We start from the raw sequence: 70,375 nt of genomic DNA, 5'->3' as shown, positions 1-70,375 counted from the left end.
TATCCTAAAATAGAAGACCGTAAAATGCATGAGCACATTTTGTACAACAGATTCCAACACAATACATCAGCATTGAGGGTGAATAGCAGAATAAATCGTTGCACTTACAGGGTCAACGAAAGTAATTCCGAAGACTTCATAACCAAAATAGAGCAACTCCTTTTCCAGCAAAGACTGACGAACGTGCCTGTGGACAGTCTGAAGGTGGAGCACTCATATGTTATACATTTTGTAAATGACTCACACACACACACACATTGGCTGAGGCCGCTGCTCCCGAGCAGGGGAACGGTAAGCCAGAGCCTAACCCGGCAACACAGGGCGCAAGGCTGGAGGGGGAGGGGACACACCCAGGACAGGACACCAGTCCATCAGAAGGCACTCCAGGTGGGACTCGAAGCCCAGGCCCACCAGAGAGCAGGACCCAGCCAAACCCCCCACGCCCCCCAACTATCATACAGCAAAACACATATTCATATATGATATAAGCTGCTGTGTCGTGATGCATTGCTACCTTTTTTAAAACCACTGTTTGACAACCCTCACTAATGATGAGGGGAGCTTAGTGGTTAACGCTCTTAAGGCTGCTGCTTTAGGACCCAAAGGTCACAGGTTTGAATCTCCCCTCTGGCTCTAGTAAGTACCTTGCTTAAGAGTACTTACCTTAAGAACTACTCCAGTAGAATTATCCAGGACATAATGATTGTACTATGTAGATTAACATCATAAATTCTTTGGAGCAAAGCATTTATATTCACTTTAGCACTGTTTTCTAAGGCCATGGACAATTTCAGATTAAGCTTCTCACAACTGTTTACTCATTTAAATAGTGAGGGAATTTTTTTCTGGGGGGAATTTTAAGGTAAGCACCTTGCTCAAGGGTACTGCTGCTGGAGATGGGAATGAAACGTGCAACCGTCGGGTCCAAAAGCAGTAGGACTAAGCACTATGCCACCGGCCGTCCAATGAACAAGTGGACAGAATGATTGTACTAGGAAGATTAACAAGTTGATAGTGTAAAGTATAAATGTAAATGTGGTTCGACCCAAGAGGCAACGTGACCTTGGGTCGGTCAATCAGATTTAGTGGAGAGCAAAGTATAAGCTGTCTTTACATGAGCATTACCTCACGCTTCATCAGTATGCAAAATAAACATTTACCAACAAGAGCCTTCGGCCAGAGGTTGGAGTTCACCTCTTACCTGGAAATTCTAACATGCCAAAGCGGAAACAAGTTTACTCCCTCATTTCCGCATTTCCCAGAGATTTGCCAGTACTACGGTAATTATGGCCTACTATAGTCTTTTGAAACAAGCCAAAAGCCAAAAGTGGAATGAGGGTTCATGGGAAAATAAAGCACACATATGGGCTCATACCACAGAGCCATTTGTACACAAGCATTTTTATATTTCGGTAAAACCAATCCTATCAAATCCCATCGAGCCTTTTAGCAAATGTGCAAAAGACATCCTTCATCCTTCTGTGTGGGTACCTCTCTGGCAGAGATGGCAGCTGCCTTATCTTCCCCCAGCATAGATGAGTAGTAGGCCAAGTTCTGGTTCATCACCTCGTCCTCTGGATGAAACAGCAAGTAGGTTTTGGCGCACTCGATGGCCTTTTGATAATCCTCACCTGCGGGAAAGTAGGAGCATTTATGCTTTAAAACAGTGGAGCTGGTTTAAGCATCAAAATCCCATACACTTTGACCGAAATCCTGCAGGACTCAGAATATCTTTAATTGGTGCTTAATTTACATCTACGACGCCTGTTATTGTGACTCAGAATCCAAATCGTTATGCCAAAAAGGCCAGTGAGAGCTGACACTGAGCCCAATCCAGTGTACTAGGCAGCCAATTAGGACTGACGTTTAACCATGATTTACATCATAGACAAAACAGTTAATTTGTCACTATACTAAAATAACAGAAAAACTAAGCATTCTATTCAATAAACACACATTGACTGAAAGCGCTTGTCCCAGGCGGGGTCGCGGCAAACCGGAGCCTAACCCAACAACACAAGGCACAAGGCTGGAGGGGGGAGGGGACACACCCAGGATGGGACACCAGTCCATCACAAGGCACCCCAAGCAAGACTCAAACCCCAGACCCGCCAGAGAGCAGGACCTGGTCATGCCCCCCTGCACCCCAGCACCCCCGTCATTTCTGTTCAATATGTAGTTGAAAATGAAAATTCAATCAAGAGCACGGATGGCGAGTAGGTGACGCACTGTTGTAGTAGGAAAACTGGAGATAGTTAAAGTGTGAAGGCAGGAAGTCCTCCAGAGGGTTGTCACTCCCAGGCAAGGTGGCCAACTCCACGGCACAGTTCTGTTTGCAGTTCAACACCTGCATGTAGTGGTCTGTGCAGGGGTACAAGACAGTATGGTAAGTGCACTACCCTATGACATAAAAAAATGATCCCTTTTTTACACCCCAGCAGTGAGTTCATACATGGAAATACTATATTAACCCTGGTAATGGGATTTCTGAAGGACCATGTCTTAGCAGTTCTCCCTGGTACTTCCTCAATCCTGCATTTCACTGTAATATTTATAAGACATGTGTGTGCATGTATAGCCTGTTAATTTAAAAATTACGGCTCCCTTTAGGCAACGATAAAAAAATGCTGGCTCAGCAGGTAACACCGGTGCCTCACAGCATCTTTTCTGCTATAGGTTTAAATCCAACCCAGTTTGTGTGGAGATCGTATGCTCTACCTGTATCTGTGTGGCCTTACTCTGGGCAATCTAGTTTCCTTCCACAATCCAAAGACGTGTGTTTTACTTTAAATGGGTGTGTGAGTGAATGTGTGAAGGAGTGCGTTACGTTGCTCTGCTGTAGAAAAGGGTGAACGACTGTAGGGATTTCAAGTGCAGCGTATCTAGCATTTTAAGTCAGGTCATACAAATGCGTCAGCTAAACACTGCGTAGTATTCGTGGTATGTTACCGTCTAGACAAGTGTCTGAGAAACGAATAAGTGTAAAGAAAGATTGTGAGATGGATAGCCCTGTTGGATATAGCTGCAGTGCAGTGAGCAATGTGGTTACTAACACACACGCTGACTGGGGCCGGGGCGAGCTAGAGCCTGACCCAGCAACACAGGGCATGGGGCTGGAGGGGACACACCCAGGACGGGATGCCAGTCCATTGCAAGGCACCCCAAGCGGGACTCGAACCCCAGCCCTGCCAAAGAGTGGGACCTGGCCAAACCCACCGTGCCCCCTTGGTTACTAACAATTAATTAGTATTTCTCCTAAACTGCTGACAAATGTCATGTCCATACTTGCCTGTAATGGCCTGGAACAAGTCGGCGCTATAATCCATGTAGTTGTATCCATCATAATCATAACCCCCCTCACAGAGCGCCCGACACTCCTGGTCAGCGGTGAAGTACTCCTCCACTGCCGTTTCAAAGTGCTCAACGGAAGAACTGAACTGGTCAGCACTGTACAGCTTCTTTCCCTGCAGGAACGCCACCTGGAAATACAAAAAATGTAGACAGATGGACGGACGGACGGACGGACAAAAAGATAGATAGAAACTGTCCAACTTTCAATGTGGATCTACACTCGACGGATCAGCAAAAATCCACAAATTCAAGTCTGTGGTGAGAAGAAGGAACCTTCACTTGCGTCGTACACAGAATATTTAAACACTGCTGCAAGTACATGGTGCACAACCCTGGTTATGACATGGCGATACGGTAAATAACCCATGCAAACATCCTTGGGCCCTTTATAATGCACTGTACTCATTGCATTATAAAGAGAATCACTAGAAATGCATAGCATAAATGGCCTTTCAAAGCTGACTGGAGGAAAGGTTAAAATCAAGTTATTGGCTCAAGGAGGGACTTGTCTCACCATGTGAGGCTTGGCTTCCAGATCTTTAAAATCTGTCTCCTGGACTCCAGCCATCATCCTATAGTACTCCAGATTCTGCTTCATCTCCATGTGGTCCGGATTGGCGAGGTAGAATGTGTGGGCAGCCGCCGCCGCTTTGTCCAACTTGTTGATCTAACGAAAGCCCAACAAGTACACACACACACACACATTTTCAGAACCGCTTGTCCCTTACGGGGTCACGGGGAACCGGAGCCTACCCGGCAACACAGGGCGTAAGGCCAGAGGGGGAAGGGGACACACCCAGGACAGGACGCCAGTCCGCCGCAAGGCACCCCAAGTGGGACTCGAACCCCAGACCCACCGGAGAGCAGGACTGCGGTCCAACCCACTGCGCCACCGCACCCCCTCTGCCCAACAAGTAATTCACATTAAATTAATGTTCAGCTCTCACTCCAATTGGTCCAGATGATAGCATTTCTGAATTTTGAACTTTCACACTGCTATACACACAGGTATTGTATTGTTCAGGGCTGCCATAGGATACCTGTAAGGGTAGTGTAGTGGGTAGATCTGCTGCCTGTGGCTCAAAAGTCACAAGTTCAATCCTCACCCTTAGCAGCAGTACCCTTGAGCAAGGTACCTCCTCTAAAACTGCTCCATTAAAATTACCCAGCTATAGAAATAAGTATAACCTTAAGTGACTTTGAAGAAAAGCATCAGGGAAATGTTGTCATCCACACAAATATAATGGTTCATACCACCTCGATCAAAGTACTTACTTGAATTAATACAATACGAAAACCCTGCTTAATGGGTGAATTGTGGTAAAATTAAATATGCCACATTTTAAGACTCCGTGTACTACAGTATGTGATAAATTAAGACTAATTGAAATAATGCAGTTATTAGTCAGCGCATACTGATCTGTAATTAAAATCAATCAACTTGTGTCAAAACAAAGCACTATAAGCAGATCAATTACACATTTGAGGTGAAAGATCATTAACGAAACAAGTTAGTCGACACTATTGCTGAAAATGACACAGTGCCCACAGTGTTTTTGTTAATCCTTCATAAATAATACCTTATAATGTGACACCAAATTAGACTGATCATAAAGCTGTCCAATAATGTGCAACTACTTGTCCAGGCCATGGTGACATCCTGTCTGGACTATTGTAACTCTCTCGTCTGGCCTTTCTGCTACTGCCATCAAACCTCTACAGATGATACAGAATGCTGCTGCCCGAGTTGTGTTTGACTTGCCAAAGTGTTCCTATGTATCTCCTCTACTCGTTTCTCTGCACTGGCTTCCTATAGCTGCCCGGATCAAATTGAAGACCCTGGTTATTGTCTACAAATGCATCAATAGACCTGCTCCTAGTTATTTACATGACCTGATCATCTACTGCACCCCCAACCAGACCGCTAGGCTCTTCCGCTTGTTGGTCTCACGCACGAAAGGTAAAGCACGGAGGTTCTCGGTTCTGGCTCCGTTGTGGTGGAACAACCTCAGCCTCTCACTCAGAACTGCTGAATCCCTGTCCACATTTAAAAAAGGTCTTAAAACTCACCTCTTCCAGATTCACTTAGCCTATGATGATGTCTTAAGTTCATGTAAGATGTAAATGTTCATGCACCATAACTTTAAGATCATGCCCAGATCAATCCTTCACGCAGCTACTCCTTCAATGTAACAAATGTTTATGTATCTCAAAAAAAAAAAAAAAAAAAAAATTACTTGAAAGGTGATCAGGAATCGCTGATATTCTGATAAAGTTTTATGCGGCTATTTGTGTGATGAAAATTGGTTCATATGGTGGAAAGAAACTAACCGCACTTAAGTGTAACACGTCTGCATCTATGTCTCGTTCTCCTAATGTCAAACACAAATTGTATTTTCTATGAGATGTGCCTCACTTTGGAGAAAAGAGTCTGCTAAATGAATACATGTAAATTTAAAGAATATTTTCTATCAATTTCTACCCAACAATTTTTTTTTTATCCATTTGCCCCATTAATAACAGATTCGTTCATTCATTCACACAACATGTATTCCCTAAATTCTACAGAATGTGATCCAGTTTGGCCTTCTCACTTTACTAACCTTATATTAAATATATTGAAAATTGTAACACTCGAATGGTTTTGTTTTTAAATTTATGTGTCAGTATTATTAATAAGACAACTGAATGAAAAGAGTTCAAGGAGAAGCACATATGAAGTGCTGGGTCTGTTCATTATAAGGAGCTGAGATTGAGAGCGGACTGCTGGTACTCAGTATACTCATACTGTGTGTGTGTGTGTGTGTGTGTTTCTTAATAATTTCATGAGCAATAGCGCAGTTTCTTTTTTTTCATGCATAAAATGAGTTTTGACGCAGTACCACAAAGAAAGATCATCATCATCTTTTCCCGGCGACTGCGCGACTCGAGCGCCCGCGGTTCGGAGCGGCCGCAAACTCCACCTAACGACGTGGCACTGGGACCGTCCCGAGCTGGGGGTGGGGAGCAATACGTGGATCTACCCTGCCGAAGAAGTACCTCATTTCACCACACGTACGACATATATAATCTCAGATGTGCGGATGAAGATTGTGGGAACCCGCGATGAATAAACAACACGTGCGATCCGTAAATCAATGGATCTGCAAAACAGAAAACTCCCCAAAGACAATGATTTAGAGATGTTTCGCATGTAGAGGCGTGTTATTATGTTACTGTTCTACATATTGAATAAGTTCTTCTACTGGGTTTTTTTTGTATGTCAATCACGATACCAAAACTTGTATCACTCAGTGCCCCGAAAGTTGACACAAAAGTAACAAACCGGCTCATCAAACGCGTCCGCGCGCACACACACATTGTGCGTGTCTCAAAAAAGCGATCATCTCACACGAAACGTCCACCACGGACTTTTTTTTTTTTTTCTTTTTTTTTTTTGCGCGATTCATTCTCGCTCCTCTCGGACCCGGGCCGTACCTTGAAGTAGGCCACCTGTAGGTAGTTGTAGGGGCTCCGCTTCTTGAACTCGAGCTCCACTTCCTCGCTCACACTATGCAGAGACTGGGGTCCCAGCTTCTCCGTCTCGCACGAGCTCGCGCAGGCGGCCCGTTTCAAGACTCTGCGGAAAAAGGCGAGGTCCTCCACGGAGCCGCTGCCCGGGATCGGGACGCCCAGGCCGGGCACGGGGTCCCCGAAGTCGGTCTGATTGGCGCAGGAGAGCCGACAGTGCGCCTTCACGCGGCGGACCGTGTCCTCGTTCCGCAGCGCGCGCTCCATGTTCAGGATGACCGCCATCCAGTCCCCCCTGTAGTACGCCTCCACGGCGCTGTCGAAGAGCAGATCATAAGGCTCTATAGTCGCGTGCGCGAGGCTCAAGAAGGTGAGAAGCGCGATGCTTGCGAAGGAAGGCATCCTCGCAGCCTGGGCCTCCGGCTCGGAGTAAGGATAAGTGGAGAGTAACGGGAAGAGGAGGAGGAGATGAGCCCCCCCCTTGGTTCGAGGCAGGGGCCCTGGCCTGACTCACTGCGGAGGGTGGAGTTAGCGGAGCTCCTGCATGATCCTAGCGCCACTTTCCAAACTCGCCATCGCACCCTGCTGCTGGGTTCCAAACCCAACCTTTCTTAATTTGTTTAAAAAAAAAAAAAAAAAAAACAAAAAAACACGTTTTCGGTCCCCCTATCTCGCTCCCCAAAGTGACATACACGGTACTGTGCAAAAGTCTTAGGCACTTAGATGTTTCATAGAAATATTTGTTTTCTACGGTTATTTAATGTCTGCTGCATTAGTGTCACTGGGAAAGAGCATATTTTAGATTTCCAAGCATTCCCACACACACACACACACACACACACACACTGTCTGAAACCACTTGTCTCGAGCGAGGTCATGGCGAACCAGAGCCTAACCCGGCAACACAGGGCCCAGGGCTTGAGGGGGAGGGGACACACCCAAGACGGGACGCCAGTCCATTGCAAGGCACCCCAAGTAGGACTCGAATCCTACCAGCCAGAGAGCGGGACCTGGCCAAGCCCACCACGACCCACTCGGAACAAGCAGCTGTTGACAATGGATGGGTACTAAACTTGGTAGGAAGTTCATTAATTAAGAGCGTTATTTTTGGAATTATTCTCAATTTACATCTTTTTTGCCTAAGTGCCTAAAACTTTTGCACAGTCCTGTACATCCATCTTCACAAGAACTCGCACGTGGCACAAATCATTTTTAGGTGTTTCATTCAAATGACTGAAACATAAAAAAAGGTATTCGTGATTTAACTATAAAAAGATAATGCATTATGCTCCTTTTGAATATTTTAGCCCATAGACATTCATCTACATTAATTCCACACCATTTTATCACACAGTAATTTAATGTCTTGACCACCTTTCCATTTCTGCTTAGTTCCTGTCTACACCAAAGTAATGATTGTTTGACATAATTAATTTTAACGCTATGATATTATGCGGTATACTTTAATAATGTGACATGTTAAATATGGAATGATATTTTAATGATAAGAAAATTGTTTGCCAAGGTTTGATAAGAAAAAGGAACCTTAAGAAAGGTGATTAGCAAATATAACAATTTTAAATGAAGAAAATAACTTTAATAATCGATGTGCAGTGTGTTTTTTTTTTTTTTTTTTTTTTTTTTGTAGTGCTGAGGAATAATACCCTGACAGAGAAAGTTTGAATTGAACACTTGTAGTCAGTAGTTCCTGGGCACCTTTGTACTCACAAGATGCATTCCTGCATATGTTGGAGTGTAGATGCGGTTTACAGTGTTCTGTGTATTTGATGGTAGAATAAACATTTCTTCACTGTTGATTGACCCAAAACACTAGATTGTTCCAAATGTGCTCAGTATATTACATTTATTTATTCAGCAGCCACTTTGGTCCGAAGTGACTTCCAGTGAACTCTATGTAGTATTATCAGCCCACACACCTTATTCACCAAGGTGACTTACACTGCTAGATACACTACTTACACTGGGTCACTCATCCATACATCAGTGGAACACACTCTCTGTCACTCACACACTATGGGTGAACCTGAACAGCATGTCTTTGGACTGTGGGAGGAAACCAGAGTACCCAGAGGAAACCCACACAGACACAGGAAGAACATGCAAACGCCACACAGACTGAGCGGGGAGTTGAACCCACATCCTTTCGCACCATCCAGGCATTGAGAGACAGCAGCACTACTCACCGTGCCACAGTAGTGCCTAAACTATCAATGGTGTACAAGTCAGACCACATTCTTGATATTTCTTTCTGGTGGAAAAAAATGTGTAGTTTGATAAGGAACTAATCAGTACAGGAACATGACTGATTGTACAATCAATAACTTAACACACACTGAAGGTAATGTAGAGTTTCCAGCACAGAGGAAAAACAACACAGACAGAAATACAGATTACGCACCAGACAGAGCTGGGACTCCAGTGTGATTCCTGCATGAGCTGTGTCCTTGTTGACCTTCTGTGTAGAGTAAAATACCCTTAGTGTACCTGTGGGAGGACAGGCACATGTGTGCCCTGCAGAGGACTGGTATTCACCAAAGTATAAAGCACATTTTGTCCTTTAGTTCTCCAGGATTTGGTCCAGATAACCACGAAGACAGTGACTGAAAAATGATGGGTGGATCAAAGCAAAAAAAAAAAAAAATTAAAGTGGATTACCCAAAACCAGTTGTTGTTTTGAATAAAGCATTATTGTGAGACATGCAAAATATGTTTCTGGGACAGACTCTGGGCCACAATGACCATGAACTAGACGAGCAGATGTTGACAATGAATTAATAAATTATTATGTCACTTGTTAGGGGCAGGGTGTGGTGGGTTGGACCAGGTCCTACTCTCCAGTGGGTCTGGGGTTCGGGTCCCGCATGGGGTGCCTTGCGACGGACTGGCATCCTGTCCTGGGTGTGTCCCTTCCCCCTCCAGCCTTATGCCCTGTGTTGCCGGGTTAGGCTCTGACTCCCTGCGACCCTGTATGGGACAAGCGGTTTAGACAGTGTATGTGTCACTTATTAGGAATTTTGCTAATTCATATTGAAGTATATATTCATAAAGGCACTTTTTCACACATCAGTATAATTCAATCAAAGAAAACCTAAACTGACAACTATAAGAAAGATATTATAATTATTATTTGTGTCTCTGCAGCTAATAACTTATTTAATTTTTGGCTCCTACAATAGTAACACATGTGGCACATGTCAAAAATTTTGGAGTGATTAACATTGTTGGCGAGAAAGAAGAGACTCATGAGTTTGGTATAATGCAGAATTCATTAAGACACAAGGCATCAAGAGGATAAAGAATGAATGTCACATTCCTCCCATAGGGCAAATACCCCACGGAAGCCTGTCCAACATTGCGCAGGTGCTCATCCCACTGCTGACACCAATGACAACAGACAACTCAGAGAGAACTAAAAGTTTGTGTCTGGTCCATACCTTGTGAAACAGAAAGAAAAGTGTAAAAAGCTGTAGACCATGGGTCCCTGAGTCATGTGTCACAAAATGCATGGCATAACACAACTGCAAGGGGTGCGGTGGCACAATGGGTTTGGCCAGGGGCTACTCAGTGGTTGGTCAGGGGTTTGAGTCCTGCTTGGGGTGCCTTGCGGTGGACTAGCGCCTTGTCCAGAGTGTGCTCCCTGCACCCTGTGTTGCTGGGTTAGGCTCTGTCAACCATGACCCTACTCAGGCCAAGTAGTGGTTGATGATGGTTGGATCTAAGTGGTAAAGACAGAGGCTCCACAAAACCCTTAACAACAAATGAATTAAGTGAAGAAAAGGCTGTCTTCTACACCAAAAAAATGCAGTGCATGACCGTGACTTCTTACTTAACAAAAGGACAGCCAGTGGCATATTAGTTAGAACTGCTGCCTTTAGACCCAAAGGTTATGGGTTTGAATCTCCTCTCTACCTGTAGTACCCTTGAACTAGGTACTCAAAATTGCTATAGTAAAATGGCAAAACTGTGTAACTAGAAAAATAACTGCAGGAAGATTAACTATATATAAGTTGATTTGGAGATAATTGTTAGTTAAATGGAAAAAAAAGGTTTCCATGTATTTCATTACTAGTCGTGGTGGATTGAGAAGGTTGTTCATTTCATTGTTTTGCTGTGTGAACTGCATAAAAAATAAATTTAAAATAAATGATAAAGAAAGAAAAATTGCCATGGTCACGACACGTAAAGCAGGGATATAGCTGTTAATGTGAGAAACAACTATAAGCAGCTATACGCCTAAAAATGGTAAAGCAAAAGAACCACATGCAGTGTTTTTATCCACTGCAAAATCAGGAAACTGATTAAACTAAAGGCGCATAAGCGAGCAGGACCTTCCCTCGAAGACCGAATGTTATTTAGGTGGCCAAATTTTAAAAGATGCATCAAATGTCGCATTTCTCCACATCTTTTGATATTAAACAGGTTTTTATTTTTTAAAAAAAGAGGACGCCTATTTATAGTCCATATTGACACACAATATGCTACTGTAGACAAGGGGTAGCAGCCTGTTCGCGACCTCGGTTGTCATTTACAGTCAGGCATAGCTTTGGCCACCTCTATGACTCCGAGGTCCTTAGGACCCAGAATACTCCCCTTTCAACCACTGTTACATGACGACATATTTCATTCACGTTTTATTACATATTGAACAGCAAGGGCTTCTGTGGATCCAGCGACTGTCACTGAAGACAGTATGGACAGCACGGTTAGTCTACCGGATCAACCTACCAGAAGCACTACTGGTGAGCTTTTACACTTCGCAGATAATATATTTTGTGTTCGTAGCTAGATAAATACTGTAACTGAATTATAAATGCCATGGGGTGGTGGTCATGTCACCTTCATGTTCAACAATGTAAAAATTTGAGGTATTTAACCAACATCTTTACTCAGGGCGACTTGCCATGGCATGTTAAAATAATCAGCTTTGCAAGTGCAATGACATACGTTTAGCAACAGTTTCCTCCAAGCTATTTTTATTTTATTGACAAAATGTTGCACCCACTGACAGTACAGCTGGTAATTTTACTCACTGGAGCAATTAGATAAATGTATCTTGCTCAAGGGTACTACTACTGGAGGTAGGATTGGAACCTCCAGCCTCTGGGTCCAAAAAGGCAGCAGCTCTAACCACTACCAGGTATTTACACTGTAACTTAATGTTGATTGATTGATTGATTGATGGATGGATGACCGACCCCGACTTACGATGGGCCCCGATGGGTTACGTTCCGCAAAACCCATCGTAACTCGAAAATGCATTTGATACACCTTACCTACCGAATATCATCGCTTCTCATCCTTTAAGATGGTCAATGGTCGGTTGAGATGTGGTCAATTTTGAAACTCCAAGTTCACGTGCGACGGTCATTACGGGCTCGTCGCCTTCACGCTGGGCAATTATCTTGAGTTCCTCCTCACGATGAGTAATTGCCTTCCTCTTCTTCTTCCTACCAGTAACAGGAGACGCAGATAGGCGTTTCTGTGACATTATGGATGCAGAAAACACAACGCAGATACGGGGGGGGGCTGTCTAGTGACCGCATGACAGACTGGGAGATGCGGATCGCTGCCGCTGCCCAGCATATCGCTTGCCTGAGAAAAAAAAAAAAAAAAGAATATTCGAAGTACGGTTCCTACTGAATGTCTGTCGCCAGCTCACCATCGTAAAGTCGAAAAATCGAAAGTCGAGGAGAATCTGTGTTATTACGCTACCCAGTTATATTCTCAGTGCATCCATTCAGCATAGGTTGTTTGATCGCGGCTACTGTATCGGGAGTGAGATTCAAACCAGCAACCTTCAGATTGCAAGGAAACAGGCCTAACCAGGACACTGCCTTCTGCCCTGATTATGTGCGGCGTGCTGAATGACGCTGTTGACCTGCTGTGTCCTGACAGTGACCTTAGTGGAGTCCAGCAGCAATCCCAGCGGCGTGCAGCTGGTGAGCACCTATCAGACCCACCGAGCTGGGGACCCCATGGACCTCGTCATGTTGGCGCAGCAAGTGCAGAAGGTACCGTGAAGCCTTTCAAGAGTGCATGTCTTAAATATAAATCAGTACCACTTTCTCAGCAAGTTTTTTTTTTTTCCTGATGACAGAATTATTTTTATCGAATCAGGTTTTGTGGTCTTAAACACGGTTCTTGAATATTAAATGTTTCCTATAATATCTTTTAATATCTAGTTGAGTCTTTAAGTTGGGAACCGAGTCCTGGAAGTAATTGCAAAACACAGGCTGCTAAAAAAAAAAAAATTCTGTAAGTATGTAAATGGATTTGGTTTCGCAGGGAGACGAATTTGTCAGAGCCAATGCTTGTAACAAGTTGACTGTTATAGCAGACCAGATCAGATATCTGCAGGAGCAAGCAAGAAAGGTAAGAAAGTGGTGTTGCAGCCAAATTGAATGTTTTTCATTTATAACATTTGAGGCATAATCATAATACGTGATCATGATGACACTTTTTTTACTCTAGGTTTTGGAAGATGCAAAAAACGATGCTGATCTGCACCACGCAGCTTGCAATGTGGTCAAAAAACCTGGGAACATATATTATTTATACCTCCGTGAATCTGGACAACGCTACTTCTCCATACTGTCTCCCAAGGTATGTCAATAACCATTTCTCCAGTGCAGGGTCACGGTTATCTGGAACCTATCCCTAAAGCACAGGGTCCTAAGCTAAGCAGGGAACAGCCTGGGTGGGATTCTAGTGAATCGTAGAATAGCTCCACACACCAGAAATGATGAATAACATCACACACACATTTTCTGAACCGCTTGTCCCAGACGGGGTCGCGGGGAACCGGAGCCTATCCGGCAACTCAGGGCGTAAGGCCGGAGGGGGAGGGGACACACCCAGGACGGGACGCCGATCCGTCGCAAGGCACCCCATTTATTATGTATTATATGAAGACATAATGTGTGTTTAAAAAAATACTTTGCATCACAGATATGGCACGGAATTAAGAAAAATGTTGCGGACTTAGGTTATGAGAAAATGCATGTGTAGTAATTGTGACAACAAGCATTATTCGTCCTGATTTCTCCAACTCTAAAGTCTCCAGCTGAAGGGCACAATATGCTCCAGTTCTCAAAGTAACATGCTTGAGAGCGGAAGGGGTATATACTCAATATTTTAATTATATGCTACAAATCTATTTGTGATGCGGTTTTTGCTTAATATACACACACACACATTGTCTGAAACCGCTTGTCCTAAGTGGGGTCACAGCAAACCGGAGCCTAACCCGGCAACACAGGGCGCAAGGGACACACCCTGGATGGGACGCCAGTCTGTCGCAAAGCACCCCAAGTGGGACTCGAACCCCAGACCCACCAGAGAGCAGGACCCGGTCAAGCCTGCTGTGCCACCATGCTCTCTTATTGCTTAATAGTGTAATATTTTTTCTATGTTGAGGAATGGGGTTCCAGCTGCCCACACAAGTTCCTTGGTGGATATAAGCTGCAGTACGACATGTCATGGACACCTTTGGATGAGGTGGAGAAAAGAGACTCTGAAATTCACATTATGGAAAAGCTGTTGAACCAGCAAACTGCCCTCCCTCCTCCAACTGAACCCAACTTTGAGGGCCTCCTCAAATAAACTCAGGACTGGGAAACTTGTAAGCTTGTGCCATTCACCCATAAATGTCTTACATAACCATTGTGGCCTTGGGGATGCAAAGTTTTTTAATGATATTTAGCAAGATGTTTTTTACACATGTCAAGATTTATTTTCCTCCTGTGACTGTGAATGGTAATTTAACTATTACAGATGTTTTGAACCAAAGTCTTGTGTGATAAAGAGACGGTTCAGAAGTACACTAAAATGTATTTTAATTGCAGTTTAATATGTGTCGAATATAAAATGTGGGAAATTGGTTTCATAGACCAGTGTGTGTTCAAACTAGGCAGGTCAAGATTTAATACATACAGAATATCTGGTTTTGGAGAGCCCCATGTTTTATAATTTGTGTTTATTGAATAAATTTATTTAATAATGTTCATTGAAAGCATTAAGCTCCTTATTTTGACACCAATGAGTCTTTTTTTTTTTAAGTTGTGTTATTGCTAATTGAAAATAAATGTACAAGAATTTTTTGCATTGAATTTATTTGTTTCCCTTGAGGTTTGTAAAAACTTTTAAAAAAAAAAAAAGTAAAGTTGAAAGTATAAATCTTGTTTAGAATTAAATGATTTTACGTGTGCAGACAAATAGCATTTACATAAGTACAATGTACTTAGCAATTCAAATTTTAATATCAGAATACATTACAAAATGTTACAAGAGTTCTACGTGATTCATGTACAAAACTATACTGTTAGTTACACCTATTCAAACCGATGTAGCAAAACGGTAATAATCCAGGAGCAAACACACTGCGTGCACAGACTCAGACTAGGCGATTTCAAATCAAGGGTTTGAACTAACGAGGAAATCAACTCAAAAGCTGTTTATGCATTAAAATGTAATAAAAATTCATTATCCTGCATGGTCAGTAATGTTCCTTGACAACTACTTGTATCTAATACCATTTTTAATTGATCACATTGACTAGGCCTCAGCTTCTTGGTGTCTGAGGTGCAACACTTTTAAGGTAAGTATTGATGAAAGGCAAAAAATCCCAGTTGTCAGTGGCGATTCTCACTTGAACAGCATCTTCTGCATTTGCAATGGTGAGCAAGACATGAAACTGGGGTGGGAGGAAGAACATGACCTTGTAAGACTGTTTCTCAGGCTCCTGGGAGATAAGATAGGCACTAAAGTTTGACTCAATAAGAGCAGGGAGTTCCTGATTTCCAATTTCAAAACAAAACAAACTAGTGGCTGACTGGCCAGGCTCTTCTTCACACATGGAGCTCCAAAGATGGTCAAAGAGCTTTTCTCTTTTCTCCTGAGACCAGCCCACTGGAACAGGCAAGGGCAGGAATACATCTGAGAAGCACACTGGTATATCTTCCAGCTGAGTATGCCAGGAAAGTCCGTCGTCCGTGGTAAACATGGCACTGGCACAAAGAGTGGAGGGGTACGGCTGCCGTGGTTGCAGAGTGACACGTACTACGGGGGGCTTTCTGTTCCTGAACAAACATGGAACGCTGATGTCACTCACTTGTTCATAATTGGAGTCTGTCAGGTCAAAGTGCAAGCAGATGCTGAAGAGCTTGTCGAACGTAACATCTACATCACCTGCATACGTTAGGTGGTATTCCAAGATCACCTTAGAGGAAAATCCTGGACTTGAAAACTGCTTGCGATAAAATGTCAGCACATCCTCACCTTCGTGGCCCTCTGAGTCAGTCTGCTGTGAAACTCTGTGCACGTTGGTATTGTGGACCTTCGTGAGTTTTAGCACCGTACCTGTGGTTTCTTGTACAGTCAAGCAGTTGGATAGCCCTTCACTCTCTGCCATGAGAGAGGACAGGGACCGTACCTTGGTCTGTTCCACATTTGGTCCCTTTGTAAGGACCCCAGAGAGCTTTTCTCGAGATAGGTTGGTCAGCAACGTGTAATAGAATCTTGCGTGGTCTTGAATGTCCACATCGTTGTAGTGCTGCATTATGTACTGCAGAAGGTCAGCCAGCTCAGTGAACACCCGATGCAAGCTGGGATGCTGAAGAAGGTTTCGACAAACGACGAGAACCACACTTCCCATCTTCCAGTCCCCAGTTGTGCACAGGCTGGTATTAATAAGAACACTGAGCAGAAAACACAAAGTTTTCCCCTGTGAAACCTGGCTTTCCTGAGACACCCGGCCCAGGATTTTAAGATGCCACCCCAGATTCTGAATATTCATTTGGACTAGGGGCAATTCCACAATTAATTTCTGTAAAGCTTGCAGTAACCGGATTGACCATTTTGGATCTTCCAAATGCTCCTGAATCCGATCAATGAGATTGATCACGTTTGGTGCAAGGTAACAGTGCTTTGAATAAAGCTCACTGATGCTTTTTGTCAAGTCATCTGTGAATTTTTCATTGTGGTAAAAATAAGTGAGAAATGTGAAAACTGATTTAAAATATGTAACTGTCATCTCTCTTGTGCCATGATTTTCTACAATTCTATGCAGAGCCATTAGATGACTGAACAAATAGCCGACTCCTTTGTCATCGTTCTCATCTGCTTCCAAGTACACCAAGCTGAGGAGACTCAGTCGGCAAAGCATGGTCCTGCTGTCATTAAAGACCGTGGGAAGCAGGGAGGCGGCCAGATGAGGCGTTACAAGCACTGGCAGGCTTTCCTCTCCATTACTGGAGATGGGTCGATTCTCTGGGAAATGGAGAATGCAGTCCATGTAGAAGAGCTTCTGCTGGACACTCAGAAGTGGATGCTGAGCCATACTCACAAGACGTTTAATGAAGAAATTCTCATCCTCAGTAGTGAACAGGCTGTCCGTGAAGGTGCTTTTCATTAGCAGCGTGGCATGCAGCAGTGTGATCTCCACAGTTCCAATGAGACGCACAAGCTGAGACTTGAAAATGGCTGGGGAGAGGGCTTGGACCATGGCCACCACTTCAATAAGTTCTCGCAGCAGGGTAGCCTGGGAAAGAGGCGTCAGAAGGTAGGACTCCTCCAGCAGCAAAGAGACTATTGACTTTAGCTCTTTATTGTCGGTGCTTGTCTGCACCACTGAGATCTGTCCGGTAGAGCTCACTGGGTATGGAGGCAAGGGGGTTTCTACAGCTTTCCATGCAAACCCCTCATTCCCAGCCAAAACCCTCTTCAAGTCATCATCAGCTCCTCCTTTTTGCAAAGACAGGAGGCGAATAGCGTTCTTAAGTGCCAATGTATAGAGTAGAGAGTACGCTTGGTGGAGCGGCGTAGTCTCCTGTTGCTTTAAAAGGTAAAGAGCCTCAAGCTTTTGAGAGAGCAACCCTGGGTAACAAGTCTCGATTTCCCGCAGGCAGTCGCAGGCAGTCAGCCTGAGATAGTAGAACTGCTGCCCATTTTTGTGATCGTTGGTGTCTTGGATGGTCTGATACAAGAGGTCTAAAAAACCTACAGCCACCTCCACCTCGCTACTCACACAGGATGTGCACACCAGGACGCTGGTAATCGCCACCAACAGCTGGCACCTGAGCTGGAGGGACTTGTGAGGGACCTGGCAGAAGATGGCCAGGAGCTCCACGGCCGTTTCCTCGCCCACGGCGGGGAACGGGCACAGGATGGTTGGGTGCTCCAAAAAAGGGGTCAAAAGGAGGACCTGCAACAAGATAAGCTCGTGATGTCAACAGCAACAAGAACATGCCATGAAAATCGGAAGAAATGACCATCAGTGATCATTGGAGTCTCGAATTCATCGAGTTATGAACTGACAACTCGATAAATCACGCGAATCGTGAAACCAGTCAAGTAAATGAGCTAGTGAGGGACTCAGAGAGAGCCATGATCATCCCAGATGGATGGCTCTCCCAGTACCTTGGTGCTCTCGCTGATCCTGTCATCCCGCAGCTCGTGCAGCACTTGGTCCAGGAAGCTGTCGGCTGTGGTGCCGGACAGGAACTGACTCGGGCTGCTCGTGAAGCTCGAGATTCTGCGGGGCCACGAGCTCGCGTTCGTGCTCGCCATTGCAAGGAAACGTGAACGCGCACCAGTCTCGGCCGATGGTTATACTCACATATATTATTAATTGTAGTAAGTAAACACTGACTGACTGTCACTGTGCTGGGAAGTCACGTGGACTGAGCGACGATGGAAAAACTGTCAAGGTGTCCGTTACGCGGCCAGGTTCTGAAAACGGTTCTTTAAATTCATCCGATGAATCATCGCAGGACTTCACTTATATATTATGTGTCGAGGCAGTCGGTATTTTACGAACACGGGCGGCCCTTTTTCGTGTTTCTTCCGCTTCCATTCTCCATTGGCAGGGTCCGAGACGAACGGTGCGTCATGTGATCATTTTCGCGTCACGTGACAAAGTACTTTCTGTAGACACTTCCGGTAAACGTGCTTACGCTGTGTATCACAATAAAAGTCGCCGGGATATTAGGTTAAAGTCTACTGCAGCTCGATTATCGAGTGAGTAAAGCTGGACACCCACCACCTCCTGGCAGATCAAGAGAAAGCAGCTTGCTATCGCGTAAAAAAAGAAATATGTAGGTCAAAATGTAAATTAGTTCAAGTCATCATAATCTCTGCCCTTACTTTGCCTGTTTCCACAACTAATGGAACTCGACAAAACGGAATACGCCGTTGTTTATCTTACTGATGACAAGCCTTTTATATGTAGTGTCTGATGAGAACCTTTATGATTCCAGTCGCTTTGTATCCATATTCACTATCTATTCTATTATGTTTTGTCTCTAAAGCTATAGCCACTGAAAATAATTTTATCTTTCGAGCTGGTTCCGAAAATTAACATCAAGTCAAAATCGGTTTCATTATGTTGTTATTTTGTTTCTTTGTTGTTAAACAAAGCAAGCGAAAGAGATAGTGGGGGGAAAAAATGACATTAACCGTTGTAACGCTCTGTTTTAAAGTCTTGCTCTCTGGTTAATTCACGCCCATATAAGACGTTCATGACGTTACGTCCTGCGTGCCCCTGTAACTTGGTGTCGGAAACCCCGAGCTGGAAGCTGCCAACGCCCGGCGCAGAGACGCAAACAGAAAGGATAAGGTAAGGACAAAAAAAATAATTCGATTTTACAGTATTAACTGTTTCTGCAGAGTACAGGAATTTTTCTTTTACTGTAATGGAATTATCAGCATTAGGCGAAGGGAGAGAGATACGCTTGTTTGTTGCGAAATGAGGCGGTTTGCGAGTGACACAGTTACGCTGATCAAAGGAAAACGTCTGCCGAGGTATTGCTTAGCCGAAGCGAAGGGTATGTTTAGCTCAATAATGTAGGCATTTTTTTCCAGTCGCGGGAGACTTATTAATAAAATGATTTTTAAAACGCGTCGTTAAATCCTATGTGGCTGGGAGGTTCGCCTGAAGCCGGGTGGTGGTCTTTGTGAGCTTTATATTTCAGCTCGTTGAGCCGCGTAGCTCGGCGGTGGTCTTCAGAGTGCCGCGGCGGCTTTCCGCACTAGCGCGTGCGTGCGCGCGCGCGCTCTGTCTACTCGGTGGCTGGCTCGTTCTTTTGGTTCGGGCCCTTTTCCCCCCCACCCCCCACTTTGCACTAACACCGTGCGATCTGGGGCTCTTCAGCTCGGACCCTGACCCGTTTCCTGTCATAACAGCGCGGTGTCGCTGTAGGGCAGCGCAGTTCAGCCAGTTACCGAGTCGACGGTTAGGAGATGGAGTCTTTTTCTCGCCACTCTGTTCAACAGACTGTTTGGCCTCAGAGCGGAAGGGACTCGGCGGGGGATCACCGCTCATTCCCCTCGAGGCCCTCCCGAGTTCCTGGACGGTTTTTTAAATTATTTTTTTTGCCCAGCCTGTCTCTCGCCGGTGTTTCCTTTTTATAATATTCCCGTGATTGGGGGGGGGTTAACAATCCATTACACTTTCTGTGCCCGCGCTTGTGTGTCCATAGGATGGTGCTTAGTACATGATTCGGTACTGTGACCGTATAATCCTGTGAGGAAGGTTCGAGACAATTGTACTGTACTGAGAGTGTGACTTGATCGCAAGGGTCTTGTGGAGCCGCCATCTTAGCTGAACTGATGCTGTCATTCCAGACCTGCTCTTCGTGGCTTCTCTGAAACTTGTGTTTTGCACTCAGGGGGACGTGGATAACAGGCAGTGTAGGAGTAGGTAAGGGTGGGTAGAACAGTTGATTTGGTGCTCACTGTCTTTAAATCCCTACTCTTTTAGTAGCCTTGATGGAGACCTACTGGTGGTGTGTGTAACTGGTAAAACATTGCAGAGCTGATTAGCTAACATTTTCTGAGCCCTTTCTCCATACTGACAATCATTTTAAAAAGCATGATTATTGGGTAGCACTGATGCTGTAACCTGGATGACATTGTGGTCAGAGCTGTTGCCTTTGGACCCTGAAGGTTGTAGGTTTGAGTCCCACGTCCAGCTGTTGTACCCTTGAGCAGGGAACTACCCAGCTGTGTAAAGAGCTACAAAATTGTTAGTAGCTTAACATAGTTGCTGTTGCTGTTCTTTGATGCTGCAAAGCATCAATGAAATTAATAAATGTAAATGTCAGTCTGTACCTCATTTAAATCATGAGTTTTGTGTGTGCATGTGTGCAGATGTATCTTGGCTTAATATCATAACTTCCTGTTCTTTGACTGATTTGTGGTTATCCCTCTCCAGTGTTACAAAAACAGTTTTTTGCTAATTTTTATCAATGCTGTTTTCAACTTGACTGACATTTGTGTCACTGGAATATCACATCAGTGTTCAAAGATCTGTCCTCCAATTATTGTTCATTTTTGCACTGTGAGCACTACGCTGAATGCCGATGATAGTTTAAGTATACGATACTTCTCTGGACATAATTGGATAAGAGTATCTTTCACTCCCCCTCCAAGCAAGCAAGCAAACTGAGGTCATGGCCTTTAGCTGTACATTTGAGTTCTGCCTAAAAACTGATTATTTTGACATTCTGCTCTGAATGTTAGATTGATGTAATTTTTGCCATATTTTGTGGTCTTTTGCAGTGCTTTGAAATATGAAGTTATTTGTACTGTATTACTGATTTGTATATGGGCACTTCAGTAACTGCATGTGGTATGAAGCTGAACAACTAGCTTCAGGGTCTTCATTGCAGAAGAATCCCTTTTACTTCTGAAATACATTGCTTTGTGGATGGTAACTTTTTTTTAAAAAAAAAATTCAATTAAATTCACTCTCCCACCTCCCCTTATGTGGGGTGTGATTTCAGCAGCATTTGCCATAAACTTTTTTTCTTAAAATATTGTGTTTTTTGAAAGATCCTTTTAGGTGTTGGCTTCTTATCGCAGAGTTGTACATATGTAAACTGGGTTTTGGCTTTCAAGGGACTGAAACTTCTGGTTGCATCCATGTGACTTGTTGGCAGTTTACAACTGTTATGTGAATTATGAATGTTCAGATCATGGTTCTGTTGTGTTGACTTCATATGGACACACCTCCAGCTCTTTTAGTTGTTGTAATAGGATGCAGCCCTATCCTGGGTGTTCCATTTCCAGCTAGAAGCAAATTTTTCATCTTCAGAAGGTAAACTACAACCAAAGCCTCCTGTTTGCTGATTTGAGGAATGATGCTGTTATAAGGCATTAATTCTGAGGTACATGTAGATTAATATTGTGCTTTTTGAGCTGAATCCACAATTTCTTTGGAATAACTATGTCTTGTCACTGTTCTAGATTATCCAGTGTGTTCCAGCAAATGGTTTAAAACCTGTTTTTCTCCAGTTAACTATAAAGTATTTCTTCCTTTCAATGGGAACATCCAAATACTTGAATTTGCAATACTTTTGTAGTTACATTTTTTAAATCAAGGGCTTCTGTTTTGATATTAATGAATGTATATGCTGTCTTTCTTTTTGCTAGATCAAGTTAATTTCACTGTCTTTAAGATGTAAAAATGAGTTCAAATTATTTTGAAAACAGGAGATCTGATAAAATACACCTTTTACTAGTGCAGAAACATGGGGTTGATGTGTACAAACAGAATGCATTTAAGCTTTTTATTTCTCCCTTGTGTTAGTATTTAAGATATATTAGTGCATTTCTTTAGTCAGCAGTTTGACTATGTTGGGTGTGTGATTTCAGGCTTCGTGCACTGTGGAAATACTGTGTTTAGCGGTCAGTGTCTTTGAAGGTAATTTATCACCAAGAAGTGTGGTTTTTTTTTAGTTGCTGTCACTGTTTAATTTCATTGGTTAACATTAATACAAGATTTATACCAGAATCTTTTTCTTGTGCTAGCAGGTAAGTTTTAAACATGTTGTTTCCTATGAGTGCTAATTGGCACATGATTGACTCATATGTTGAGTTGGATACTTTTATTGGTATTTCCCAGTTACCGATGAAAAGCTTAAACTGTGCTGTTGACTGGAGAGGCCATAATTACGGTCCCAAAGAATGTAGATAGTAGGAAATGAGATGCATTTCACTGCATCCCAGCTCAGCTGTGTAGTTGATTTGATGCTCTCTGTGTATTTCTCCACTGTTTTGTGTAGTGTTGTCTAGACTGCATGGCAGAAATTTAATTTGTCTTTTTCTTTAAGCAGAATATTTGTGGTAAGGTTATCAAATCCATCTTCAACCAAGCAGCCATTGTCTGACTAGCATGCTAGTAAGAAGATAAACTACCCAAACTTTAGGAACTGCAGCTATAGTTGTTCTGAGGAGGGACTGGAGGAGGCACGCTAATGTGCATAAAATTCAGCGAAGCAATGAGGTCAGCCGGGCTTCCGCAGGCCACTGGTCTGTGGAAAGAAGCAGGCGGATGCTGCGCTATTTGCACTCTTCTCCCCTCCACCCATCCCCCCCACGACTGCTGCAGAGCTCTGCAGAGGCATAGTCAGCAGAGCTGTTGGTGGAGGCCTCCATGCACAAAACCTTTGCAAACAGATTGACTCTACATCTTGATACCACAGAAGGGTGGCATTACTGTGTATGTAGAAGCTGGCAGCCATAAAACCCTTTCGGCTGTAGTGAATTTGGGTGTGTGTGGCATGGGGGCAGCTAAATAAGTGACCTTATTGTTTCACTTAAGGTGGCAGTGAAGTGCAGTTTCTGGGCAAGAGTTTTAGGTACTGTTTTTTTTTAATTATTTTTGGTGCTGTCATCTTTAAGCAGTGGTACATCTTTATGATAATGGTGCCTGGGATTTCATGTATTTAGTTCTTCAATCCATACTATGGTGGAAGCCCGAGTATCTTGCTGACTAGGCTAATCTGTGTGACAAAACATTACATTTAAGGTGCTAAGATTCAGTTTTTGCTTAATGTAATTTTGCTTATCTTGCATTATATGTCTAACTTTGCATGAGAAGCTTGAATAAAATGTTTGAGGTTTTAAGTCAGGTTATGGCAATACTGCTGAGGGTTTCTCCAGTTCTTCTGAAGAGTCTGGTTTGACTTTTTTGGCATCTTGGTCTCTACTTGATTTGTTGTTTGAAGATGGATCAGATTGTAGGAATGAGATTTTCCTCTAGGGAGTCTTCCATTAATTTTTTTTTTCTTCAGTATAAGTAATGTTAGCATTTCAGGTAAATTTGTAGCTTTGCAGGAAGCTGTTGTGTAGGAGATACATGGGCTCTGTGAACTGTAATGTTCCAAATCACTATTAAGTTCCATATTTGTCACTTCAGGTGATGCTGAAAGTGATGGTGCTTTGTATTGTCAAACTTGACTACTGCATTACATGTCTTGCCATTGCTGCGATACTGATGCATATTGACAGGTAGCATAAAAGTTACCAAGTATTGGTGCAAGTACACAGTGGCTGTTACTTGCCGCTTCCTATATGGTAACAGGATATTGCTACTGCTGTTTTTATAGCCATGGTTCTCTACAGGTGTCTGAATACATTTCAGGATATAAATGTCCTTCTTTCAGATTATATTTGGCAACATGATGATTTTGCCCTGATGCTTAACTTTGAGAAATCCGGGCCTGTAATGCTTTGTAATCAGCCAGCTATGCCAGACATTTTAACCTTGCGGTTCAGAAGAATACTTCTGTAGGAGTACAATGAAAAGCAAACGAGCTGTGAAAGAATGTTGTTCTACATTCATATGCCAAGCTCCACGTTGGCATTGCTGTTTCTTAAAACCTGCAAGCTTCATTCTTTTAAAAACAAATGAAAGAATTATGCCAAGGACATCCTGCCTTAATTGAATATGTGGGTGTGTTGGCAACATTTGTGAGGGGGGATTGCTTTGTGAGTTAGAAAAACCTGACCATTTCAATTTCCTTTCGAAATGCCAGGTTATTGTGATTACCTTGAGTTTGTAGGGAGGCTTGTACTCCTCCGCTGTTGTCCCACTGTCAGTTTACTTTTTTGTGTATCTTTGTGAGGTAGTTTTGCTTATTTAGCATATACATGTATATTTTTCAGATGTTGTAGAGATGCCTTGTTTCCCTTGATAAAAGCTATAATCCACTAATTTCCTATAAAATTACATGAATCTGGGCGAGCCCTATAGTTTTGCCTGAATCCAGTGATAAGGGAACATTTCCTTCTATCATTTTGTGTGGCCATCTAGCAAGTTCTCTGTTCTAGGAAGGTGATGCTATAGAGGTGTAGGCCAGCTGGAGCTCAGCAAAGTTGGTTCTCTCCCAAAAGTGCCCACGTTTCAGTGTCGCCCCTTTAATGACTAATAGAGGGGAAAGTACATAGTTGCTTTTCTGCCCTGTGTGGTTTATCTGCCAAGTTCTGACCTTATTGTGGAAATGATATAAAATGATTAAAGTAGGCAGATGCAAAAACTTGATTGTTGCTCTGTAACCTTGCAGTAAACACTTCTGCAGAGGTAGCAGTTTGGCTTGATGGTGCAGAGTCCTTCGGTGAGACTGCCATCTAGAATATTGAAGTTTAATATGTGCTCCCCCCCCCCCCCCCAGTCTGCCAGTTTGAAGATAATTGCCTTTGTGCAGCTGTGTCTTTCTAAAACATCTTGTCTTATGTGTGCCATAAGACATGGTGTTGTGAATTGTGGTGAAGTTAAATCTTGTGGTCTCAATTTCCAAAATGGAAAGCAATTTTTGCCAAAAATGTTGCTGAATAGCTGCTTTTTTGAATTAGGGAGACATTATTTTACAAGTAGCATGTAATTCTTTAGTTGCCCCATGTTTGCTCATTCCAGAATGCAAATGTGCTGAGCTATTGCCACAAAAAAATGCTTTTCTGATATGTTTTTTTTGTACCTATAATTTGTTCTTTCAGACCTTGAATGAGAGTAGAGGACCCTGACAGAGTACAGCTATGCAGACAATTAAATGTGTTGTTGTGGGCGATGGTGCTGTGGGAAAAACCTGTCTGTTAATTTCATACACAACCAACAAATTCCCCTCGGAGTATGTACCCACGGTAAGTGAAGATATCCTGCGTGAGCTTTCTTTTAATAATAATAAAACTTTAGCAGTATACTACACATCTTCTAATTACTAATGTGCATTTCAGCCCTTTTAGGACGTTTCTTAAATTTTCAGCACATATCTTTTGTATAAAGTCATACGATGTTTTTTGCATGTGTACCATTTGGTGATCTGAGGGTTTCCACACTGTAGTTAAAAATTACCTTTATTGCTTTCTGTCAGAATCTTCCAAAAATTTTAGTGTTGATGCATTGATCACCTTTGGTCTCTGGAGCCCTTGTAGGGCATTACTGAACACCTCTCCGTGACAAAAAAAATTTTAGCAGTTCAAAATATCAGGGCATTGAGTTTAAGCTTTTGATCCCTTAAATGGGGGGGGTGAAAAAAAAATCCAGTACTCTGAAAATATGAGGTACAACTAATGCAGCTGAGTATTAACTGAATGTTTTTTTTTTTCCTCATTAGGTCTTCGATAATTATGCAGTAACGGTTATGATTGGAGGTGAACCCTACACTCTAGGACTATTTGATACTGCAGGTACTGTAGGCATAGGTGCTCATATTGCCTTGCTTGTGCTGTACATGGCTAGTGTTACTGTTTGAACCATTAGTATTTTTTAAAGCATGAATGCATGCATATGTGTTGAAGTATACACATATTTGAAAGAATCGAAACATTCTTGCAGAAGTCTCTTTAGCCTAATGTGATAGAAATTATTTTTTTTTTAAATGTTCATTATCCTCATTCCTGACATTTATGTGTGGTTTTACTTCCCCTTGTGGTCAGGGATGGAAAAGGGGGTCTGTTATCCTGGGTTTTTGCCACTGGGTGTTTGTCTAGAGTGCTGGGCAGGCCCCTGCCTTCTCTGTCACAGCAGGTCCACTGTTGTGGTGCTCTGTAGTTTCCTGTTCTCCTCTGATTTGAATGGAAAATGTATACAGTATTTTGTTATCAGGTAGTTGTCTGTTAGTAACAGGCTTGTTTTTTTGTTTCCCAGGTCAGGAAGACTATGATAGGTTACGACCACTGAGCTACCCTCAGACAGATGTCTTTTTAGTCTGTTTCTCTGTTGTTTCACCGTCATCATTTGAAAACGTTAAAGAAAAGGTGAGTCTCTTGTTTTTGGAACACGTCCCTTGACCAGAGCTAACTTATTTCTATTGCCGAAGTCAAAAATGACTTGCTTTCTTCCCTGCAGTGGGTACCAGAAATAACTCACCACTGTCCAAAGACTCCTTTCCTGCTGGTTGGGACCCAGATTGACTTGAGAGATGATCCCTCCACAATTGAGAAACTTGCCAAGAACAAACAGAAACCCATCACCCCAGAGACAGCAGAGAAGCTTGCCCGAGATCTGAAGGCAGTCAAATATGTTGAGTGCTCTGCACTGACACAGGTAAGGGGGGAATATAATCTGGCAATATTTCTCACCGTTATGCATTTTAAAAAAAATTAGGTTGAGTGGCTCTTGAAAAAGCAGAAAGCATCAGCAGCCTTTAAAAGTAGTTGACACAGAATTTATCATGCGGTCATTTAAGTCTTTAATGTTTTAATGCTGATGGGGAACAAAGTGACATGCAAAAAAAAACATGAAAACTCCAGCTAAAATGTAGTTTTAAAACAGTTTTTGATCAGACTGCCCCGGTGACCTTGTACTAAAACTTTTTTTTTTCCCCCCCCCCTTGTTTAAAGTAGCAAAAATTTATTTGAAGTAGGAAGTGGTGTTACCTGAGGGGCAAATACAATTTTATGTTGGAACTATAGTTGGCTTTTTAACCGTCACATTCCAAAACTAAAAGTATCATGGAGCAACCTATTGGTTAAATCAGTTGACATGTTCCTGGAAATATCCTTATAAAGGTATACTGGAGAAAGCTAGACTCTTTAATCTATGAATACAAAGGGATTGTAATAATGGTACTACATAACTACACTGTACTATAACTTGTGTTCTACTTCCTTTAGTTTTCAATGAACTGTCTTTCATTTGACAAGTTATTTTAAGAGGAAACTCAAAGTATAAATCAAAATCCAAAGAATGACAGCAAAGTTATAGGCAAAGTACAACTCCAAGAACCTGCTTGCCACTATACTATTTACATGGCTAAAGTCCTACCCGATTGCCCCAAGACTCACCATACTCAAAATAAGTGTAACACAACTGCTCTGAAGCACAATAAAGGACAAAAAAAAATCTGAGCATCTGTGTGAATGTGGGTATTAAATCTTTTTCCCTGTGAATTCTGGTCATATTTTTATTTATTATTGGGTAACAACTGAAGGTAAGTACCTTCTGCTTTCCATCAAAACTAAGTGGATGATGCTTAAGTGTATAGAGATATGCTGTAACAAGAAAGTGGGGGCAGTAACTTTCCCTATTCACTGAGAGACACAGGCTTTAATCTTTGTTCGGCCCGTACACCAAATTTTCCATTTGTGTTCTTTCCAAGCTGTTTCGGTTGGAGCGGAGCTGGTCATACTGTAAAACTTGCTGCAGTTGAATGACTGGCCTTTGTCTGGGTTTAGTGTGGAATTGTTCTTTGTAAGTGGATTTTTTAAAAAAAAAAAAAAAAAATTCTTTGCCCTGTCTGACTGAATGTTGAGGGCCCCCTCCCGATTTGAAGTACTTTGGATGAGTGTTTTGACTATAATCCATTATTAAAAGTTCTACAATAGCTAGATACTCCAGAGGTAACATTTAATATTATCCAAAATTGTTTAATTGCCTTGAAGGCTGAATGTAATTTCACTTTACCATGAAAATGGTTTTAAATTTGTCTGCATAATCTTTTAGTAGACTAACAGATGGTTCCTTGTGCTGTTGTGGCCTGAACTAACTTGTACTGATGCAGGCCTTTCGATGACGCAACCTGTGCAGTCCTGGTGGTGTAATGGCGATCTGTATGTGAATGTGTCTGTGCAGATAATACTCACTCACTCACTGCAGTCATAATTGACATCCATATCCAGGCAGGTCAGAGCATCTGTTTAAGCTACCCTCCATTGTATAGCCAGTGCCTACTTGCATTACACAATTTCTTTCTGTATTGAGTATCCCTCCACATCAGGTGTTAAAGCAGATCATTGTAGAAAATGCTTCTCATTGAAAGTTGTGTAATGAAATCTTGATTTCATGTCCAGTCCTACCCAAAAAGTTTTTGTAAAATATGATTGACCAAGGAAATGTGTGGAAAACATTCAAAACATTTTGTCATTTCACTTTAGGCTTCCTTGATTTTTTTTAAAATGGCTAATGTAGTACTAACTTTTGAAGTGTTCACTTTAAATGAAGTTTATGACTTTGTAGGATACCTCTATACTTACATGCTTCATTATCTAATTAAGTCTGTCTTGAAGTTTAAGTGCAGTGTCAAATTGTGTGTGTTCTTCCTTTTTGTTATGTATCTGGATTGCCTGATAGGTGCTAACTGCTGTATAATAGCTGTTAATAATGTTCTTTAGGGACTTGATCTCTGGAATTCAAACTGTGAATGTCCAGGTTAATTTTTTTTTCCCTGTGGCCATTTACAAAATCACAATTTTCCTCTGTTGTATGGGCTTGTTTTCAATTAATGTTCCTTGCTAGGCCAGAGTTTCCTAGAAAACTTTATTGCATTGTGTAGTATTAATGCTGACGTTCTGGTGCTTTACTCATTTGTCATTCTATACTTGGCCTACTCGGCATTAACTTGTCCTCTCAACCTGGAACCAAATTTGGCAAGCTTTTTCTGTAGCTACACAACTTTGTTACTTTTACACCACCCCCATATACTTGAAGCTTTTCATCCTTTTTTTTTTTTTAAGGATTCCACTTCCATAGAATGTACTCCTATTATAACCTTTAAATATTGGCTAAAATGGAAAACTTAGCTAAACATGCATCTTGTACTTGGATTTGGGATATTGGTGGACTGGGGCGGGGGAGGGTTGTTACCAATTCCATTTTAAGTTGTTACCAACAAGCCACAGCAACTTTCCCACATTTTTCCTCACAGAATTTCATTTTTTAAAAAAAACTTCTTTATATGATGCATGACCAGTCCAACCCAACCCAGTGAAACTGAATAGTTCATATTGAGGGACTTGATGTTTCTACAGTTCCTCAATTCAAGTAATGATTGCAAACCCTAGTTGAAATGTAGCTAATATCACTGTAATCTATCAATGCCTCTTGCAGCAAATGTACATTAGGAAATTAAACCCTGCTCTTCTGGGGTTCTGTAGAAATCATCCTGTCTTCTGTACATTTGGTGTTGAGGCCCCTCTTCCTCTTGCAGTTCCCCATGGTCTAGTTGAACTTCCTTCCTCTTTTTCAAGTAAAGCTTCTGTTTTAACAAAGCCAGCGCCTTCACTGTGGTCCTTGCACTGCCATTTTCCACATCGGCCTTCGTTGAAGCCCAGCTTGTCCTTAATTGCTGTTTGTCCTTTGCACTTCATTGCCTGCTTTCTAACTTGTTTACTCTGACTGCTAACCTTGGTGCTGTTCTCTCCTCTGTCTTTGTAGAGAGGTCTGAAGAATGTATTTGATGAAGCTATCCTAGCTGCCCTTGAGCCTCCAGAAACTCAGCGAAAACGGAAGTGCTGTATATTCTAAAGTCTGTCCCCCCCCCCTCCATCCCACCTCTCCCATGAACATCCAACCTTCCAAATCTGCTGCTTCCTTTGCAGTCCCTCCTTGGAAAAAGCTCAAGTTACTAATCTGGCACCTCTTAGTCTTTGAATCCAGTTTCATACCTTTGAAACATTCTTGTTTCTTTTATTCTTTTGAATTTCCTTCTTGGTCTAGTTTGAAGGTGTTTCGCCATGTTTTTGGCATTGCTTTATTAAGGATGCCAGCTTGTATTTACCCTTGGGTAATGCCTTCTCTACACTGGCACCTTCATGGTCTTTGTTATATAAAGGTTTTTGAATTGTAGTCCCTGATTATTTTTAATTGTGAAGAAATTTATCAGCTCAGTGGTTAAAGCTTTTTTGAGTTCAATTATTTATTGTGAAGTAAGACTAATTTTAAGGTTTTCATTCCTTCTGTCATTGTATTTTTTGTACTAATGAATCAAAGAATATTAAATCTAAACGTGGAAGTCTGTGGCTTTATTGGGCCAGTGGAAGTGTCCATATATCTTGCAAAGAACTCAGTTTCTTGTTCACTTGTGAAATGAATAAAGGATCCTAAATTGGCACCATTTTCCTGTCTTTCTACAATAAATATGAAAAGTTTAATCAGTCTTTGGTCTACACAGGACCTGTGTTAAAACTGCCTTTAACTGGCTTTCTGTTCAGACCTGAATGTCTTGGTACGCTTACTTTAAAGTCAGTAAGACATGGGACATTTTTACAGTTTATTTACAGTGAGACCTTTTATTGTCATTACTGGTGTTTCTTTGTTCTTGCATCTGTGTGTATCCTATCTTCTGACAAGGGACAATACTAGTTCAGCCAGCCTGTGACCATAGCACTAGGGGCTTTTTATTCCCCCCCTTCCTCCCCCCCTCCCCACTGTAATCTCCGGCTTTGTACAGAACGCCTATTGTCCAGAGCACTGGCTCACTCCCCTGTTAGCCATCACCTGACAGGAGTTAAGTCTCCTCACTAAGCAGTTCTTCAGTGAAGAGTGAGGCAGCACACTGGGGCTAATGGTTGTTCCGTCGGCCCAGGGTTGCGAAGCCCTGATTCAAGGCAAGTGTTCAGGGAAAATTCCGGAATGTCTCGAGTCACCTGGTCAGCTTTCAGACCCGTATGTGTTCATTGTGTTTTGTCTGTTGCGCATTTCGGTTTCGCACGGTTTTTCCATTCTTGAAGTTTAGGATCTGGTTTAGTTCTGACCTCTTTCCTCTCCTTCACCCCCTCCCCCTGTGTGTTAAACCAGGACCGAACATCTCTGGGCCTGTGTTCTCTGCACCTTCACCCCCCACTTTCTTGTTCACTTTCATTTGCAAATTTGCTCCCTGTCAGATTTCATTTTGCATGTTTTGTCCCTTGAGCAAGTTTTGTATCATGGGTTTCTTGATCTTTTGTAAAGTACATTTTGGGAAAGGTGAAATGCATTGAAAGATGTTTTGAATTTTTTTGTATGTGTCTTAAGGTATCTTGAGCAGTGCCTCTGAAATTGCCTGTCCACACGTGCACCATAAGTGTACTCTTAAAAGCATTGTATTGGAGTATTTTACTCCAAAGCCATTTTGCTGAATTCTTTGCTTGTCCTAATTAGTCCACTAAATGATTTATATTTTCCCAGATTTTTTTTTTTTCTGAAGATGCTCTTGTGCCTCTGACTTTTGCAGGTTGTAATGTTCTGATACATTTCCCTCTCTCTTCCTGTTCTTTTTGCAGAAAGGCCTGAAGAATGTGTTCGATGAGGCCATACTGGCAGCTCTGGAGCCCCCAGAGCCCAAGAAGAAGCGCAAATGTGTGCTGCTATGAGTGGCCTCCCTCCATCCCTCTCCCTTTTCCCTGTCTTTTGCCCTCTCCTCTCCCTTGCTCTGCTAAGGCTGCTCGTCAACTTTGTACTTAAAAGCAATGTATTCAAAAAAGAATTTTACTCTGCAATAAAGATTCAAAGAAATGGCCCGGCATTACACCACAGTGGACAAAAGAATGAAAGAGTAACTAATTATACTTTTTTAAAATGTGTTCCAATAAATGTAATGCTGTAGGCCTCTCTGGTTTGGTTGAAATGATTATAAAAAAAAAAAAAAAAAAATACTGGGTTTTGAGGTTCTGAGATTCAAGTTACCCTGTCTTTATTTGTTGAAGGATTTGGTTGATTTGAGTGCCACTTTGGGATATTCAGCAACAGATGCTTGTAGGGCAACTTAATGTGAAAACACAGGTGGTAGTTCAGTCCATATTTCCAAATTTCAGTGACTTAATTGCTCTAAAATAGATTTGGGGTGCTGGCTCTAGGTTTGTCCAGAATCTGAGTGCTTATTTGACTTGCATATTTAAATGGTTGTCATTCAGACTCTGTGATGACAGTTGTGCGCGTGTGTGTGTGTGTGTGTCCCTCCAACCCCCATTTTTGCAATGAGTCAGCTAAACATGTAACACCCAGCCCCCGGTCCATTATAGAGCTCAGACACATTAACCAGATAATTTAAAGGGCAGGTTTGTGATTGGTGTTTGAAGTGCTACAGAAGATTCACTTGGATTCTAGGCCCCAGCAAATGGGGAAGGTTAACAGTGTTAGCAGAACAAGTGGTGCCAGGGACCAAGAATCATTTAACCAGAACTTGTCATAATGCATGTAAGCAAGTATCTGGTTCCTCTGGTTAGGTTAACAGAATTAATAATGTAATTTGTTGTTGTAGATTGCCAGTGTTATGCATTTTTACCAAAACCTCTTTTCTTGTTCTCATTTTATTAAAGGAGACTTTCACACTTTTCAATGTAGGGGCTGGATTATACCAAAGCTTTGACCTACCTGCTGACCTTTTTTTTTTTTTTTTTTTTTTTTTTTTTAAAGAAAATATGACCCCATGTCAGTAGTGGGTTCATCTCCCCCCCCCACTTCATAAACAGCTTATTGTCACAGGCCTTTTAATGGTATGCTCTGTGGATCAAACATTTGGTTTAATTCCAGCCTAATTTCATATAACCTTTTGGTGTAAAACCAAATGCTTTGTTTGTCTGTTCTTTGTATATGCATTCTTTAAAAAAAAAAAAAAATATTAAACGTATACCTTAATTGCCTTTATTACTTCTTAAATCAGTTCTTTTTAGTAACTTACGTGCTTATTGAGGCTGACCGTACCATAAAATTGCCGACGGACACACAAAAAGTAACACATTTCTGTGAAATTCCCCCCCTTGGGTAAAAAGCCTCACAGCCGTATGAAATAAAAATCCGTAGGCAATCCTATTGATCACTGGCCCCAAGTTTTTACGGTGGGTGAGCAGAATTGTCACACAAATACTTTGAAATTTTTGAATCGCTGCGTGTTTGTTAGTGTAGGACTGTGTGTGTATTACTTTCCCAAAAAAGTCTTCTCATTATCAGAAGCCTGTGCTTGATTGTACTGCCATCTGACGGCTTGGCATGCAGCAGAAGAGGCACTCCGGCCATGAGGTTTTTTTTTTTCTCTATAGTGTTGCAGCTTTTTTTGTTGCTTTTCATTGCATTTCAATGCCTCAGCGTTACAAGAAGTTGCTTAATGTTGCATGTCTAATGCAAAGCAAATAACGTGCACCATGAAATATGAGCAACTTTTTTTGCTCCTGTTTCTGTGGTTAGTTGGACACAAAGCAGCAGGGAGTAAAGTGGTTGCCCCTACCCGATGTTTTTGTATGTGTAAATACACATCTATTTCCTTAGCAGAAATTGTCATCAAAACTTACTGGCTTTAAATCTCAGAAAACAGATGTCTGTCCTGTAAGTATATGGGAACCGAGTCCTCTGATCGAGACAAGTGTAAAATTTTTAAATTTGAAAGTCGTATGAATGTGATGGAATTCAACTTTTTTTCTCCCCCTTGATAATCAGTTCTGCCTGTAAGAGTAAGATTTCTTGTATTTAACTTTTATATGAAGACTTGGGAGTGCGTCCCTATAGGCTGCATGTCATAAAACCCAGGGAACATTTGTCCCTGCCTAGTTCCCTTCCAGGTCTAAAACACGTTCAAGTGCTTTTCTTCATAGCAAATGAACAAGACAGAAAGGTTCTTAATACGGTGAAGTGTGAACCATGTTTTGATCTCAACAGGGTCCTATCCACTTTTAAAATGATTCTGATAACAAAAAAATGTTTCCAGTAACATTCTCAAAATAAACGTTTTCAAGAAATTGTATGTATCTTATCGGCTGATTCTAACTTGACAGCAAGTTTTTTGTGTGTGTGTGTGTGTGTGTGTAAATGCAGCATTTCAGCACTGATTCCAACACTGAAGAATCTGGATCTTTTTTACTTTAGTGAATGTGAAGCAAACTGATGTATATGCAGTTCATGCAACTTTACAGATGAAATAACACTGCCATAAGGTGAGATGGGCACCTGTTTGCTGGAAGGAGAAATTTCTCACTTTAAATTGTTAAATTACTATATTAGCCTATATTCTCTCCCTTCTTGAGGAATCGGACACAACATAGAGCCCTTAATATTTTACACAGAGTGACTTAAAATATGAAAGCTCTGAACCGTTTACTGTAGCTGATGTTTAAGTCCACTGTTGGCATGCAGATCGTTGTTGTTGGGGTCTTCTGTACTTGGGAGGTCCACTATGAATATCTGGTAAAGGTTTGAAAAAGACTTTGTCCTACCTCTTTGTACAGTAAGCATATGAAGAGGTTAAATTCCATGTGCATACCAACTGTTTACCATGCTTTTACATTATTTAAATCATGTATGCATGTGACTTTCCTTCAAAGTCTCATTTAAAAGGATTATGTTCTCATACAGTAGATTTAAACAAGGCACTCAATTTAAAGCAGATTGCTGAAAAAGCCTAAATTCAGTATTTTCGTTTTGTGAACGAATGGTGAAATTGAGACAGATGTTTGACCTTGTTATGGATGCTCAGAATGTGAGGAAGTAATTCCAGCAGGGGGCAATGTGAAACTGCAAGTACTGTCATGGTTTTCGATGAAATCGTCATCAGGTCCATGAGATGGGTAAGACTAAGATGGCGCGAGGAGTAATGTGAACTATGTTCTTTACCTTATGCCTTTTTCCAAGGCAATTTGCATCACACCCATAGCAGAGTATTCTTCCAGGTAAGTAACCCCACGCAAATCTATGGCAACGGGTGGATATTAGAACCAAGGACCTTTATGCTACGGAGCCATAACTTTCACATGTATTCATTTATCTAATGCTTTTCTCCAAAGCAACTTACAATGTTAAGGTACCTATAATTATTTACCCATTTATACAGCTGGGTAATTTTACTAGAGCAATTTAGGTTAAGTACCTTGCTCAAGGGTACTACAGCTGGAGGTGGGATTCAAACCTGCAACCTTGGGAGCCAAAAGCAGCAGCTCTAACCACTACTCTACCAGCTGTCCCTGATTTCTTTACCTGCATGCGTGGTGATGTTCCAATCTGCATGCAAATTTGGGTAGCAGCTGTCTTAAAGAAAAGGTTGCAGGTTTGAATCCCACTTCCAACTGTAGTACCCTTGAGCAAGGTATTTACCTTAAAGTGCCCCAGAAAAATTACCCAGTTGTGAAAAATGGGTAAAGACTAACTGTAAGTGGTTTACCACTGTAAATTGCTTTGGAGAAAAGTGTCGGCTAAATTAATCAATTTATAACAAAAAGTCCGGTGTTACAACTGACACATCACAGGCTCTGGATACTTGTGTCTTCCAGGCTTTTAACAGATTGCTGAGAAAGAGTTGTTTTGTAAACAACGATGCACCGCCATTAGTGTGGACCATGACAGATGGTGTCTCTGGCTGCATCATATCAGACTTGATACGAACTCTTCTGGTTGAGATGCTCTCAGCCTCCCCTCCTGGGCAGATGACAAAATTTATTGAGGCTCCATCTAAAGGCCCAAGTCTATGAGTAAAATGTTGATATTCCAAGTTTTTCCACAGTTGGAAATATTTGTAAAATGATTTTTTTGAAAAGTGAATGGTGAAATAGATACCTGTGACAGTTTCATGTAGAACAATATATGGAAGGCACAATTAAATCATGAGAGAAAGGAAAAATTTAATAATGGCGAAAGCTGAAAGGTGATGATGAATATAATTAATTGTGATAAATCATACATTAATTCTGAGCGAGGCATACCGCGGTACATTTTAAGCGTGCCATCGGGGGCCGCTTGCGTAGTCGGCAGAGAGACTCGCTACTCGATTTGTCAGGACACGCTCCGTTCGCCTAGCGCTGCGTTCCCCAAGGGAAATACGTTTTGGGCCAATTCCTACGCTCTCAAATCCCCGGGAGAAATTCGATGTTGAGAAAACATTTTTTTTTTCTTTTAAATTTTTAATTATCTGTTCAAGCTCTTTGAAAACAGACAGTGCTGCGAAATGCGGTCTTCGACATCAAGGCTGGGATTTGCGGGACTGAGTTGTGAGATCCGAGTTGTCATCGCACAAATAGACTGATCCGTGCGAGCGTGGCAGGATGGAGTCCGGCTTTATGGTTTTTTTTCCTCCCGCAAAGACTGTTTTCAAATGGAGATGGGTGGTTATCAGTGCAATTACAGTACAATTTGAGAGACCGCACCCTATGGTGATCCAAGAGGTCTGCCCAGAGTCCCGGTAGCCTGGGCTGAGGGGTTCCGTTCCCCACTCTTCCTTCTCCTTGCGGAGCAGCTCGGTGATCTGGCATTCTTTGCGTTTCTGGAGCTCGGCCTGTCAGCGGGCACTTGAGCTAAAGAGCTGCTGAAAGCGATTAATTAGAACACGTGGAGGATGGCTGGCATACCTCTGCGCTGAGAAGGCGGGGGGCACCTGCGGGAGCCAGTACGTTTATCTGAGCCCCTGTCGCAGTATGGCCCGGCACCGCTGACAGCCGGAGATCGGATCGCGCTGGGGGATGCAAGCAGGGGCAGGTCTCAGTCACTCACCTTCCCTCGTGAGATCCACAACTCCACACGGTCACGTTATTCCCAGCCGCAACATCGTGCGAAAGAGCAGTACGTTTACGTCGCCGAAATAAAAATACATCTAAGTCTTTGCTTTGTGTGCATTACTCTCATAATGAGGGTAGTTTTCCACACCAGCGAACAGAGTTTAAGCTGAAATCTTGTAAATTATGTTACACATTTGTTATTGTGAATTAATGAGTTGCGGGGGGGCGTGGTGGCGCAGCGGGTTTTTGGCTGGGTCCCGCTCTCTTGTGGGTTTCGGGTTCGAATCCTGCCTGGGGTGCCTTGTGATGGACTGGCGTCCTGCCCTGGGTGTGTCCCCTCCCCCTCCAGCCTCATGCCCTGTGTTGCTGGGTTAGGCTCCAGCTTGCCACAACCCCCTTGGGACAAGTGGTTGTAGACTGTGTGTGTGTAAAAAAGTTGTGGTTACTGTCTGGATTTTGAATGACTTTTACTTGCCACAACAATACAAGGCAGATCCCAAAGTTTACTCACTGTTCCAGAGTAATGGCTTTCAGGCCTCATCCTGGTGGCCTAAATTATACAGTAGGGTAAAAGGTATTGCTCAAAGGCATGTAGCAGTGACCCAAAACATGGTTCTGATCGGCACCCTTAAGGACGCAATTTTTCTTTAACCTTATTCTGAGAATTGACTTTTAGAAGAATATGCCAAAATTTTTCTTGAATCGAGCAATCTGGTAAGTTCCTCCTGTTTCATAAAGTGAAACACTGCACTATCCTGACAGAAATCACAGATTTGCACTTTAAATGGAACGTGTTTTATGGAAACCCGATCAGTCAAGCTGTCAAACAGGTACATTTGCGGTGGTTAAATATTTAACCTTTATTTAATAATTGATTGAAACAAACAGCATGGAGGAGAAAAAAGAGCTTTTTGAATCAGAAGGACAGAGAATGAAGGATGCTCGTTGTGATCGCTAATAATGTGAAATATTTGTTTTTATCACTTGGGAAGCAAAAACAACGTGTTCGCTTAAAATAAATTATAGACCCTGTAATACTGTAAAACAATCGATCACCATGTCCAGAATTTGTGTGGATATTCCTCCACTCCATAATTTTTTTTTTTTTTTTTCCTCCTCACGGAACAAAATGCTTAGAATGAGCATGGTGACTTTCAATTTCAGCTCTTCTTGTTTCAGTAAAATAATAGGCTGAATATTGCATATGCACGGGGTCCTCATGTTACAAGTATTTGAGTTACAAATTTTCTAAGATACAAACATTTTAAAGTTTCTTCATTTTTATTTTTCAGTAATTAACAAGATGATGAATGTTAAATAGTTTCTGGGATGAAGATCAGATGGCCTTGAATAAAAGTTAGTGAAGAAAGTGTTTTTATTTTCTTTTTATTTAGTATCCTTAAATTTTTTAATTTAGCTCAAAGTTAAGAAAAATGTTAAGGCTTACAAAGTATTTTTTTCCCATGATGGCATTATCCAAAACTTTTAGAGAACTTATTCAGGGAAGGGGCGTGGGATGGCGCAGTGGGTTGGACTGTGTCCTGCTCTCTGCTGGGTCTGGGGTTCGAGTCCTGCATGAGGTGCCTTGCAATGGACTGGCTCCCATCCTGGGTGTGTCCCCAGCCCCCTGCCCTCCACTGCTGGGTTGAAGCTCCAGCACCTATTGACCCCATATGGGACAAGCGGTTTCAGATGGTGTGTGTCTGTGTGTGTTATTCAGAGAATAAATCAAGATATGTCTCTATTATTACACTTTTATTGAGTGTGTAGACAATAAAGCAAAATGAAAGTGACCAGATGCTTATGGCAACAGGCACTGAGTATGTTGTGGTGATGACAAATTTAGTTATTTTTGGGAATTTTAACACAAATTTAATGTTTTCTCGAGTTAATGCAGTTACTTTAAAGCAGACTAATGTCTTTCAAAGTTCTCCCCATGTCTCTGTGTGTTTTCTTCCAGTGCTCTGGTTTCCTCCCACACTCCAAAGACATGCTGTTCTGGTTCCCTCGTAGTGTGTGAGTCAGAAAGTGAGTGTGTTCCACTGATGTATGGATGAGTGACCCATTGTAAGTAGTGTATCTAGCAGTGTGACTCATCTTGGTGAATAAGGTGTGTGGGCTGATAACACTACACAGAGTTCATTGGGAGTTGCTTTGGAGAAAAGTGTCTGCTAAATAAATAAATGTAATCATAACTTCATCTAAGGTTTTTTTTTTTTTTTTATATGACCTAGCCCATGAATAAATTGAGAGATTCTCTTTTTGATGCTTTTTTTTTTTTTTGATATGTGACATAATGTTCAATTCACAAAAAGTTAAGATATGAGCTGACTTCCAGTGCCATCTGGGTTCACTGAAGCTGAATTTCATGGTGACTTGATGATGTTGCTTCTTCTGTTTGACTACCAGGTTTCTTTGCATGCCAGGAATAGGGGAAGCTGGAGAGCAGCACCTGGGACTAATACAGCCGGAAGTTAAAAGAAGTTCAGTTAGGGGGCCAGGTGAGGTCTGGTGTTCTGCGTACTGTGCAAATGTTAGTGAGAGTGATAAATCAAACCTTCACCTCTGGCCATTTGAACAGGCATGAGGAAGAGGTAGGGTAGGTGTAAATGCTGTTAGATCTTTCCCTCTCATCTAGATAACTAGTGTGCCACAGTTTCATACCACGGTTGCCAAATTTAACAGGAGGTAAATGTTGCTCTGTTTCTAATCTGTCACTTTTATCCAAGGCTACTTTTTACCATTTTTACACCTTGGTGTTCAACAGGATCATTGTTGCAAGTCTTTGCTGGTGTCCCGTTATGTTACCTGCTGTACTGCCCCTACCGAGAATACAAGGTGATCAGATCGTAGCATGGGTTTTGGTTTTATGGACATTGATCCAGCTTAGAAACTGCCTAAAAAATGACCCAGCCGGAAAAATGGATAAATAATTGGAAGTACGCCATCATACGAAAATGACATTGCAGATTGCCTTGAACAAAGGTGTCAAACAAGTGATGGCTAGTAATTATAACTGAACAGTGATGACCGCTCTCTGAGGACAGATTGCTCCTCAGCCAGAATGCAGCAGGTTTTCAGTGTAGTGCTCCAGTGTGCCCTGAACCTAGAAACCAGCCCATCTCTGAGATCCCCCTACTGACGCCTACGTGCGTTGACCCCATGGACGTGGGGGGACGGCGGTTTTAACTGGTATGCCATGCCTATCGTGACATCTGTTTCCGTGTGTAATCTATTTTAATGCTTCAATACTTTCCGCCCTGTGTCATGTTTCTATAGGTGTCCTTGTAAGGGGCCTTTCTGGCTCTGCTTGTGGAGAGACACCAGTATTCTGACAGCTCTGGGGCCATTGGTTATGTGTGGAGTACCACGTTCCCTCCCCAGCCCCCTATAATCTTGTTATGACAGGATGCCCCCCGCAGCATACTGATACATGTAGTGTACACATGGGCCGTCTCCCTTCGTGACACGGCGCCCTAAATAAGCATGCAGGTGCACCGCTCTGCTCCCACACCAGCCTGCTGGAGAGATGACAGTCCATCCCCAGTGGGTGAGAAGCCCCCTGCTCAGGGACGAGGTTCCAGCCATGTTTGAACAAGCAGGATTGGTATGAGGACCATGCAGGTGGGCCTGCAGACCCGTCAAATAGCTGCACCAGCATTGACGCTCAACAGCCCGGCAACTCTATGATGCAGGGCTTCTGGATATTTGTTGCGCTCGAGTCTGCACACACTGCTGGTTTTAGACTACTTCTCTCCAATAATGATGATAGCTATGCTTGCAATTTTAATTTAAAAGTATGTTGCTGCCCTTTGACATATAGGGAAGACATATCCAAAACCATGTTCCAGTTCAGTGCGGTAAAGGATAAAGGTTAAGTCCCCATGTCATCCTGTGAGAAGAACCAGAGAACTGTCACACACACCCTTCATATAATTTTCCACCTGACCTTCAGTTCCTTATTAATTGCACTTCCCATACGGACACCGATCAGCCAAAATATTGAAACAACCTGCCTAATACCGTGTAGGTCCCCCACGTGCCGCCAAAAAAGCTCTGATCCGTCGAGGCATGGACTCCACAAGACCTCTAAAGGTCTCCTGTGGTATCTGGCACCAAGACGTTAGCAGAAGATCCTTTAAGTCGCAAAGTGGGGCCTCCATGGATCGAACTTGTTTTTCCAGCACATCCCAGAGATGATTGATCGGTTCAGATCTGGGGAATTTGGAGGCCAAGTCAACTCCTTGAACTCTTTGTCATTGTCCCTCAAACCATTCCTAAACAATTTTTGCGATGTGGCAGGGCACATTATTCTGCTGAAAGAGGCCACTGCCATCAGGGAATACCGTTGCCATGAAGGGGTGTACGTGGTCTGTAACAATCTTTGGGGAGGCGGTACGTGTCAAAGTAACATCCACATGAATGCCAGGACCCAGGGTTTCTCAGCAGAACATTGCCCAGAGCATCACACTGCCTCTGCCGGCTTGCCTCCTTCCCATAGTGCATCCTGCTGCCACCTCTTCCCCAGGTAAATAATGCACACGCACCCGGCCGTCCGCATGATCTAAAACAAAACGTGATTCATCAGACCAGGCCACCTTCTTCCATTGCTCCATGGTCCAGTTCTGATGCTCACGTGCCCATTGTTGGCACTTTCAGCAGTGGATAGGGGTTAGCATGGGTGCTCTGACCAGTCTGCAGCTATGCAGCCCCATATACAACAAGCTGCGATGCGCTATGTGTTCTGACATCTTTCTATCACGGCCAGCATTAAGGTTTTCAGCTATTTGTTCTACAGTAGCTCTTCTGTGGGACCAGACCAGACGGGTTAGCCTTTGCTCCCTACGCTCATCAATGAGCCTTGGGCATCCATGACCCTGTTGCCGGTTCACTGGCTGTCTTTTCTTGGACCACTTTCAGTAGGTACTAACCACTGCATATCGGGAACACCACACCAGACCTGCTGTTTTGGAGATGCTCTGACCCAGTCGTCCAGCCATCACAATTCGGCCCTTGTCAAAGTCGCTCAGATCCTTACGCTTGCCCATGTTTCCTGCTTCCAACACATCAAATTCAAGAACTGACTGTTCACTTGCTGCTTAATATATCCCACCCTTTGACCGGTGCCATTGTAACGAGATAGTCAATGTTCTTCACGTCACCTGTCAGTGGTTTTAATGTCGTGGCTGATCGGCGTTCATCACAGCTGGTTTAGAGATCTTGATCATGGAGTTAAGGCTGCGCCTTCAAGTTTTTCTTCTCAAGAGCAACGTACTTGAACTTGCAGCGCTCTTAAAGGTGTCATTTAAAACTATCAACACTGAGATATGAAAAGATCCTTGGTGTTTTGCTGCAAGCAGCTAATGTCATAATGTCACAATAAGGCCTAAGTGAAGAAAACTTGACATGAATTCATACACAGGGTCCATCTGACATAGGTGCAGAACCTTTGAAAGAGCTGACAATGGGATAAAGTTTAGTTTAACTCAGTATGAATACTGACGGAACAAGCTTAGTTCAGTCTGGATTTGTAAACTTGAGTCAGTTTTTCAGTACAAAAATTGATTAATTTATCAATCGAACGATTTAGGCTCTCCAGGACTTAAAACGAAAACACTATAGAAAGCACCCAAACAATTACTCCAATATGATCCGAGATGCTAATGCCGTTTAAAATCTGAAGATGTTTAAAAAGAAAAGCAAAGACATTTGTCAAAACAAATCAAAGGGCAGGGGTGGGTGTGTCAGTGACACCATGGATAAACTTGAACAGAGGTTTGTATTTATAGATGAATGAAATGTAAATATATATATCGGACGTGTGCGTCATGCTGCGATGGCTGAGCAGTTGCTGAGGAATCTTTCAGTGTTTGGAAAAGTTCACTAAAACAATGCCGCGCATTCAGGAGCTGTCGTCGTAACAAAGGGAGCTCGCCCGAGCTTGAAATTCCAGACGAATCGCACACTGGGCTCCGTGTGGCCCTCACAATAGAGCGCCTTTGTCTTGTGGAATAACACTGGAGTGCACCCGCCACCGCCCTCACACCAGGGGTCCTGCTCCACCAGCCTTGCTTGCACCTTCAGGCCATCCCCCCCCCCCCACTAGGATCCTTCGCTATGTGGGCGGAGTAAAGTCATGAAGTCATACACAAGTGTGTCCGCTGCTGTTTCACGCCATGTATAAGAAATGCATATTTCTTACCAATACCAATTCTATGTTGTTGCTGTGAAGATTAAAAATCAGGATGCAGGTGGAAAGTCAGTCCTATTTTTGTGACCGCAAGATCATGGGTTCGAAGGGTTTACGTTATAGGTGGAAAACTGCTGTTATCTTGTGCAGGCACTGCTTTCAGGGAAGGAAAAAAAAAAAAAATCTGTTTCTTCCCCAAAAAGGCATTTAATAATTTTATTAATGAATGAAGAGCTAAATAAGGGATATCAGAGTTCACATGTGATGTCCCAGAAGGTTTTTTGCTCTAACGTCATGCTTATGAATTTTTAAAAATTTACCTCGGTTTTTCAGGTGTTTTTCTTATTCATACGTATTTTACATGCATATATTTTAGCCGCTGTCGGTTACATCTAGTCATTTGCATGTGCATTTACAATATTTCACATGCATTAATTTACGACGCATTTTTCTTTCAAGTGAGTTAGAGTATGACACCTCTGTGCAAGGTGAATTAAATCTATTTCCACAAGGAACTGGGAAAAAAAGTACACAACTATAAATATGCAATAATTTGCTGATTTAATTTTTTTTTTTTTTTTTTTTTTTTACAGAACTAGCAATTAATTGTAGTAAGCATGGTAGATGCGCTCAAAATGAAGCTCAGTTAGCGAAAGTTTTCCAGAGGAGTAGTGTATGTTTAAAAAGCCTGCGACACAACTTATTATACTTTATAGATTTATGTGTTGTGCGCATAGTATGGTTATTCAGGGAAGCTGATTCCAGTCTCTACCATGAATTTCTGGATTATTTGACTAATATTATATATTTTGAAAATTATTTGACTACAATGTAACAGAAAAATTATTCGAAATCTTGGAAATAGGTTTTTTGTTGTGGGGGGCACGGTGGCGCAGTGGGTTGGACCTCATCCTGCTCTCCGGTGGGTCTGGGGTTCGGGCCCCGCATGGGGTGCCTTGCGATGGACTGGCGTCCCGTCCCGGGTGTGTCCCCTACCCCTCCAGCCTTACGCCCTGGGTTGCCGGGTTAGACTCCGGCTCCCTGCGACCCCGTATGGGACAAGCGGTTCAGACAGTATTTGTGTGTGTTTTTTGTTGTTTTGTTGTTTAATACCCATTAAGTGAGGAACTTTTTCTGTTAAAACAAGATGTGACGCAATAAAAGGAAGATATGGGCCACCTACTTCAGCTCCCAGTGAACATTTTGACTCCTCTCATCGAACTGGTCCGGGCAGGGATGTCGGATCACACCAACGGGGGAAAACCAAGTTACGTTAAGCCGTGTTTCCCAGTAAGCAGGAGCCACAGCTGAGAGACGAAGGTGGCAGGGGGACAAAGCTCACGGCACACGGCGTTGAGGGTTTTGCTGTCCGGGCAGCGTACTGAGCAGCCTTCCATTCTTTGTTACACAACTCAAGTGCGCTGGTGAAGGGGGAAGCGAAGGAATCGCAACTGTCATCACAAACAAGAAACATCTGTCTCATTTGTGTAACTTGTTTTCTTTTAATATGAGAAGTATGTTGGTGGAAATCTGCAGTTTGAAGCTGGCTTGCAGAGCACTTTGGAATAAAACCTCCTCCTCTGTATTTCAGCTGAGCAATGGGATTAACCCTGTGACCCATGTGCTAGTTAACCCTTCCCTCGCTGCCTCTTCCTCCTTGATTTATTAGCCCTGAACGAGGAGGCTCAGGTGCAATTACCTTCAATAAAAAAGAGTGACCCTTCCGGTTTTATTAGCATTTCTCTACATTGAAAGAAAGAGGAAAAAGGGGGTATGCCGTCTTATTTCCTCCCTCTCTTCTCTCTCCTCTCTCTCTCGCTCACTTATGTTCCCAGACGAAGTGAAAGTCACTTCTACATTCCTCAGGAATAATAAAGGCAATATAATCTGCTCATCAAGCCTTTTTCTCCTGCCATTTAGCAGGTGCACCATGTTGTGGGCACTGCTTAGTAAGGCGTTTCCAATTTTTCCTTCCCTGCCAGCATGCAAGGTTATTGAGTTTGAGGCAGTCCAGGGTAAATACCTGTTTGTATTACAGGGAAACCTGGTCCCCGGTTTGTAGCTTTGCAGACACGATCACAAAGCTCTACATCTCTGTGCGCGGCTGTGTTGAAGTGTAAATATATTGTATATTTAAGATAATGCCACTGTATTTTGTTGGTTGAAAAGATGACATCTGGAGCGGAATGCCAAGTATCGGTTCCTTAGCGGTGCATATCAAGGCTCTCGGAGGGATAATAAAACCCCTTGGAGCGATTTGCTTCCCCTGGCCAGCAATTCGGCGCACTATAACTCCTTCATTGCGGCCCATTCTTAGAAATGTTTCTCGGCAGATTGCAGAAAGTCATATTAAGAGTAGCTGAAAGGCCCAGTCTTTGATCTGCAAGTGCTGCGAACGAATTGGGGCTTGATAATTACGTTATGTCTCTGAAGAATTCTTTCAAATATTAAATTACTGGCAGGTATTTCCATCAAAGGGAGTACTGAGAGGTACATTCTCCAGTGTGTAATATTTGCCAAAATCATGCTCTTTCGGTCAATTGCGCCTAGTGACGTTTGCTGGGCTTAGTATCGATTTTTTTTTTTAGACAAAGCAGCTCTTCATATTGCAATTGTAATTACTGGGTTCCATTGTGGGGAATGAGTTACATTATGGGGAATACCACCAAATTAGTCGGTGTTTTCCTCGAAATGCCTCCCTTGTGTGCATTTGCCACCTCTGTGGGGACTAGATCCGAAATCCCCAATCAGTGCTTCCATTCGTCTGATTATTGTTGCAGTGCATGCTAAGAGAGTCAAGCTAAAACAATGGCATCCTTAGGCATAGTATCTCCAGCTTCCACACACACAGGATGCGGCGGTATTACAGGGGATTCGGCTGAGGTCCAAGGCAGAACTTCAGTGAGGTAACTCGGCCGAACGGCAATGCCTTGGTTTTTATTTTGGGGCGTGCAATAACATACAGTTACCGCAGATTCTGTCTACTCCTATCCTTGGACCGAAGACACCGAGAGCCCATTGGAGACAGACCTCTGAAAAAATATTGTGGGTAGAATTACATGCAGAAGTCAAGGGTGGGATGCCATGTGGTCTTCATTTGATCGTAATCCCTGTGGATTCTTGCACTATGATGGATCTACCTTTTTATACACAGTTTCAGTTGAATCGGACACAGTGAAGTCACAGCTTTCCCAAACTTTGTCTCTTCTTTTCTCCAAAATACATGATGAAGCAAGGGCACGCAAAAATTACTTCTATAGGCATCAGCCTGATTTGTGAATGGGCATTTGTATTAGACTGACTGAATTACATAGAATATGACAGAAAGCCTCTGACAGCTAGAATTCTAAGATACAGATGAGGGTGCATTAGGCTACAGTAGGAATGCAACAGTTTTGAATTTATCAATGCACTGTTCTGGGGCTGCAATTCTGCATATTATGAGCGTTTTGCAAGAGGCACCGAGTCATAATGGGCTTTGCACTTTCATTTCATTAAGAGGTCACATCTCTCCACATACTTCATTGCTCTATAAATTTTCACATTATGCTAATCTTGGCTTTATTCGTAGGGTTAACCAAAACTGGCAAACACAAGTGGGCTTTAATCGAATCAGAACATAGACCATTTTTATAGACCGCAGTTTCTCCCAAAGAATGTGGAAAACATTTCGTTTATGGTCATGGTAGAATAATAGCGATAATGTCAAAAAAAAATAAATAAAATTCCTAGCAGAGCTATCACAGCTCAAAGAAATATAAATTTAAACTAAGACGGTCATTCTCCAGTTCCTTTTCACACCTGATTTTTTTTTTTTTTTCTCCATCTGTGGACACGAGGCTTGTTGAGACATGTTTTGTGCTAAATATTCATATATGCATTGGATATACACAAATCACAGTCAGACAATCTGATTTTATATGCACAGTGCCTGATCAACATCGGGGTTAGGGACCCAACCACACGTGTCAACCAACTGCACAATTAAGTTAAATATCCCGTCATTTGAGGTTCTAGGACTGGTGCAGTTTTAGTTGGGAAATAGTTATTTTGGCATAACTTTGTTGAAATCATGCATTGCACATCAAATACAGCAAGAATTTCAAACTGAAAACCCACCTGACTTACATTTTCAGTACTAGTCCCACGTTTTTTAACCATAATATTCAACAGATTGAAGGAGGACCGGAGTCATCGTGTTGTGGAGCTGTCGATGTGGATGTGGTTGCTGCTCCTGTTTGTTTTTCTTCTGTGTTTGTTTCAGTATTTGTTTTATGTTCTTAATAAAACCCTCTGCAAGGCCACCAAATACTGCCTCAATTCTAGAACCCGGCACAGTTCGGATTCTACAATATTTTAAAATATTGTATGATTTGTATTATGCAAAATATGCACAATACACTTTATCGGAAAATATAAATATTACAGCATACGTGTGTATTTATTTAATAATTAATGTCTCTCTATTTTATTTTCCCCATCAAAAATACAGAGAAATAGAATGCTTTCTGTAGTTAATGCTCGATATACATTATAATGTATGGTTTAGACCTGTGTTTCCAAATAATTCATGAATATTGATGCTCATTCCTTCTGTCTGTAAGAAATGCACATGCAGAAACTGCACCACAGGCAAATAATGTATGAGTGACAGAGAGAGTGTGTTTCACTGATGTATGGATGAGTGTTGTATCTAGCAGTGTAAGTCACCATGGTGAATAAGGTGTGTGGGCTCATAACACTACATAGAGTTTGTTGGAAGTCGCTTTGGACAAAAGCATCTGCGAAATAAATAAATGCAATATAATGTAAATATTATTGGTATGTTGTGCAGGTTTGGTCCAAGACATGAATTTTAAATATAATGCATTTATGAGTGTGATCCCTACAAAGAACATTTGTGAACATGGTCTAAAAATGGCACCGTCATAAAAGTGCACCATCCTGAAGCATGCATAGCATTAACCAGGCAATGAATGTTTATATTAAATCAGATTTTGCCACGTGTATTCATTATATATGACATACGATACACAATAATCGTATATTGATGACATAAATTAATATAAACATATTGCATTGCTGAACATCAATAAGTTATTAGCAGCTATATTTTCATTTCCAGAGTATCATTATGCAAGTAAATGCCGGATAATTTATGTAAACTGTATAAAGGCAGGTGTTAAGGGAAGATGTGCAAGTTTTAGTGCAGACTGTACGGCCGTCCAACCATGGTCCTGCACTGTGACCGGAGGTGTTCAGGAGATGCCTGACCTCTGCTGGTGTTCGGCAGGACGGAAGTGCCTCTGCGTTTCTAACTCAAGACGTGCTCACGCAAGCATTCTGGGTATAGAGCTTGTTCAATGGGGGAAACTGTGTGCTAAAGAAATGATCTGAACTCCTTCCATATGCAGTGCTCGGCCCTTGAATGACATCACAAAGGACTTCCAAAATGACAGGAAAATGGCTTTTGTGATCCCATCAGCTTCACACCAGGCATACTACAACCTGCTGTTCATCCTTTACTCCTGAGTATGAGTGCTGGAGGACAGGTGGGCTAGTTCCAAGATGGCAATTGCTAATGAAAAGCTTACAAAGATAAACTTTACATTTATTTATTTAGCAGACACTTTCTCCAAAGCAACTTCCAATGAGCTCTATGTAGTGTTCTGAGCCCACACACCTTATTCACCAAGGTGACTTACACTGCTTACCATGGGTCACTCATCCACATGTCAGTTAAACACACTCTATTACTCACACACTGTGGGTGAACCTGAATAGCTGTCTTTGGACTGTGGGAGGAAACCAGAGCACCCGGAGAAAACCCACACAGACACAGGGAGAACACGGACTGAGCAGGGATCAAACCCACGTACTCAGGCACTGTGAGACAGCGATGCTACTCGGTGTGCTATCCCCCTGCCCCGCTTCGATCATAAAATATACTTATTGAAGTCTTCCACAGACCACCTTCTAGGAAAACATGACTAGCGCTAAAGAAAAATCCACAACTAGACAGCACAAACTAAGAAATCACAGCAGTAGTCACTATGGTTTTATCAAGAGAAATGAAGGAAAAAAAAAAAAACAAGAACACACCACTGATGTAAACTGTTCCATTAACGAACAATGGTCACTCTTTTACAGTTCAAATAAGAAGAAATATGACAAGAATTTCTTTTGACACAGCATATATTTCAATTTAACATACATTCATAAGTAATATAGTCTTCTTCAGTGTATATGTTCTTTACCGATCTATGTTTTATTTAACATAATGGATAGCATTTACTATAGGAAGCTTGGCATTATGGTAGTTGTACATATTTGTCTTAAATAATTCAGTCATTCTGCCCCTCATCAATGGAATAGGGAATGCTGGAGGATTTGTTTTCGGTATGTGCGCCTGGAGAGGAAAAGTGCTAAAGTTAATGTGCACAACATCCGTGGTCCAACTGCCCCAAGCCAACCGGCAAGTAAACACCTCATCTGCAAAAAACATGGAAACAGCCCAGCAGAAGCGGCAGCATCAGTGTAGGTGAGCATCAAGGTGCACAAATGGATCAGCAGATGTGCCCGAGCCACTCGACGTTCACCTCGACACCCCTTTGTTTCTTTTCGGCTGGAACTGTTCGGTTACGAGCCGAAAACACAGTTTACAGTCCGCCGGGTTTCTTACCCTATAAGGAAGAGCCAGTTTACATTTTGAATAGTGTCGTTGTCGCGAGGAAGACAAGCAGGCCTCCATTTCCCATGGAGAATAGGAGATGTTCGGTACATTTCTTTAAAACCACGAGCAGCAAGTTGGGTTACAGGAACAAACTGTCATGTACACCTGAAATGCCTCTTTTGTCTTTCCAAGAAAACATAAATGTACACCTGGACTGCTACTGAATACTTTTTTGTTGTGTCTTCTCGAAAGTCTCTTGGATTTTTTTTTTTCTTTTTGTCCTCTCGTGTCCATCGATTTAGATCAGTCTTTAAAGCAGCATTGATAACGGAGGAGGAGGTACCTCTCGTGCGACTGCCCACCCCCCCAAACCCCTTCTGGTCCCACTTGTCCGCATCGCCTCCTGCCTCCACCACTCTCTGAGTCCAGCTTTTTGGAAGCAAAATTACCTCTGGGTTCTTTTCTAACATTACTCAAAATAAATTAAAAAAAAAAAAAAAAATGAAAAGCAAAAAAAAAAAAAAATAAAAAATTCAAAATTAAAAATAGGCACTAAAAACACAAATCCTTTTTGGGATTTTAAATTAAAAAATATATATCTTTTTTTGTCTTTGCATCCCATTATATATATTTCTTTCCAATTATCATGCGGAATCGCATTGACGGGACCGCCTTTCCCTTGTTGCGTGTGTTCATTTCCCGGTCCTGTGTTCATGCAGGGAGCAGCGGGGATCACCGGCACGTGTGCATTTCCACCATCTTGTGGCACTGCTTGCACTTGACGTAGCAACACCAGTGAAACTTGCAGCTGCACCTGTCCACCACCTCCACCTCTTCCGTGTGGAAACCGCGGCCACAGCACATGAGCTCGCAGCCATCGATGGCCTTGGACGTCTTGTTGCAGTAGCGGCCAGTCGTGCCCAGAACCCCACTCCGAGGGTCCTGGTCGCAGAAGTCCGGGCTTGGATCCAGATAGACCAGGTCCTCCTCTGTGTGGGGCTTGAATTGCGAGTTCTTGGGCACCAGCACCTTTGTGGTGCCGATCTTCCGCTGCTCCACTTCTGTGGCACCGTCAAACTTCTCTTTGATGATGTTGCCCACCTTGCGGAATGGGGGCATGGCCTTCCAGCACGTTTTCACCTCACAGGAGCCAGACACTCCATGGCACTTGCACTCCACCCGCATGTTGTTCAGAATTGCCTGGACACCAGGGAGAGAGTATGTTCAGCGTCTTTCCTCCTGGTCCTGCATCGGTGTTCTCAGCCGTAGTGCTGAGGGTGTGCCCAACCTATACTCCCTTTGACCACTTGGCACAAAGTCTGGGACCATGGATCACTACAGTCTCGTATACAAAAAAGTCCCAAGAAATGCATGACTCCGAGTCATCGTAACATGTCCTCGTTAATTTTACAAGACATCTTCTCTTTCATAGTCAAGTTACAATACCAAGTAATCGATATTCCTTGACTTGACACTTCCGTGCAATAGAAAATGAGGGTCCGCAGCTAAATACGTAACACAAGCTTCACTGCATTAATAAAAATGGCAGGCAGTTTATAATAAAACGGAAAGTGCTTCAAGTTAAAGTCCTCTATAAAAGAATTTAAAGAAAAATCACTGACAGTTTTATAGAAAACAATAAGCACTAAATATTTATTAGAAAGTATTCAGACAGTCCATAGTTTCCTACAGCAGCTACTCTTGACTGTGAGTTTAATTTTAAACCAATCAGTCCCAAAAATTATATAAACTACGTTCCTTCCAGTCATCCACTAGCTCTCAGTAAGTGAGATGATACAAACCGTGCAATGCGTTTATTATTAGGATACTGTACCTTCCTCCCTGCTTCGTTATTGTGGAGGTTCATTAGCGCTCTACTGGATGACGAGCCCTTGCCCCTCTCCCGTACGTCCACAAAGGACTGGGAGAACGCCACCCCATAGGCGATGTTATCCGAGCAGCCGGACCACTGGAACCCTGCAGGAGAAGAGGGCATGTTCAGGTAGACCACACAGTATAGAGGCTGTTTAAAACCATGCAGAGGCAACGTGGAACCAAATCCAACACAGAGGAAGTACAGACACAGTGTGGTGGTGTAGTGAGAGTAGAGGCCTACCCTCTGGACTGATCCCATGAACATTGCGATCACAGCCGCACTTCTCCAGCTCCCCGCTGCTGCAAGCCCGGGTCACGGCCAGTGCCACACTTGCAGAGGAGATGGCGTACACAAAAGCAGCCTCTCTGGTACCTAAAGAACAGGGGGGTGGTTAAAGAGCTGGGCTTAGTACCAGGAGGTTATAACCACAGGATCCTTTCACTGAATCCTTGAAATGTTCTGAGCATAAATCTGTTAAAATATCTGAACGTGTAAAAATTCCATGCTGTTTGATATTGTATGCAGTCATCTGTTAAGCAAAAAAAGTCATCTGCCAATAACATCAACCATTTTTACTACACAACAATGGGGAAAAGCAAAAATCAGTGGGTCATGGTTTATTAGATGATGTGCCGAGTTATCTTTCGTTCACGTTCTGCATAGGGAAGATGGGAAAGATGATGAACATTTGGTACAGGAAAGTGTTTCACTCTTCCGATGGCAATCCTATGTTGGGCCTCCAGAGGGTTGTTGCTCTTTGCCAGCCCCTTCTGATGTTACACTAAACTGCAGAATACATTCTCTTTAGACAGCCAAGTCAACGCTGAACCTTGGGCTATGCTTGAGCATCGTGAGGCAGGTGATAGCAGAATGACTACAGCTGCTGCTTTTGGGTCTGGAGGTTACTGGTTTGAATCTCACATGATGCTATAGTACCCTTGAGCGAGTTCCTTACCCTAAAATTGCTCCAGTAAGAATACCCAGTTATAAAGGGTAAGGAGTTGTAGAGAATTTACCATTGTAAGCTGCTCTGAGAATAACATCAGCTAAATGAATAAATGTAGATGAGAGCCCAACAAGGTCTGGTAATGAACTTGATCCTACTGAAACAAGCCGGACCCTCCACTATGTTGTTGACCCTTTCGGTTGCACTTCATCCGCAATTAAAAAAAAAAAAATGTCTCTGCTCTAAGTTTTCAGAAAAACTTTGACTCAGGAGTGGAAATACACCCACTGTGCTCAGCATCTGACAGTAGTATATATGAAAAAATGCCTCTTTTGGACTTTAGCAGATGCTAGATTTACCGTAATACAGTGTTACCCTTTAGCCTGCTCTTTTCTGCAAAGCAACTTAATGTGTTAAGCATCTAACAGTTATTTACCCATTTATGCAGCTAGGAAATTTTTATTGGAGTGAGTATTTTGCTCAAGAGTACTACAGCACACACATAACACATGCAAGTGCTTGACCCAGCGAGCCGGAACCCACGCCAGGACGCAAGGCTGAGGGGATGCGCCCCGGACAGGTTGCCGGGACGCCAGTCTCCTGAAAGGCACTCCAAGCGGGGCTCGAACCCTAGACCCGCCACACAGTGAGCCTTGGCTAAACCCACCACGCCAGCATGCCCCCTGGGTGCTACAGCAATAGGTGAGATTTAAACATGTAACCTTCAGAGTCAAAGGAAGCAACTCTAACCGCTACAGTACTTGCTGTCCCCGATACTTGCTCACTTCCTCTTCCTGGTTCCAGCTGTAGCGTGGTACAGTACCATTCCACTACTTATTTGGTAAAGGGTGCCACACTGCCCAGGAGGACCCTCTCACCTTGGGCAACCACTTTGCCGAAGATGGGCAGAGTATCCACAGTGGAGCAGTTCCAGCGGCGGTTGCGGAATTGGTACTGGCACTCATCGATGGCCAGCTGGGCCCCACGTCGCACAGCATCCATCACCTCTACGTTGCGCTTGCAGATCTGCACCTGCTTCTGCACCAGACCCTTCAGCCTCTCGCACGTCTCCTCCTCCGAAATGCTGCCCACCGACGACAGCTTGGCCAGGAACCTGTAGGGGGACACACGAGGTCAAGGGCGGAAAATTGAGCTTTGGAAGAACCCACGCACAATCCACTCACCCAGCCAAGGTGCAGATTCATGTGACTTTATTACAGCTGGCATAACCTCTGAATAACAGTAGTTAAATGTTATTTTATGTACAGAAATGCCAGTAAAAATATCACGGGTTTAACGCAGATTCTGTTTGCTGACAACATATTCCAGAGGCTGTCAAGTATACATGACACCGTAGTAAAAATGAACACTACAGTTAATTCCTCGCCAGTACAATTTTATTAACCTTTCTGTAAAAGGGAGAATTGTTAATCGGGTTGAAATGGAAAACAAATAGTCCGAGACAGAGAGAAACAAAGCCAAAACGGTCTGTAATCAAGTGATTACAATGCCTCCCGTTGCCAAATAGCTCTTATCGTATTTTATCAGCCCACCAGTACAGGGACTCGCGGGAACTGTGCGACCGCTCGAGTGTTTGCTTTGGCCAACGGTGAGCCAGAAACCTCACCGATCCACAGAAAGTTGGTGGGGGGCCGCGTGTTAGAATCGTGCTTGGTGTATTTTACATAGGCTTTCGGGATACTCACGTGTACTCAAACATTTACATAAACCGAGACGTGCTCGGTTAGCTATGCATTGAATTTCTGCGCGGGGGGTCCGGTGTGCGAGTTACACCGAACGCCGTTCACGGGGAAATGAAAACAGGGGGCAAGTCGTGGATGATGGATTTCTGAACCTCTGCCTCACAGGGAGCGGAGAGCGTCGACTAGATACGGAGCAGCCGAACTCGGCTGACGCTCTCGCCTCCAGGGCAGGGGTCAGTTCCTCTCTCCCAGCACCACAGCCACTTTACGGCACCTTATAAAAATAGACAGTTTGAAGCGCTCGTCAGGGACTGGATGCTGGCCCCGCTTGGGTTCGTCAGTCTCACGCATGGAGGGTTCATAGACCCTGTTGCTCATACACACACACACACCATCTGAAACCACTCGTCCCATACAGGGTTGCAGGGAGCCGGAGCCTAACCTGGCAACACAGGGCGAAAGGCTGGAGGGAGAGGGGACACAGCCAGGACGGGACGCCAATCCATCGCAATGCACCCACTGGAGAGCAGGACCCGGTCTAACCCACTACGCCACCCCCCTCCCCTTTGAATATGAGATCGATATGGCGGACTGGCAAAATCACTCACTCCTGGGAAGTGTCCCTGTGGTTTCACTCTCACTTTCACTGCTGCTCAGAATACTGTTTTGTCCAGAGCGACAGAATTTAAACTCGTTTGCACATTGATCTAATTTTCCTGAATCGGCAACCAGATATTTTTATTGTTATCAAAAACTGTGTCTTAAGAGGACTCCGATCTCTGTGAGTGTAGCTGAAAATTCACTGATGCATACATGTACATATAAACACACGGTCTGAAACTGCTTGTCCCGAGCGGAGTCACGGTGAACCAGAGCCTAACCCGGTAGCACAGGGCTGGAGGGGACACACCCAGGACGGGACGCCAGTCTGCCACAGGGCACCCCAAGCAGGGGTCGAACCCCAGACCCACCCCACAGCAGGCCCTGACCAAACCTGCTGTGCCACCGCACCCCTCTGCTCTAGACCAGCTGAAATAAAAATATTGCAAGGAAAACTGCGATTGCATTTAACTAGGCATCAGCATTTGGAAGACCAATAAAAATCCATGGCGGAATCCTAAGTAGAGTGTCATGGTGAAAGACCTTTAGGAAAAACCGGTTCAACCCGACATGAGGCTCTTGGTCAAAAAATGAAGCTACCCAATGCCCTAAGCAGCCCCTCTCCATTGCTGACAGGACCACATTAAGCGCCGTGGGGAAGAAACCTCTTCTTAAGAGTGTGGCCTGGATAATTCACACACCTCTGGGTACCCTTTATCCCACCTTCTGGGTCATCGCTCCACTTCCTGACCCTCACAGCCTTAGGTCATCCCACTCGGCCTTGTCCGCCTCATCAAATGCCGGGGGTCGATGCCGCTTCCTCCCACGGAGGCCGGCCGAGCTCCGCAAAAGCCCCGCTTCATGCTTTGTAGTAACCCAGGCTTGTTCTCCCTCGTCAGTGGGTTATACCGTTCGAAAGTTACAATTACAAATTTATATTACAGAATGCAGTGCTTGGATTACATTCGTACGTAATCATCCGGTGGACTGATTTTTAATCTGAAAACAAATACGGTAATTGTAAACAGTGAACCGGTCAAGTAAAGCTTGATATTCTTACGTCCTCCGATTTCGTAAACGTTTCGATCGCACGTTCTTGCCTAGCTACGTTCACCTCTAGATACGTGTGTTGTGAACCGTACTCAAGGGTTAAGTAAAAACGTCCCTCTTGGAATTTTTTACTTTAAATATATGTGAGAAAACGGTATTGTGCAACAAACTGAAAATACAGTCAGGTTTTAACAAGAATGTTAAAATCGTCGAGGAGTCGCTTAAATGCGGCAGATGAAATAAAGACGAAAAGCAGGAGCTGGTTTAAGAGACGCAAACGCTTTCCCCGCATGAAGCCCCAGGCAGCTGAGCGCTGCGGACGCACCAGGGCACAAAGCACATTAAGGAGATCCGTTTGGCTTTCTGCGGCTCTCGTGGCTCTGGAGGCACAAACGAAGGCCGAAGCACCAGTTTCGGACGCAGACGTGGTAATGTTTTCCAGATGCTCGGGCAAACCAAACAAACACAATTACGCTGTAAAAAAGGTCGCGACCGCATTGCCTTTGTACGTCTGCAGCGCCGCCACAATGCTGAAACGCACCATGCCAGGGAGATGCGTGCGCACTGTCACATTAGTTTCGGTAACGTCACACCTCTCCTAAACTCAGGAAAACAGAGTCGGTTCATCACTGCCTAAGTCAGGGTGTAATTAGCTCTGAAAGTGACCATATAACCTCCCCTCCCTTACAGATGTAACACATGGCAAACCGCTTGTCCCAAGTGGGGTCGCGGCAAACCGGAGCCTAATCTGGCAAAACAGGGCACAAGGCTGGAGGGGGAGGGGACACACCCAGGATGGGACGCCAGTCCATTGCAAGGCACCCCAAGCAGGACTCGAACCCCAGACCGAGTCAAACCCGCTGCGCCACTGCACCCCATATGGCGAAGACAGTTCTAAACAGGAAACCTTTACAGTAGATACTGAAACATCTTGGCGGGAACGTTCCTGGAATACGTAACACAAGCAGCCATCTGAAAGTCATTATAAACGGCATCGCGACAGTTTCGATATGACCCTGTTCAGACTTCGGAATGTCATTTTTTTTCACGACATTGTCCACACATTGTCAGGAGGTCAACGGCACCACAACGATGTCGTCCCTTCGCTGGGAATTGATTGAGACGGAAACGCGATCGTGCGGGAGCTACTCGTGCAGACGTGTCGTTACAAAACCGAATCAGCAACTACGGAGACATCGTTTTTTTTTTTCCTGGAGACGCAGGCATCCAGGCCTCCGTCCTCGGCGACTGACGTTTGTTTCTGAAACGCAGAAGAGAAACAAGCAGCGGTACTTGAACACGACCAAGTAGACCGTTGCGCTTTTTCCACCACTGCCCCTAACTGGCATTCCAGCTCTCGCAACCTGAAATCCTCATCCTCCCCAGCCGCAGGTTTTATTTCGGTCCTCAGGAGCCAGCGGAAAGGTGCCTAAAATAAAGCAGCGCACCGTTTGATGTGGCAAAGGTGAGACTGCTTTAGCTCGGAGCCAAAGCCCACCCCCCCCCCCCCGGCCTTCGAGGATTTCAAAGTCGAGACGGGGAGTGATTCCATCGCTGCCTGATCCCCTGTAGTCGAGAGGCACGCTAATGCAGCCTCATACCCCCGCTGTCGGCTGCAGGGGCCAGACGGCTACAGAGAACATCTCGCGAGCAGCTGAGGCGTCACCGAGACAAAAATAGCCCAAAGAAGATAACTGACATGACACTGATTTGGGAGCAATTAAAGCTTTGTTTGTGAAAGGCTAATTAAATCCTAACCGTTTCATGTAATCGTCGGTTATATTTCCAGAGGGTCGGAAATAGAAAGGAAACTGCGGAGGGATGAACACCAGATGTTCCAAAATGTGGAAATGAGTGTGGCGAAAAGGAAAAATTTAAATGCTCGGTTTTTCACTGCGAGGCGTTTTTTTGTCCTTAGTGTCACAAGTGGTGTCTCCGGCCAGTGTTTGTGTTACCTTGGAGACACCGGGCACCAGAGAGATTGAACGGATTGAGGGAACAGTGCCGGCAGCAGAAACACCATGGGCTCGAATGTTTATGGAAGACAACCTGTGATACCCCTACATTTACATTTATTTATTTATTATTACTTCCAACAAACTCTATGTAGTGCTATCAGCCTACACACCTTATTCATCACGGTGACTTACACTGCTAGATACACTATTTACACTGAGTCACTCATCCATACATCAGTGGAACACACACACAATGGGTGAACCTGAACAGCAGTTCTTCGGACTGTGGGAGGAAACCAGAGCACCCGGAAGAAACCCAGACAGACACAGCAAGAACTTTTAAACTCCGCACAGACTGAGCAGGGATCAAACCCACACCCTCTCGCACCACCCAGGTGCTGTGAGACAGCAGGGCTACTCGCTGTGCCGCCGCGCTGCCCGGTCAGTTAACTACCCCAGCTACTCCTAACTATTACGTGAACAAGCTAGAAGCAAAACGCCTGTTAATATTGCATGTTAATAATTATGCACAGGAGACGGCCCCCAGCAGATCAAGACCCTCCTCAGGGGCCGGCTGAAAAGACCGTGCTTTCTCTACGGGTCTTTCCGGGCAGTGAAAAGGCCAGCGATGAGCGAAGTCGTGCTGTCCAGGAAAAACATGACAGGTAAACAGGCTGGGATAAATGCTGCACTTTGAGGGGTCACACATTCCAAATGATGTTTTCTGTCACAGAACCTAAGCTCCAATAAGTCAGTGTTTATGAAACTATTTTGGGAATTTTTTTTTTTTTTCATTTTTCGGCGGTCTGTTTGCAAGCCCCCACCTCTCCTCCGTGGTATATATGGAAATGTATTAGTCCTCGTCCGTCTCTAGCCTGCTGCTTGAATTCAGATATTTAAGCTCTTATTCTGTTTTCTGAAAGTTCTGGCGAACGCTGCGTTTTAACACGACGCATGCTTCTTGAGATTTTCTCAGAAATAGAGCGGGTGTCATCTGTTCAGCGACAAAATTGACCAATAACACTTAAAGTACACTGAGCAAAGTACTGGGTACTTGAACTGACTAGCTGAGGCCCCGAATGACCTTAGATCAGATTCAAACACTCTGGTTACTTGGTCAGAATCCAATAGTAGGACCAGATGGATGGTTTAATTAGAAAAAGAAATTATTTACAAACTCAGTGCAAGAGAAAAAGGTCGGATGGGACGATGACTAAAAAAATGACTAAAAATGACTAAAATATAATGGAAAAGCTCTAAATTTCAACAAAATGTGATGTCCCAAGTCACACTGGGGTATGACACCCAGATTTACTTTCCTTAATATAACAGGCTGTTTTCCACATTGTTTTAGTTGTCATTTAGCTCCTTTTTAATCCCTGTTTTCTTTCATTTTTGGAGCTTATCACAATACTTTTGCATCGCGGTGTTTAATGTGGATGCATGCAAAATCAAAACAGCTGCCGCATGTGACACGGCTGCCGCTCCCCCATCATGCATTCTGCATCCTGCCCTCCCTGGAGGAAAATCGTTTATTGCGTGAAAAGGCTCCAGGGAAGCGAGTGTGTAGCTCTACCTGTTCCTCTGACAGCCCGCTCACCCCGACTTTACCCTTCAAGTGAGTGAGCCGTTGGATTTATTGCTCTGACAGCACCGCTAAATCAGATATGGAAACGAGAAAACAATCCAGACATGCAGTAATAATTTCAGAATGCAAAAGGTGCTTTGTGGGGTTAAAGTGTCTGAAAATATTTCATGACAATCCAAACCACAAGTGTAAACTCAAATTTGTCACCAGCCCCGTGAAGTGACTGGGAAACGCAATGAAAATGGCTCGCGGGGCCCGACTGGCAGGCAGATTAGTCTCGGAGGACACGGTTTCAGCTGCTGCTGCATTGTTCTTTCAGCGAAGCAGCCAGGGACTCCGTGGCAAAAGAGAGATTCAAGTGCGGAGCTCAGTTTTTATACTGGTGTTCACAGCCCTAAAAATGGATGTATGCTTGAGCCCGCAGCCCCCCTATCGCTGGCTGAGCCATGGGAAGTCAGGGTGTGGGTCTCGGCGAAACTGCCACAAAGTGCACATTCAGAAGAGAACGTATCCCAGAATATAACCCAGATCACTAAATCACAGTAAATCACTAGCGTGACTTATTTGTGTCCCCGCACATATAAAGTGCCCTCCTTACCAATTAAAAAAAACACATTTATAAGGGCCATCTGGTAGGGTAAATCCTCCCTACTACTGTAGTACCCTTGAGCAAAGCTCCCGTCCTGAATTTCTCCAGTAAAAATTAACCAGCTGTATCAATTAATAAATAATAATTGTAGGTGGCTTGAAAGAGTAAGTTGCTTTGGCAAAAAAACACGATTTAAATCTATAAATATATTTACGAATTTAGAAAAAAATAATTTATACTAATTTTAATTAGTTAAAATAATTTTACTTCTCGCATTTACCATTTTATATAGTATATGTATGGAATTATAAGCGCTATTGGAGAATATAAGCAGAATATACTTTTGATCTCTGCTAATAGCGTCTTCTTTCCAGTTTTAATGTCAGTTCTTGTGTTACGTTGCACAAACTCCGAAACTGTAAGCCTTCCACCTGGCAGCATTAGCAGGACAGCGGTAAATTGTGGGACTGCAGCCAGCGTCACATTCATGAGGGCCTACAGAGACTGGGCTCTCCCCGAGGAGCATCACCTCTGCCCTCACAAGTAAAGTCACAGCCCTCCTGTAGAGGGCACCCTTTTCTCAGTTTCCCCTCCACAAACAAGCCTGAACCCCAGTCCAAACACATCGCAGGCAAGTTCACATTTATTCGTTTAGCTGATGCTTTTCTCCAAAGCGACATACAGTATTAAGGTCATAGTTATTTACGCATTTATACAGCTGGGTAATTTTACTGGAGCAATTCAGGGTAAGGATGTTGCTCGAGGGTACCGCAGCCAGAGGTGGGGATCACACCTCCGACTTTTGGATCCGAAGGCAGTAGTTCTAACCACTATGCTACCGGCTGTCCCTAAAGTCCTAAAAAACTGCAGGACAAAAAAAAAGAAAAAAAAAAAACTATTTGCTGCAACCAGCATCAATAACTGTAACCAAAATATTCGAGTTTATTATTAATAAATACTACTGTTGCTACTTAATTTTGAAAGATAGAGCTAAATGTGTAGGCTGTCATTACAATTTCTGTGATAATTACCATGATATTTGGAAGAATATGCGGGGAGGTGAGCTGTACCGCACCGTAATAATTTTTAAAAAAAGACGTTGTTCACATCCCTGGATACAAGGGTGCAGGTCAGCATGAGGGTGGTGTGCCCACCGGAGGCAGATCCCCGTGGGGAATGAGGCAGGCAAGTCGGTCGGCACCCTGTATGACCTGGTACTCCTCTCTCCCAGGGTGCCCCTGATCAGGGGGAGGATGGTTAAGAGCTGGGAGATGAGCTCCAGCTGGAGCAGGGGCAGGCGGATGGGGGTAGTGGTGCTGGTGCTCGGGGGGGGAATTCGCATGGGGCCGGCAGAAGAAACTGCCCCCTCCACTTGCATGCGCCCAAAACTAACCACTGGCTCAGCCTCTCCAAACAAAACCATAAATATTTACCCCAACGTCAATGTGCACCGGCCGCCTCGAGCCAAGAACCGCCAGAAGAAGCCCTCAAGTGGAAAGTTACATCAATTGTTGAAATTGTTTTACGATAAACCCAGCTGAGTAGATTATGTTCATTATTAAACTTGATGCCTTTTTAAACATAACAGCGTGTAAAATGTGTAAACCACTAAGAAATGTGCAGTAAAAAAGAACACATGCCTTATAAATTTGCTCTCTTTTTTTTTTCCATTTTAACATTCTGCATATTGCGTTTCCTTCTGATTTCGTGTAACAACGCATTTTACATCCGTTACATTATGCTCAAAATCGCCATTAAACTTGTTGACTTTCAAAAGCCAAACAACCTCACAGATTCCAAGAAAACAAAGGATTGAATGAAACGATACTAAATATTGCAGATTTCCCATTCATTGTGTTCCTCTTATGAAGGGAGGAGTCCTCTACTGAACCCAGAATAAATTACTCTCAATAATGCCATATACATAAAACCCCAGAAAAACAAGCAAAAAGAAACTAAATGCATCACAGATAAATCATATATCATACGTAACATCGGAAGCAAAAGTATTCACGGTGAACAATAATTTTTACTGGAGACATCTCTAGTTCCTTCAGACTACATGTTATTGATTTCCACCTTACAGGTTATCGTTTAACCTGAACTACAAGACCTAAAGCAGCACCGAGCGAAGAGTTAAAAGTCGCCAAGTCGCGGTGCAATCTCGGATCACATGTGCAGCGTATGTTAAATTTTGATGACTGTATATTTTACTGGAGGAAAAGAAATTACGAACCCGAACCATGAATTAACATCCTTCAAGTTGATCGCGAGCGTCAGTGGAAGGCTCTCGGTGAGAACAGACCTAATGTTAACTCGAAACAACTGGGATATATGACATGTAACAGGGAATATTTTCAGATGTCCCCATTAAAGTACCGCACATGCTTGACCGGGTGCATAATACGCCCCCGAGATCCCTGTCAGACTGGAGGAGAGACTGCGGGGCAAACAGAAAGCGAGGGGCGGGACATCCACTGGCAAGGATGTCTAGGAGGCAGGCAGCCCGCCTGTATTTTTAGAGGGAAATTAATTTAAGCTAAGCAGGCACCAGGCAGCACGTAAAAATAATGCGGAGAGTGGAAAAGCGGCAGTAAAAGGCTATAAAATTACCGTCCTGCTTGTGTTTCAGCTCAAGCAGCCCACCCCCCAGGCCCGGACCCCCAGGGACAGCCTAGATAGTTTCGGCGGGTTTGGCGGGACTGCGTGCTAACGCCCCCGTGCACTGCTCTTGAGGAACGGGGATGACGGACCTGACGTAGGAGGTTGGGGGTTACCGTGCATCCTGGTGGTGGTGGGGAGTTGTAAATGTGCAAGGCAACAAGTCCCTCCAGGGAACACAGTCATAGAAGCCTAGACTTTACTCCCTTTCCACCCTGTTATTCCTGCCTAGTACTAAAGTTAGCTCTATAAAATCCTTGTTAGACCAAATTAGACAGAAATGCTGTTACAGCTACCAGGACCCCCCCAGGACGGTCGGACGAAAGACTGACGGTATGTGACAGCATGACATGACATCTTCATCGGGCTGTTATTTCAGTAAGAGTGATCCACAGAGCATCAGGCCACCTCTCTGGATTATTTATTCATTGTGAACAACAGCTCTCCCTACACACTCTTTCACCTTTTCATCTTCAAGTGTGGTATTTGCAGAATTATTTTCTGGTGGAATAAAGTATCAGTCTCTCTAGCTGTGTTTAACAACACTATATCATGCTAAGGGTTGTTGGCGTCCCTTCCCAAACCGAACGGATCCCACCGGTTCACCGACAAAGGTCAGTGTCTTCAGAGTAAGTTCAGTCCATTAATAGTAGGGTCCGGTGCCGACGGCGTCGGGTGATATCTTTGCTTGTGCCAATTTCCGATAGAACCCTGGTAGCCATGGTATAATTAAATGTCTGATGAAGCTTCCCATTCATTCATGAACTGACCGCGAGATGTGCGTTACACAAGCCAAGCTCATACAGGCCTTTTCTTGAGTGACAATTAAATAGCTGCATTATTTCAGTATTATCTTCACAAGTGTGCAGTTTCATTGAAGGGACAGTATAAACATTATGGTAATACATAATCTTTTTACAGCGACAAGGCGACAGCCTGAGATCTATTCAAACCATGCAATACTTCAATGAATTTGGACAGCACGCTCAGCACTAGAATTGCGAAAAAACTAAATGAAAAGGCACTACCAAGCACTGGCGGTTGCAATCTGGTCTATCAATAGAGGAAAAGTAGATTCAGTTCTTCTTGCAAAAATGTTTTTCTCCCATGACCATGGGTCCAGCTCAGAAAAACTGAATCTTAAACTAAATCAAAGTTCGTCCTATCATTTCACAAAGTGCTCCTGTTTTGTTTCGGTATCTATCGCTGCTATTTGAATTTCATTTTTGTGGAGTACTAAATAAGCTAATGGCTTATAGGCATGAGCATAATGTTAAATACAAGCTGCTATAAACCAGTGTCACCATTCAAACTGGCAACTGTACACTAATAAATCTGAGTTCATAACTGTACGTTATTTCACGTTATCATGCAGCAGCAAATCAATACCATCCAATACGGCTGTGATGGCCTCCTCCTTTCCAAAATTTTTGATTATTGGTTTTATTGGGTTTTTTTATTGGTTTTATTAACAGGGTCACAACAGGATACAGGTAGAGCGAATACACTGAGAATTTAAACACATCCACATAATATGTCCGCACAATAGAGCGAGGACTCAGGGTCAAAAGGTTAGAGTTTATCACAGGTATGATCACATAGCACTTTCTAGTAATGTCCAGAAGGGTGTCCACAAATTCCTTAATTCATTCGAGCTGTCATGCAAATCGAATATTAATTTTCAAGTACTATTCTAAAACTCTAGTACTTAAAGGGATACTAAGCCGTATCTAAAACATTTATGGAAAAATTACGCATTTTAAATAGGTTGCGCAACTCTCTCCCTTTAAACAAATAAACCGGTATTTATGAAACACCTACAACTGCCTGAATGTGAGTTTTAAACAAAGCCTCAATAAATACCAAACTAAATAAACAATCTGATTGTTCATCATAATGGGGGACTGACATTTCATCTCGATTTTAACAGCTGTCAAACACCTTGCAAAATACCTTCCCTTTTCTTTGATCAACAGAGACATCAAAGACAGCTGTGCTCCAAAATTGAGACCAATCTGTAGGTGTCGCAGAACCTGTCTGTCCAGGGCAAAAAGCTAAATCAGGGTGGTGACTGACAAACACACAAACATCTCTTTGCAGTTCTGGATCCGGACAGGGGCAGGGATGTTGCCTGGTTACGAAAGGGAGTCAAGCAGCACAGTACATTTTAACTGCGCTGTATTTCTCTGCCCACTGCGCATACAAACGCAGGGCGTGTCACATGCATTGATCAGCACAGATTCACACCCATGAAGCAGCCTCATGAACCTCCCAAAAAAAAGGCCACCTGAAGTGAAATCAATTTTTGGGCATATTTCTTCCAACCCCCCGAATTAAACAAAAGTGTGAATCCACCTGTCGGCACGACATTTTTTTGCCTCTTGCTTTTTCATCCCTTAACCTGCTCTCATATACATGTTCCTCTACTTCTCATTAAAGGTCTGTAAAAGATGTGCGTTACCATTGCTTTTTACTTTCCTCTAAAAAAACCTCGTTTTTTCAATACCATAACTTTGTGAACAACCACAGTTGCTGAGGGTAACATGGAAATGTGAATTTATTGTTACTCACAGTGTATATACATTATAATAAGATATATAGATGCTTAAGTTGGAAGTATATACTTTAGGCAGAAACTACCATGCCGTTATACCATGTAAAAATAAATGCATATAAAATATATGTATATATATTACATCATATATATATATAGAGAGAGAAACAGAGGTACAGTCTTTACAGAGTAAGTCAGCAGCTAGAAGTCTCTGCTAATTGAGCCATTAGGCAGCCAGGTAAGTTTACATATCATGCGCTCCTTGTGTTGTTTGCAAACCACATTCACTGGCAGCCTTCCACAGTAAAACACGTTGGGTTTCTCGCCTACTCGCAACCTGTCATCTCTGCAAACCCTGCCGTCTAATCCACTTGGCACGGAACAGACATTACCTGAGAAAATAATGACACGGAGAACGAAATATTCAAAGTATTCTGTGCATATGCTGTTTGAGTTCTTAGCAATTGACAGCTGAATGAAAAATGATTACAGTGAAAAGAAATTTGATAAGTTGGGAAAACTGCAGCATAAATTTTACTTTGCTTCCTCCAAGGCACTAGATGTAAAGCACTCAGTGAAAGAGAGAGAGAAAACAATTTCTGCTTCAAGGCATTATTAAATCAGTGTATGAACAGGGCAAGAGAGTATACATTATCACCTATGTGTAATGAAAACTGGATTATTAAAACAATGCTGGGAATCCATTCAGTAGAAAACATTTTGATCAAATGAATGCAAAACATTTTGTTCTAAAATATATTTATCTTAGCCATCTGCAAAATTTCAGCATTTTCTGGGTCAAGGGCTTCCAGACACATAACATGCAGTCTCCGTAAAGAAATTAACAATCATCTTCAACTTTTTTTTTTTTAAATCACAGCCTGTTTATAAGAGGGATAAAAAGGTGGGCGGTCCAGACATCCAGTGTTAACTTTACTATTGCTATTCATGTACTTTTAAATATTGTGAATATTTCAGACTAAATGCAAGAGGCTGATTTCTATGTTATTTATGTTACTGGACAGAAGGCACCACTTTTCATATGCTAAAATCACTGTTAATAAATTCTTGTTTATATACCATGGCGAATAGATATGGAATCAAGACAGAAAAAAATGACAACAAATAGGATCCTGTCTTACTAGTGTACACCAGGCTTGATTCATTATCTGGTCTTGCAGGAGTGATAAATTATAGATGACACAAGAGGAAAATTGTTTTCATTCGCAGATTACTTGATAAAAATATAATTTACCCTGACAGAACTGAAAACTTTGGCACCTATAAATGGGTCTGTTGACAAGAGCTACAGTGAATGCCTGAAATCCAGGAATCACATATACAGGCTGGGAGACTGGTATTAGTTTATATATATTGGTGTATTATATATAATATTGGCGTACGTTTTATACATCGACCCCTGAACGAGACGGACACTTTATTATAAGCTTACATATAATACTGTATATGTATAATAAGTCTTTGTTCCGTTCAGGGGTCGATATATTAAAATACAATGCTATATATAACAAAAAAACAAGAAATAAAAAGAAAAAAATTATTTAGCATCCACATCCTGAAATATTTATCCCTCTAAATTAGGCGATTCAGGCTACTTTTGCTTTTTTTTTTTAAATTTAAATTCTGACACCTTTTTTAATATATAGTCTAGAATGAAAAAAACCAGATGCACATGTGCGCCTGAAAAGTTTTTCACGCGTATCTCTCATGAAGAAATAGAAATAAAGAAGATTTATTTCTCATTGTCACTTACGAGCAATTAGTACTCAGTGACTGTGGGTAGGCTGTGTATTATTATTATTATTATTATTATTATTATTATTATTATTATTATTATTTCCCACAGCACTGACGCGTAATTTCGTCGTTTTTTCCGAGTGCTTAATTTTGTTGCACGACTATGAATTGAAAAGTATTCGTGAAACACACAGCCCGCCTCGCGAAGAACCCCACCCGTCCCGTGCGGTACGAAGCGAGTCGCACACAAAAGCCCGGGTGCGGAACGCAAGCGCTGCGCTCCGTCTTCTCATTCGAACCCGACTTCGGGCGCTGCCCCCTCCCCCGCCCCCCCCCGGTCCCTGCCTCATCTGCACCGATCTCACGAGCATTCTATCGGAGAGAAGGAAAGGGAAAGGGAGCAGGTTGCCGGGCTGTTTTCCTGCTCACACACACACACAGAGGGTAAGAGCTCCACTGCGGATTTACCCTGTCACAATAATCATATTTTACGCACCGGCTGAGAGGTGCTTTTCTCCGGCGCGCAGCGTGTCCGCACACGTCTGCGGCTTTGCTGCTGTCACCACGCCTTGACAGTCATAAAAAAAAAACATACTAAACCCCCCTTTTCAAAACACACGACAGTTACCTTTGACTGTGATTGAAAGTCCCCGTATTTATGCACGAAATGAATCAATTAGGTGCTGTGATTGATTTCTGCGACCTACTGAAACACGAAACGCACCTTTTTTTCTTTTTTTTTTTGGGACGCGACACACGAAACGCGGTGATAATTAGATGACGTGACATAATTGGGCTACCTGTCAGAAAGCCCATTAGTCACACGGGAGCCAGGTGAATGCGGAACAGCTCGAAGCCCACACCACACACACACACACACACACACCTCCTCGCTTTGTCTGCTGCGTCCCTCCAAGAGACAACTGACAAAACAGAGCACTGCATTGCATATGTGGGTAAAAGTGAAAATAAATACGCAAGTTGAGCAACTTTTTCCCCCCTTCTCCAAAATATGCAACCCTAACCCTGCAAAGCGAGCTCAACAGGCAGGCAGGCACATGTGTGTGTGAGCGGAGGGTCCGACTTCCTCCTCCACGCGACACACACACATACCGACAGCAGAGAGAGAGGAGCGCTTCGCTCCACAGACATTTAAATTACCTACGTTTTCCACAACTTGGGACAGAGAGCGCACCGATTTGGATGTTTGCAGTTTGCAATTCGATGCATCACAAAAAAAAAAAAAAAAAAAAAAAAAAAAAAGCGCAATTGAATGTTGAGTGCTCAGCACTGATTTCTCAACGCGGGCCTACTGTCATCATGCACGTGAATGAATCGATGAGTGAAACAAGTCATTTGTAAAGGATTACTGTGTGAATGTGCTCGTACACTTACAGCCAGTTGCTGGCATTCGCAGAGAAGAGGGCCAGAATGAGCATCAGCAGTGACCTTAACAAGTACTCCGATGTCATCTTGAAGTCGCACAAAACAAAAAAAAAAAAAAGGAAAGAAAGCGCGAGCTCCAGTCTCCACAGGAGCGAGCAGATCCACCACACGCTGTCAGAGTTCTGATCTGGTTCTGCTGCGCCGCTTCTGAATTTTCACACAGTGTTCTCTCAATCTCTGCGGCAGCGACGAGCCGCGCTCCCGGGTGCGAGGACGCGGTGCAAGATCTCAGCGGGCCCCCTGGAGACGCGACGGATCCATGAGAGGACCGACGACGTCCACTTGGAGAGAGCGCGCGCGCGCGCGCGCGCGCCTCGCTCGGCCGCGTCTGTCTGCGAGCGGCGCTCGGAACGGGCGACGCTCGTGCACGCGCTCACCGACACATCGCAGTGCACGGACTCCTCTAGCGCTCCCTCCGCACCACCCTCCTCCAGCTGAGCTGCAGGCGGCTGGAAATGGACGCTCGACTGCGACTTTTAAAATCCACTTTTCCTGCGCCTCGAAAGCGACGTGGTCGCGCCTCCCATTCCTGCTTCGCCTTAAGTCGTGCGCCGGCCGAGCGATTCCAGCGGTGCCCGCACGGCACGGCACGGCACGGCACGGCACGGGTAGGAAACGCACTGATGGCCACTGCTGCTCCGGCAAGATGCCCCTGTGAGCGCGACGCGGGGCCGAGTGTCGAATTTAGTGCCTCCTGTGGGATTTAGGAGGGGCGGCGCGCAGTCCGAGGGAGGTTTTGATGTGTAAGTATGGAGATAAAGGCGGGTTTAGAGCTCCCTCTGAGAGCACGTTGTCGCGATGTGTGTGTGTGTGTCTTCGTTAAAACCGAGCGCGCTTGCGGCTTGGCTGAACTCATCAGGACAGGTCCCCCCAGCTGTCAGTATGAATAATGTGGACCCCCCTCATACACTTTTCCTACCCCCCCCCCCCCCCCTTCGGCTTCGCAGCAAATCCCGTAATTGCTTCGCGATCGCCGTTGCTCTGTGAAAGTAAAAAAAAAAAAAAAAAAAAAACTTTTCGGACGGTTTTGTCTCTCACTGTCGCACCTCTGATGCGCGTCCACAGCAGAGCTCCGGTGGGAAGGCAGGAGACATTGAGCGCTGCGCTCCTTGCTGTCCCTTCCGACTTTCGGTTCTATCCAGCTGTTCATCTAAGGAACCTTCAAAACATGTTCCTTTTGCCCCCTCCTCAGCGCTGTTAGAGCAGCTCAAACACAGATTAGACTGAAATGATCAAATCTGATTTCCCTTGAGTTTTCTGCGCTAAAAATACCGTTGAGACCTGTTCCCAGGAATCCTGGGATCTTGCTTTTTTTAAGGCAGCTCTGTGAATTTTTACCAGCTCCGTACCCCTGTAAGGACCATCAGTGTAGGACACAAGTCAGGTGAATACCTTTAGAGACTAATGATTTAGACAGTCATACCTGAAACACAGTTTTTTTTCATCATTTGTTA

At 43.3% G+C, this 70,375-nt stretch overlaps 5 protein-coding genes across 6 annotated transcripts in view; 2 read left to right on the top strand and 3 right to left on the bottom strand.

Annotated features, from left to right (window-relative positions):
* The window catches only part of p3h1 (prolyl 3-hydroxylase 1), a 15,355-nt gene extending 8,055 nt beyond the window's left edge, over positions 1-7,300 (bottom strand). The window contains exons 1-6 of the mRNA XM_018758539.2: positions 6,829-7,300; positions 3,866-4,018; positions 3,290-3,479; positions 2,230-2,361; positions 1,492-1,631; positions 109-198 (exon numbers count right to left, since the gene is read on the bottom strand). Of these exons, the coding sequence (XP_018614055.2) occupies positions 109-198; positions 1,492-1,631; positions 2,230-2,361; positions 3,290-3,479; positions 3,866-4,018; positions 6,829-7,263 (1,140 nt within the window). The 5' untranslated portion in view covers positions 7,264-7,300. The remainder of the gene's footprint in view (positions 1-108; positions 199-1,491; positions 1,632-2,229; positions 2,362-3,289; positions 3,480-3,865; positions 4,019-6,828) is intronic.
* A 4,188-nt stretch (positions 7,301-11,488) lies between these two features.
* On the top strand, positions 11,489-14,914 carry c2h1orf50 (chromosome 2 C1orf50 homolog). The gene is made up of 5 exons (XM_018758567.2): positions 11,489-11,621; positions 12,778-12,893; positions 13,168-13,254; positions 13,354-13,485; positions 14,299-14,914. The coding sequence occupies exons 1-5, from the start codon at positions 11,573-11,575 to the stop codon at positions 14,482-14,484; spliced, it is 570 nt and encodes a 189-aa protein (XP_018614083.1). The 5' UTR covers positions 11,489-11,572; the 3' UTR covers positions 14,485-14,914.
* Positions 14,915-15,074: 160 nt separating this feature from the next.
* ap5b1 (adaptor related protein complex 5 subunit beta 1) lies at positions 15,075-18,778 on the bottom strand. The gene is made up of 2 exons (XM_018758555.2): positions 18,298-18,778; positions 15,075-18,082 (listed from the first exon to the last, which is right to left on the bottom strand). The coding sequence occupies exons 1-2, from the start codon at positions 18,445-18,447 to the stop codon at positions 15,443-15,445; spliced, it is 2,790 nt and encodes a 929-aa protein (XP_018614071.2). The 5' UTR covers positions 18,448-18,778; the 3' UTR covers positions 15,075-15,442.
* Positions 18,779-19,399: 621 nt separating this feature from the next.
* On the top strand, positions 19,400-33,258 carry cdc42 (cell division cycle 42). Of its 2 annotated transcripts, none has more exons than XM_018758626.2 (6): positions 19,400-19,495; positions 25,657-25,800; positions 26,274-26,346; positions 26,807-26,916; positions 27,008-27,205; positions 32,140-33,258. In XM_018758626.2, exons 2-6 carry the CDS (start codon positions 25,696-25,698, stop codon positions 32,227-32,229), a joined length of 576 nt encoding a protein of 191 aa, XP_018614142.1. In that variant the 5' UTR covers positions 19,400-19,495; positions 25,657-25,695; the 3' UTR covers positions 32,230-33,258. The 2 variants fall into 2 exon arrangements, with proteins under 2 accessions (XP_018614142.1, XP_018614143.1); XM_018758627.2 differs by lacking the exon at positions 32,140-33,258 and adding an exon at positions 30,314-30,989.
* Positions 33,259-50,748: 17,490 nt separating this feature from the next.
* wnt4 (wingless-type MMTV integration site family, member 4) lies at positions 50,749-69,706 on the bottom strand. Its single transcript, XM_018758551.2, has 5 exons — positions 68,871-69,706; positions 53,893-54,128; positions 52,309-52,440; positions 52,027-52,169; positions 50,749-51,392 (listed from the first exon to the last, which is right to left on the bottom strand). The coding sequence occupies exons 1-5, from the start codon at positions 68,945-68,947 to the stop codon at positions 50,925-50,927; spliced, it is 1,056 nt and encodes a 351-aa protein (XP_018614067.1). The 5' UTR covers positions 68,948-69,706; the 3' UTR covers positions 50,749-50,924.
* Between the last annotated feature and the right edge of the window lie 669 nt (positions 69,707-70,375).

Source organism: Scleropages formosus, chromosome 2, assembly GCF_900964775.1.
Source record: "Scleropages formosus chromosome 2, fSclFor1.1, whole genome shotgun sequence".
NCBI lineage: Eukaryota > Metazoa > Chordata > Actinopteri > Osteoglossiformes > Osteoglossidae > Scleropages > Scleropages formosus.
Note: the sequence above shows the minus strand (reverse complement) of the source record. Positions and strands in the feature narration are given on the sequence as shown.

What these genes read in the sequence shown, in the direction of transcription:
- c2h1orf50 (XM_018758567.2), top strand. Translation starts at nt 11,573, where the DNA reads ATGGACAGCACGGTTAGTCTACCGGATCAACCTACCAGAAGCACTACT. An exon ending in TGGCGCAGCAAGTGCAGAAG is followed by an intron (nt 12,894 to 13,167) that starts GTACCGTGAAGC and finishes TTGGTTTCGCAG; the next exon opens with GGAGACGAATTTGTCAGAGC. An exon ending in TGCAGGAGCAAGCAAGAAAG is followed by an intron (nt 13,255 to 13,353) that starts GTAAGAAAGTGG and finishes TTTTTACTCTAG; the next exon opens with GTTTTGGAAGATGCAAAAAA.
- ap5b1 (XM_018758555.2), bottom strand. Translation starts at nt 18,447, where the DNA reads ATGGCGAGCACGAACGCGAGCTCGTGGCCCCGCAGAATCTCGAGCTTC. An exon ending in GGATCAGCGAGAGCACCAAG is followed by an intron (nt 18,083 to 18,297) that starts GTACTGGGAGAG and finishes ATCTTGTTGCAG; the next exon opens with GTCCTCCTTTTGACCCCTTT.
- cdc42 (XM_018758626.2), top strand. Translation starts at nt 25,696, where the DNA reads ATGCAGACAATTAAATGTGTTGTTGTGGGCGATGGTGCTGTGGGAAAA. An exon ending in TTGAAAACGTTAAAGAAAAG is followed by an intron (nt 26,917 to 27,007) that starts GTGAGTCTCTTG and finishes TCTTCCCTGCAG; the next exon opens with TGGGTACCAGAAATAACTCA. An exon ending in AGTGCTCTGCACTGACACAG is followed by an intron (nt 27,206 to 32,139) that starts GTAAGGGGGGAA and finishes TTCTTTTTGCAG; the next exon opens with AAAGGCCTGAAGAATGTGTT.
- wnt4 (XM_018758551.2), bottom strand. Translation starts at nt 68,947, where the DNA reads ATGACATCGGAGTACTTGTTAAGGTCACTGCTGATGCTCATTCTGGCC. An exon ending in GCGAATGCCAGCAACTGGCT is followed by an intron (nt 54,129 to 68,870) that starts GTAAGTGTACGA and finishes GTCCCCCTACAG; the next exon opens with GTTCCTGGCCAAGCTGTCGT. An exon ending in CGGCAAAGTGGTTGCCCAAG is followed by an intron (nt 52,441 to 53,892) that starts GTGAGAGGGTCC and finishes CCTGTTCTTTAG; the next exon opens with GTACCAGAGAGGCTGCTTTT.